Here is a 72,089-nt window from a genome sequence, read left to right on the forward strand (position 1 = left end):
CCATTTTGAATTTTTTAAATCTGACCTCAGATTCCTAATCAGCGACCTCGAAAACACTTATGTAGGTAATTTGGGAATTTTGGTCACAAAATCAGGATTTCGTCCCACTGTGCGGCGTGTTTTTCTAACACCCGCTCACGCGTTTCCATTTTTTTATATTTATGTAATCGAAGTGTTTTTTAAACACCTGAGATGTATTTCCCACAATAGTAACTCCCCCGGGGTTTTTATTTAGTTACGAGTAGACTTGAAGCACTCGTGAATTTACTAACAAATTATAGATCGCTTATTTAACCAATTAATTTAGCCAAGCCAAAGTGCTTGCATAGCGCTTACGTGATTTTACCTAAAAATGGCCTTAAGACTTTTCGCAGGATTAAAAAATTTGAAGGTAAAGTATTTGTCTATGTTTGCTTTATGTAGACGCCATATAAACATTTGATTTGACAGCATGCTGACATATGACGCTGACACGATCGCTTTGTATATTTTTTACTTGATATATGTTGGAGGTGTGTCGTCATAAATTTAAACTCAGTGTAATACATTTGACTATATTTAGCTTTTCATTTAACATGTTTTTATTTAACCTTTTTAAAATTAATCAGCTTTTACTTAATTTTTTTGTTAGTATGAAAATAGAGATTTATTATTTACGTACGATTAATTAATGCCAGTAATCTATGGAATAAAACTATCATTTTGACAGTGACGATAGCCGTAAAAATTTATTACTTTATATTTACAATGATGGATCAAATTTGTTTAATTTAGATTTTGTGGAATGGATCTCCTTTAGTGCGTACTATATCAAATATTAAGGTACATTAAAATTAATAATACAATGAACTTAAAAGTAATCAATATCAAGGCAAAATGCAAAGTTTTTAATAAATTTATGAATATATGTTTAAACGACTTAATCGTGTTATCACGTATAATAATTAAGAAAAAAGAGTCAATCGTTTTTGATACTGGTTTAGTATGACTTGATACTTTTAGAATTAAAGTCTACAATCTATGTCAAGTGTGTACACATAAAACATATTAAATAATTGTTTTAAGGATTTTCCTTAAATTCAAAAGTGCTCACATGACATTTAAAAGGTTATTTGTTTATTTTTATTAATAAATGTAGTCAAATGTGTCTATATTTGTTTGTATATGTGTGTACATACATATGTGTATGTATATATATATATAAATATATATATATATATATATATATATATATATATATATATATATATATATATATATATATATACATATATTGTTAATTCACCTCCTTAAGGCCTAGAAGGCCTCTACAGACGAGGAGGCTACTTAATTGTGACTATAACCCTCTCTCAACAAGGTTGCTGTGTGGAGAAACAAGTTGAATGCGGTACTACCAGGGACGTGGCAGGGATTGAACCCCCTGCTTATAAAGCGAGCTCTCTACCACTACACCACTACCGCAATATGTATATATATATATATATATATATATATGTATATATATATATATATATATGTATATATATATATATATATATATATATATATGTATATATATATATATGTATATATATATATATATATATATATATATACATATATATATGTATATATATACATACATATATTTATATACATATATATATATATATGTATATATACATACATACATTTAAATATATATATATATATATATATACATATATATATATAATGTATATATACAAATATATATCATATAATATATAATATATATATGTAAATATATATATATATATATATATATATATATATATATATATATATATATATATATATATATATATATATATATATATATATATAAATATATATATTAGGGTGGTTCAGAAAATAAAACTATTTCATATCTTAGAAGCACTTGCATTTTTATGTTCCTTATGCTTTGTGAATACACCACAAAAAATTTGAAGAACATCAGACAATATTTAGAACTGCCTCATCGACCTCGAAATTTCAGAATTTTTAAGTATAATCTTTAAAAATTAAATTTTTTTTATTAGCATAAAATATGTAACAAATTTTACATATTTTATCTTTACAGTAAATTGAAAGGAAGTTTCGTTTTAATGCTTTTCCATTAAAACTGTTCAGTTTTTACTTTTTCTTCCATGTGTTCAGTTAACTGTTCAGTTACAACCAACATCTGAAAGAAACGTTGATTTCTTTGGGTTGGGAAATCTTTGTCGGGACTTTCCACCATTCGAAACAAATATTGTTTTTGCTCTTCTTGTTTTGTTATTGTAGATTTGAATGATAGCCACTGCGGCTAGAGCAATTCCTTTTTCTGCACTATCATTGACAACTTTTAGTGCCTTAATGGTTTTCTTTGCGGCCTTATAATTTGGAATGTCTGATCACTTGTCAACATCCTCTTTGGACATGTCTAACTGTAAGGCATGAAAAAAGAAACGTGAAGATGGTCCAATGAAATACTCCAGAGGTTTTGCACTTAGATCTTCAGTTCCAATGTATCGGATTGATCAACAATCAAGTTCTTTATTGTCTGCAATCTGATCTTGTAATTTTGCTGCCATAAGTTTTTTCGTCTTAACAGGCACCAGATCAGAAAACAGACCAAGCAGGGCTAGTTCTTCTCCAAGATGCCATAAATAGCGACCCACTGCTTTTTACACAGTTAATAAGATAACTTTTGATGTTGAACTGTACTTTGTTAATGGTTTTATGAGATTTAAATTGTTGAATGGAGCATTACATAAGTACAGTGCTTTTACATAGATAAGAACAACAAACAAACCAAATTCCAAGCACCCTGAACTTTCATGTTTGGTGAGCTTAATTTGAGTTTGAAATAAGAAAATCTTTAAAACATAAATTATTTTAGACATCCACTTTGCCTGGTGAAAAGCACCAGGAACTCGGAACCATATGCCTCAAGGTGGAATATCTCCAAGAAAGATCAAAGTAAGTTCCAAAAGTTCACAATAATCTTCTCTGGGTAAATTTCCTGCCTTTTCATTCAACACTCCTAAAATAAAATCAACTACCTCTCTCTTCAATTCTTTAAGTTTGTCATTTAAATGATGTTCGGTGCAATCTGTATATGTTTCTTGGTCTATGTTGGGCCAATATTCCTGAAATCTACAAAACAACAACACATTTGGACCAGAGGATGGACCAAAAACTGCCTTGAAGACATCGCCACACAGAATTTCATGCATATGACGGCGACATGCCAACCAAAGCAGATTTTTTTCAAGTTTTTTTTCTAAAATTGTGCACGCACCATTTAGTCAACCTGTGTTTGATGTTGTAGTGTCGAAAGAAATTGCAACTATTTGATTTTGCAATTTCCAATCAGAAATGGCAACCATTGTTCCATTTGCTATAAGTTCACCAATCCCTTGTTTTTCTGTTCCTAATCCTGAAACTAGATACACCTGACAATCAACCTTTTCGGGCCCACCTGAAATTGCTGGCAAGAGTTTTTCATCAGTATGAATAACCAAATGTCCCTCCGAACTAAAGGCTGCTATAACATTAGCATAGTGTTGAAAACAATGCTTCATTTGGCTTCTTCTAATGCTGCTACAAGATATTGGTAGTTTTGATATATCACTGTCATCATACGTTTGGATGGGTGCTGTTATGATATATGATGCATAAAGTTATTTATTCCAGAAATGTTGCTTTAATGGCAACTATTAATAACATCTCTCCTATGGTTCTCCAGAGAATTACAACAGCAGTTGTTCAAGCTGCAGGAGTAGACATGAACATCATCAAATCAAGTCTCTCAACTACAGCTAGAAGAATGAAAAGAGAAAATAAAGAAATTTCAAATATTGTTAAAGAAGGTATTAAAACAAAAGTACGTTTATCTACATTCCCATGTATAGTTCATTTTGATGAAAAAACTATATTTGAGACAATAAAAGGAAAGAAACAAAAATGCGAGCGACTAGCTGTACTAGTAAATGTTAATAGGGGAGTCACACTTGTTGGTTGTGCCTTTTTTACCATCCTCTTCAGGAGATGATCAATGTAAAGGAATAATACTGGCATTACAAAAGGGACTGTTAATAGAATTACCTATGATTTAGGTAAATACATTCTCCAGCTTGCTTGCAAGCACAATGTTACAGACTTAGGATAAGTCATTTTCAGAAACAGTTACTCATGAAGAAATGGTAAGACCAGAAAATCTTTTTTTTAAAAGATTAAGAAATAAGTTTGACAATCCAGAATTTCATTACAATTCTGAAAACATATTAAGGTTTGATTGGTCATTAAAGGCTGGTACTGTAGTCAAAAAAGCAGCAACAGATGCACTCAAATATTGTAAAAAATACATTAAAAGAAAAATATTGTTAAGGAAGAAAACAGAAAAGAACTAGCAGAGCTTGTAATTATTTATTTATCAAAATCAAGAATTGTTAAAATAAAAAAACCAGGTGCAGTTCATCATGCAAGATTTCTGAGCTCGGCTCTTTATTATACAAAGTTACATCTGCTATCTAAACAATTAGATTTTTTGATATAAGAGGAAGACATAAAAACTCAAGTAGAACATATTGTGGAGTTTATTTGTTGTTTTTATGCTCCATGGTACTTGCAAAGCCACAATCCTATTAAAGCCTCATACCTTGATATTTTAGCTCTACATCACATGACTCTGTATAAAGATGTTTGCCAAGTAAAAGAAACTGTAGATAAAGTCATTGACTCAATATACTCAAAACACTCTTGGTACTTAGACTCAACTTTAATACCTCTTTTGCTTCTAGATTATAAATTTCCTGATAAAGATAAAACACTAATTGCCAAATCAATTTTATCTTACAAAATACCATCTTTAAAGGCATCTGATTACAAAATTGAAAATAAGCCGAAAGTGGATATCAAAGAGATAATTAACCTAGATAGCACAATGGCTAGTAATCCACCAAATTTAGCGGTGTTAGTTAATGAGTTTTCCTACTTTATTTTTGCAGTAAATGGGTTTACAGAAGGGAGAATACGTGATTGGTTGTCATTTCCGCCATCTTTGTTGCACACAATCATATAACAACCAGTTTTTAGCCTATGCAAAAACTTTGATTATAGTAAACAATTATGCAGACATGAAAACAATTATGCAGACAGAAATGTAGACATGATGCATTAGTTTATCCATAGATAGTTAGTGAAAAAGAAAAACAAATGAGACTGGTAACCATAGACAAGTTTTGTTATGCCATGAAAAAACCTGAAAAAAACTCCAGCAAGCTGATAAAAAGGAATATGGAAATAGGTTTATTAACATTAATAACTTCAAGAAATTCAAAAGTGATTAGAAAACTTTTTTTTTTTCTTTTTTAGACTTCTTTGTAAGGTAAATAGAAAACCTAGTTTTTCTCATAATTGGCGTGTGTAACTTGAAAATTAATTTTGGTGTAAAAATTTGAATCAATTTTTAATTATTAAAAAAATGAGGAGGGACCCATGGGTAAATAAGAATGAGGGAAAGGTAAGACAAATACATTACTAATTATAGTAATGCTCGGTAATAAAACCAAAACGAAAATGATTTTAAATGCAAAATATATGTAGTCTAGGCCCTTTTTTTTAATTCAGTCAACTTGGTTTATATTAGACCCTTCTCAACGTCACTGAAATCAGGGTCTTAGTTAGCTTAATGGCACCGTGGAATTCCTAATGGGTTTAAAATTCCCTAAATTCAATGACTAAATATTTGTGAAGAAAAAAATATAAGTATACATAATAACTAATGCTACTGTATTTGTACAATATTGTAGTTTTTAGGAAAATGACTAATAGTAAGTTTTAACTAATTCATAACTATTCTTTGGTCTTAGCAGAGCATACTTACTAAAATAATCTCAAATGTTTAATTAATTTTTAAATATTTGTCAATCAATAAATTGCATTTTGTGTTTTTTAATTTTAGGGAAATTAGCTATAAAGAAAATTTTAATTTTTTTATGAGCTATTCTCTGTATATATTGCTTTGCATTTAGTATGATGATATTGTTATTAATACAACCAAATCCCCGCGAAAAAAGCCTGAAAAAGGTTCTCAGTTACCATTTGGTGAAATTATGTCAGATCATATGCTTGTTGTCAATTGGACTGCCAAAAGTGGGTGGAGTGCTCCAAAGATTAACCCTTATGATTTTATTCCAATGCATCCATCTTCATCTGTTTTGCACTATGGCTTAGCAGTAAGTTATATATATGTTAAGTTTATGACTAAATATTTTATGGATTATAAAACATCATTAAGCAATTCAGGTTGTCATAAATATTTTAATGACTGTATGTCATGAAGATATATCATTTAGCTATATGAATATTTTTATAATTTAATAGTATTATTTATTTTTAAAAAATGTGTGGATTTCAAAAACATATTCTTTAGTCCATTGAAATATTTTTATATCAAACAAAGGGTGGCCAGTGGTCCTTGAAAACCTGGGAAGTCCTGGAATTTGATAGGGCCTGGGAAAGTCCTCGAAAAACACCCCTTTTAGCAATAATTCCTGAAAACCCTGGAAGTTTTTTCTTTATTTATTCAATATTTTAAAAAATGTTATCATGTTTTACTTTTACAAAGTTATTATTAATTTTGTATACATTTATATTGAATTTGATAATATATTTACTGTAATGCAAAAAAAAAATTGTTTAAAGGGATCCTCAAGTGTGGAGACAAGTTATGTTTATGACATAGATAAACATTAGAAATTAAGTTAAAAGTTAATTAAACCTTCCGAAACAAATTATTTAATGAGATTAACAAAAGCTTTTGTTGTTTTTCCTTTAATCTAGTTTAAACAATGAATATTTTTGCTCACCACGGAGTTTTTAAACTCAGTTTAGTTTTACACAATCAGGTTGGGTTTTTCCCTTCATACTTAGTCTGCATTTATTATAAAAAATGTAGCATGTTTTTGTTTTTTAATCAAAGTATCATTAATGTTTGAGTTAAATTAAACTAGCATAATAAAAAATAGTAAATTAAGCGAAATTATCTACTTTTATTTAAAAAAATAGCCAAGTAAATGTTTTCTTTTACAATCTGCAGTTAAGAGGTAAACAGATTCTATTTAAGGGGTAAACAGGTTCTATCTGACCAGCCTTGAACCCCTTCTTCATCTATTAGGCTGGCACAAATGTATTTTTAATACAATGTTTCCAGTTTAGGATGTTGAATACTGGATCTTCTTGACTCAATGGATGGGTTTTGCTTGTGTCTCTGTTTTTATGACTAGGCAACTCATTCTATTATCTTCTAATGAGGGTACAGCTCTAAAACTCAGTTTTATGGTTCTGAGGCCGGCTGGTAGTCATGTTTCCCGAACTCTGCGGTAGCTCTCAGAGAGGCTGATTCCATCAACAGCTGAAAAATATCAAAGTATTAACAGTGCCATGTTGCGCATGGATGGTGTCCCTGTTTGTACTTTTGGTGTGCATTGCGGAGGCCACATTTGGAGTCCTTTGTTTTGGCTTAGGGTTTATTAGTAGTAATGAGGCAATTGCTTGGGCTATCAAACAGTGTCCTGAGTATTATCTATGCTTTGAGTCAAGTTCTTCAATCAAATTTAAAAATAAATGAAGTACCAAGAACTATAAAACACAAAAAACCATCATCATCACCAAATTCTCTAAACCTATCATTCACTAATATTTGTGGTCTTCGAAGTAACTTTTCTTCTGTTGAGTCTTATCTCTTGCAAAGTTCACCAGACCTACTTGCTCTTTGTGAGACTAATTTGAGTTCAGCTGTCTTATCTTGTGATCTTAGTGTTGATGGTTATCTTCCTTTAATTTGTAAAGACTACAATAGTCACATGCTTGGCCTGGGCATTTACATTCGTAAGAATTCACCCATTTGTCGTGAAACTAGGTTTGAATCTATAGACTATTCTTTCATGTGCTTTTATTTAGCACCACTTCACTCTATTGCCTTTCTCTTTGTTCTATATCGCTCTCCTTCATCTCAAGACTGCACTCTTTTTGATGTTATTTCTGATCATATTGACCAAGCCCTCTCTCTTTATCTATCACCTAATATAGTTTTTGTCGGTAACTTTAATGCTCATCACTCTGAATGGCTTGGCTCTAGTGTCAGTGATTCTGCAGGTATTCAAGCCCACAACTTTTGCCTTTCTCAATCCTTAACTCAAATTGTCAACTTTCCAACTCGCTTTCCTGCCAACCCGAGTCATTTACCTTCTCTACTCGACTTATGTCTTGTTTCCGATCCTAGTCAGTGCTCAGTTTCTCCACATTCACCCTTAGGAGCTTCTGATCACAGTTTGATCTCTCTAAAACTAATATCTCATTCTTCTTCATCACCTGAATTCCCCTATTATCGTACCTCTTACAACTACAGTAAAGCTGACTGGGATTCTTTCCGTGATTTTCTTTGTGATGGCCCTTGGGTAGAAATCTTTTGTCTTCCTGTCAACAAATGTGCTTCTTACATAACTTCGTGGATTCAAGCTGGCATGGAATCTTTTATTCCCTCTCGATGATTCCAGGTCAAGCCTCACTCTCCTCCATGGTTTTCCTCACACTGTGCTGCTGCGATTGCCAATCAAAACCGTTACTTCCATATTTATCAGCAAAACAATTCTCCAGAAAGCAGACGTCTGTTTATTACTGCTAGAAACCATTGTAAAAAGGTTTTTTCTAACGCCAAAGCCCGCTATTCTCTGGTCATGAAATCTCGTATCTCATCTCATAAATTAGGCTCTTGTGACTTTTGGAGAATCTTTAACAATATCAATAATAAGGACAAATTAGTTATTCCACCTCTCTTGTATGGTTCAGACTTTGTCACCTCACCTAAAGACAAAGCTGAAATGTTTGCTAAAAACTTTTCATCAATATCATCTCTTGATTACACTAGTTGCGTTCTACCTTATATTGCCAACAAACATGTTTATCCATTGCTTGATATTCGTATCACTCCAGCTTCTGTACCTAAAGTGATTTCCTGCCTAGACTCTATTACACCTTGTGGCCTGGACAACATACCTGTTATTGTCCTGCAGAAGTGTTCTCCGGAGCTGTCGTCTATACTCTCAAAACTATTCAACAAGTGCTTATCAGAGTCTTGTTTTCCAGCCTGCTGGAAAGTGGCATCTGTTATCCTTATTCTCAAAAATTCTGGAGAGCGATCTGATTCGTCTAACTACTGTCCCATTAGTCTTCTTCCTATCATAAGCAAGGTTTTTGAATCTTTAATTAACAAACGCTTAATTTCTCATCTTGAATCTAATAACTTACTTTCTGACCATCAATATGGATTTTGATCTTCTCGTTCTACAGCTGATTTGCTAACAGTAATAACTGACAGGTTTTATCGTGCATTAGATAAAGGTGGAGAGGTTAAGGTCATCGCTCTTGACGTTTCAAAAGTTTTTGATAAAGTTTGGCATTCTGGTCTTCTCCATAAGCTTTATTCTTATGGTTTATCTGGCAACATATTTATTATTGAATCCTTCCTTTCCAATCGTATTATAAAAGTTGTCCTCGATGGACAGCACTCTTCTTCTTATTCTGTAACTTCAAGGGTTCCTCAAGGTTCTATCCTTGGCCCTATACTCTTTTTAATTTACATTAACAATCTTCCAGATATTCTCGCATCTAAGGTAGCATTGTTTGCTGATGATACTACCATTTATTCTACTCTTGGATTGCTTGGAGGGGGCATTTGAGCTTGAAAAGGTTCTCACTTCTGTACAGCATGAGGCTCACAGTGGCTGGTGAACTTCAATACAGATAAAACTCTTTTTTCAGCCAATCATTATCGCAATAATTTAGATCTTCCTATATTTATGAACGGTGATGTACTCAATGAGTCATCTACTCTTCATCTTCTAGGATTAACTCTTACTTCCAATCTTTCTTGGAAACCATATATCAAATCAGTTGCAAAATTAGCCTCTGCTAAGGTTGCATCTCTTTATCGAGCTCGATGCTTTCTTACTTCGGATTCTATTCTCTATATCTATAAATCTCAAATCCGGCCTTGTATGGAATACTGTTGCCATATCTGGGGCGGATCTTCTAATGATGCCCTTTTTCTTTTAGACAAGGTGCAAAAACCCATTGGAAACAGTTGGACCTACTCTTGCAGCCAACCTCCAACCATTATCACATTGTTGTAATATTGCTTCTCTTTCTCTTATCTACAAATGAATCGATGTGTACAAAAACGTTTTAAGTCATAAAACTATTTTTTCGGGAATGAGAAAAAACTTATTAAACCCAAAATTATTACTTTAATAAATTCAAAAAAAATCTGGGTGCTTTTTGACATCTTTAAATATTAGATTTGTTAAAATATATATCAAAATTTGTGATATATATATGTGTTATACGTAGTTAAAGTTGTCTGACTTAGAACCTTTTTGTTTACATTTGTTAAGGATAATAACAAAATGCTTGTCTTTTATATATTTACTCATTTTTTGTACAAAAAACTATTAAAAATCAAAGTTCAAACTATTACACATGTTAAATCACACAATGTATAAAAGGACCAATTACAAAGCCTTTGTCAGACACCTCACTGGATATTGTGTTCCTCTTCCCCACCATTCGCCTGGTCGGTTGTTGGCTAGCTCATGAGTTCATCATAAAAACCACTGAACTCATCCGGAACATATTGCATTAGCTTCCTAATATCTTGCAGTTTCACTCTTTTTATCGGAACATTACCCAATGGGTAGCACACATTTTGCGGAAACTCGACGATGCGATCGACGACTTGAGACATCTTGTAAGTTTTGACCATCAGCCCATCAATGAGTGGCCTACAGACAATTAAATGGAACAATATGGAGCGTGTTGGATTAGTTTTGTCTAAGACGTTTTTATGAAAACATGTTGCGTGGTATGCTATGATAGGCCTAAACGAATTGTTAAAAGGCTAATTGGGTATCGAAATTGCAATACAAATCTCACATGCAATCAGTTCCAACAGTAGTAGCAGGTACAGTTCTTCCTTTGTAGTCAATGTACTCTTTACCTTTCACTCTAGCTTCTTTAACAACATTCCTTTTCCACTTAGCCTCATTTTTAACCTTTCTTCCACTGCTAGTACTAGGTTCTTCATCCATTATAAGTCTTTTTCATTAAAACAACGAGATGAATTGTAATAATTACAATTCATAATGCAATTTAATTATTAAATTGCGTGGGAGAAACCCTGTACGGCGGATTTGACTGATTTAGTTTCCTTGTGGAAATATAAATATAGTCTAAACGGTTTTTTTATGAGCATATTTGAGGTGTTTTTTAAAGTATAAGTTGAACGAGGAATTTTTGTAGAGGCAGTTTTTTTTAATGAATAAAAAATCTACATGAATAATAAAATAAGCCTAAATAACATCAAACTCGTAACCAAAACAAAACAAAAGTTGGATTAAAAACATCTAAAAGCTACCAGCAGAACACAGCTGGTTTTCTCAGTGCTGCCAATAAAAACCTTCTAAGTCACTGACCTAGAACCTTTTAGTTTACAGACAATATTTCAGCTCTCTATTCAACATGTACGGAGAGGTCTGACTTACTATACAAAGGCGGAACTGTCTTCAAAGAAAAAAAATTTTCATCAAAAAGTCAAATATTTAAAAAAAATGACTTAGAACGTTTTTGTATACATTGATTCAAATACTATAATGGGCACTGCTCTAAAATTATGTTTAAAAAAATTTTTTTTTTTTTTTGCTTATATCACTAAATCACAAAAATAAAATAACATTTTTGCAATTTTAGATTTTATTAGCACAACTTGTTTTTAGCAAATGTTGGGGTCATTTTTAAATTTTTGTTTAGTACTTAGTTTAGTTTTATTTTTAAAATAAAATAAATAGTTTTTAATTAAAATTGAAATTCAGATTGTTTAAGTGTTACTTATTGATCGTATAATTTTATACACATCAGGTAAAAGATTTGTTTTTTGCGGTATGTGGTTTTTGCAGTACGCACTTTTTTTTATAAAAAAAGAAACTATAGAGTGCTTGAAATGTTCTGATAAATGCTCACAAAACCTGTAAAAATGTATACAAAACTATTTCAATCAAAAATTTAACATTTATTAGTTTAAAATTTAGAAATTTTAGAAGTTATTTTAAAAAAATTTTAGAAGTTATTATTTGATTAAATAAAGTAATTTATATGATTTAAAATGTAAACTTGGATAATTGCAATACTTCTGATGAAGAAGCAACAATTGACGCTTTATCTCAAAAATATAAAAAATATGAAGCTGTTTCTTTGCAGGAGGTCTTGCAAAAACTTTCTGAAAAAACCTTATCGATTTATGCTGCTTCCAAAAAGTATGACATACCAGAACAAACAATTAGTTGGCATTTAAAAAAACAACAAAACTGAAAAAATCTAATGAAAACTGGTTGAAAAAATGTGTTATCTGAATTTGAAGAACAATTAACTGAATGGCTTGTTATATCATCTAATTTGGGCAATCCTAAAACAAAGGATGATTTAGTTAAGGCTGCTTCAGATGTGTGGAAACTTTGAAAATCTTCAGATACTCTGTAGTTCACAAATAGACTTCTAATAGAATATTGGGTAAAATCATTCCTTATAAGAAATCCTGGAATAGTTCTTCGTACTCCTGAAGCTATTAGTAAAACGGCAGCAATGGTTCCAGTCAGCAGAATTACAAGATTTTTTGACAACTTTTCTAATTTTTTAAAAAGGAATGGTTTACTTTATGTCCTTGATCGTCCAGATGCTTTTTACAATATCGATGAGACAAATTTTGAATTAAATCCATGTGTAAAAAGAGTTCTCTCAAGGAAAGGTGCGAAAACAGTTTATATTTAATTCATTAAGGTCTATAGAAAACATTCCTGTCTGCTATTGCTTTAGAGCGAATGGTTCTATGTTAAAAACCCAGGTTATTTTGAAAGAAAAGTTCTCACGGATAGGTGATCTTGCATATGCTTAGCATCTGTCAATGGCAATTTTTTGTTCACTCAAACTGAATCTGGATGGCAAAACCAACACTCCTTTAAAGATTATATTCAAAGAATTGGCGACGAATTAAAAGATGTTACATGTCCTGTTTTCATATTATTAGACAATCAACCAAGTCTCATTAATTTTCATTTATTTGAATGGTGCAAGGATCTGGGATTTTGCATAGTGTCTGGGATTTTGCATAGTGTTCCTCTAAATTGCACTCACATTCTTCAAATGTGTAATACACCAATTATTGAACCAACCAAATTAAGATGGAAAAAGTAAATAATTGGAAATGAAAAAATGGTCGCAAGGAGGTTGATGAGATTGAGTTTATAAAAATTTTAAAAAATGATGAATGATAAAGTTATTACTAAGTCAAAAGTAGTTAATGGTTTCCATGGTACACAAATTAAACCATCTTTAATGGTGTATTGGAGTAGATAATGATTCTGAATCTGCTTCCAATTCAGATGCAAAAGTAACTTCTAAATGTTTTAAAATTCCTACTTTTTCAAACGCAGCTTCTTCTAGTAAAAACATTATCAGTAATATATTCTTCTAGTAAAAATATTATCAGTAATAAACTAATTGCTCCTGTTCAAGGTAATTATACAGGTTGTCAGTATAAATAGTGATCCTCAAGAGAATTCTGGGAACGATAATTCCCTGGAATCTCGTTGGTCAATTTCCGTTCCCCTTCCCGTTTTTTTTTCGAGAAATTCCCGGGAATTTTTTTTTAATACAAATATGTAGATTATCATTTTTTAAAGGTATATTTTAAGTTTGTAGTTGTAATTGCAGGTATAATTGAAGTTTAAAACTTTTTTTATACCTGGAAATACACTTTACAGGTGTTAAAAAAGTTTTAATCTTTAAATATACCTCCAATTCTATGTATCAAAATGAATCTTCATAAATTTTACTCTAAAGTCTATCTGTAGTTGGTGGTGCGATTATTGCAATATAAAAATGCGTAAAATTAATTAGTAATTAGTTATTCAATATTTTTCAAAGTGTAAAGTGCATTGTGCAAGTTTTTTTATAAGAAAGTGAAAAAGTTATTTTGGACAAATTATCAAAGGTAAATATAGTACATATTATGTTATTTCTTTTTTTAAATCTTTTTCTTTTTTTTTACTTCTTTTCTTTTTTCTTCATATCTTATCTTTTAATTTTAAATAGCATGTCTTTTGTGTGGAAGCACTTCAGAAGGGAAATGGGCAACAAAGATAAAGCAAGCTTGACGTAGACTTGGGCAATCGAAAGTGTAGTGCTGTTCTCAATTGTGTTGGAGGTTTAACAAAGGGTTTGATAGATCATCTTAAGCGTGTTCATCAGATACTTGATCCATTAAAATCTGGACCGACTACTAGCAACCAAGCTCAACCAAGCACAAGCAGCACTGACAATCCTCCAGTAAAGAGGCAAAAGCTGATGACAGATTTTACTAGAGCATGGTTTGAGGAAACCATTTCTAAAGAAGTTGCTTTAAATGGATTGAACTTCGAACAGATCGTCAACTCAGATATAATAGCAGAGCATGTGAAAGAGAAGTTTCCAACGAAAAACTTCCCAAAGAATGGATCTGGTGTTGCAAAGATTGTTCAAGGTTTTCATGAAGATATCAAGGCTAAAATAAAATCGTGGATTCAAACTCATCTAGTTGAAGGACATTTCTTTTCAACAACCCTTGATGATTGAACTTCTACTGCATGGCGACGTTTCTTGAACATTAATCTTCATTATTTTGAAAATGGTGTTGATAAAGAAATCAATTTGGGCATGGTTCCAATTTATGGAAGTGCAACTGCTCTTAACATCAAAAAACTAGTAAGTTGATATTATAATCTTTTTTTTTTTGGTTTCTAATCATTTTATTATTTATTTTTTTTATTAACAGTGCGAAGCAAGATTGATGGAAATTGGCTTGGATCCAGAGAAATACATTGTTGGCACTTCTGGTGATGGTGCAAGCGCTATAGTATCATTTGGTTCTATCATCGCATCAGAATACTTCCATTGCAGCGATCATGGAATTCATCTGGGTGTTACTAGAATTCTTTATCTAAAGAAACAGTCAGCAGATGCTCCAGTGGATGACATCGACGATGATGTCTTTTTCGTTTAGTGTAGAATTGAAGATGAACCTGATGAAGATGCACCTGATGCATCTTCATCAGGTTCAAATCAGACAATGAAGAGGAGGCCAATTCACTTCTAATGGTTTTCGCTTATCAATCAACGATCACCAAATTGAGAAAAATCGTGAGCCTCTTAAATCGATCATCGGTCAAAAATGAAATTCTTCAAAAATTCGTTAAGAGGATGAACAACGGGAGAAAACTTAAGCTGAAGTTAGATTCAAAGACTCATTGGGGCAGCCTTCATGATGCTTGCAAAAGGTTTTTGTAGTTACTTGGACCTGTGAAGGAAGCTCTGAACCACAGGGAGATTGACAAAACCTACTCATGGGCAGATATCGACTCAAAAAGACTGGAGGAGCTGGTAGAAGTTCTGAGTCCAGCGAAGTTGGCAATTCAATTCTTGTCAAAGAAATCAGTAAATCTCATAGATTGCAACACAACTATCAAGTTTCTCTTGAACAATTTAGAAATGCATGATATCAGCTCTCGCAGAACATCTTCTTGGCTATCAAAGAGAAAATCAACAAACACAGACGTGATGTTCTTCATTCACTCATCCTTTACTTGCACAACATCAACAGCGTCAATGGGCCGAATCACTTTACTACATTGATTGTTGCAGCTATGAGCAAACTTGCAGTGAAACTGATGGAAAGACTCTTCAGTACTGAAAATGATGATTGTGTGGAACAACCTGAACAGCAAGAAAAAGCATCAACATCATAGCAGGTTCAAAGAAGTTTAGCTGAGCAACTGACACTTGCCTTGAAAGCTTTAAGAGAGGTCACCAACAAGCAGGCGGGCTAAGTTATTGATTACAAAAAGGAGATGCAGATGTATGCAAAGACAAAAGTACGCTCAATAACTCTGGATAGACTTTTCGAAGGACTGAAGACAATACAAGCAACATCAGTTGCTGCAAAGTGTCGTTTTTCGGAAGCAAATATTGTGAGCAAAGTTTGCAACCGTCTTTGTGATGAGAACATTGATGCTATTTCTTTTCTTAAATGTTATTTCTGAAATAAATTAATAAAGTAGATTTAAACATAAATTTTGAGTTCTTTGTATTGTTTTTTGTATTTTTTGATTAAAAATTTTCAGGTTTTAGAAAGAAAAAAATGTTTCAAAGCTCATTCCCGGTAACGGTAATTCCCGGGAATGAGCTTTTTCATTCCCGATATTCCCAGAATTGAAATTCCTGGGAACTTGAGGATCACTAAGTATAAATAAAATGGCCTCAAAAAATAATAATAATAAAATAAAATAAAGCAAAAAATTGATTACAAAAATAAAAAGTATGCATACAACAATGAAAGGGTCAGAATGGAAAAAAAACAATGTTAATGTGTAAACATAATTTGTGTAGTGATTAAGTAATAAACATCTCCTCAGAATCGCGTCTATTATTACTGGCGTTTCGATGAGGATCAGCACTAATAACTAGTTTATCCCGTCAGACAAACGTCATTGCCACTTATGGTATTCCATACTGCAGTAAAAAAGGATTCACTACAAATAGCCAAAACCTGATATTGATGGTATGATATAAAAGTGTAGATCTACTGTACAATATAAATAAAAATAATTAAATAAATCACTTACTATACCACCGATAGAAAAAACAAAGTACAATAAATTTAAATTATAATAAAAACGCCAGAAACAAAACTAAAACAACGTGTGCCATCAGAAAATACTAATAAATTTTCCCCTAAGACCATTTAAACCAATTAGGTACTTTCAGCACAAATAAACCAAAAACAATCAAATGGCAATATACCCTATTAAAACCCTTTTAAAATTAAATAAAGCACAATAGAGTCTTCAAAAAACTCTAACGCTGTCATAGATACTTCATTCGAATTTTGTTAACCAATTTAAAGTGTAAGAAAATGAACAACCCGTGCAACTTAAAATCATTACTAAAAATCAAGTAATATATGAAAGTAGAAAATATATATATATCGCCTGCAAAAATGTAAAGATTTAAGCATGTAGTGAAGGAATAAGAAATTCTCTGAATAATAATAAAAGACGAAAATTATGCATGTGAAAATTAAAACAAAGCTGAGTAATAAAGGAATGTAAGATAATATAACATAAAAGTTCCTTGATAATAGTAATAATATGAAAATCAGGGGATAAATTATATATTGAAAAATATTGTAATAAGATTAACTAAATACTGTAATAAGACCAGGTAAATTTTAGCCAAATAAGTGGTCAAAAAATTATTTTGGGTGATGTAACAATAACATGTCGTGATATAAAAATGATGTACGAAGCGGGGGAAAATATTGTTTACAAGTAAAGTTTTCTCTATGATTTCCATTAAGTAACTTTTTACCATTTTTTTAATTCTTAAATTATTCTATAAGCGGTAAGATTAACGGCTCATTAACTTTTGAATGACGATTATGTAAAAAAGTTTGTTACAAAAGTTTGAATGACAATTATATTATATAAAAGCTATTATACTATGCTAGATACTAATGAAAAAAACTTATTCAAAATTAAAAACGAAACAAAACCTATGAAAATTCTTTTAAGTCTTTAATGTTTAAAAAATTCACAGTAAATGAAACTTATTTGATGTCCCTAATTTTTTTTATTAATAATAAATTCTTTTTATCACTTTTTTTTTTTTCTTAAAAAAAAAAGATGCTTTAAAGCAATTTATTTTTTATATATTAATTTAATAATTTAATTTTTTTTTTTTTTATTATCTTTACTTCTAACAAGGCTGCAAGCAACCATTATTAGAGTTGGAAGTTACTGGAAGAGAAAAAATGAAGTTTACAGAGAAAGATATCAATTAACAGATGGCTTTGCAAAGATTGCAAATTATATGAATCAGGAAAACAAGATGAAAGAAGCGAATTCCAAAAAACTGATGTTCGAGAAAAAGAAGCAACATTTTGGCGATGTGATAAGGTTAGAGATTGGCTGCAAGAGCGTGTCCAACTATGTTTACAATGTGTTTTTGCAACTTGTCTAAAATAAAATGACATCATTGGAACATATTGGAAGATATGCTCCAGATATGGCAACAGTATTCCATACAAGGGCAGATTGAAATTTATAGGGATAAAGAAAAGAATCCTGAGTAAGAAAGTGTCAAGCACAATAAAGAGATGCAACCTTACCAGAGGCTAATTTTGCAATTGATTTTATATATGATTTCCAAGAAAGCTTGGAAGTAAAAGTTAATCCTAGAAAAGAAGAGTTGATCCTAGGAAAATGTAGATGAGTCATCGATTACATTACAGTTTAAATATATGATCTAAATTATTGCGATAACGATTGGCTGAAAAAGTTGGCTTTTATCTGAATTAAGTTCACCAGCCACTGTGAGCCCCATGCTGCAGTTGTGGACAGGAAAGGTGTGCGATTGCACTCCAATCATGACCATGCAAGTAATTGTTTTTTGTTTATTTTGAAAGCTTGACCGCAGCTTTTTAGATAATTGAAAACACGCTGAAAAAAGCGGACAGGAAAAAAGTGATGAACAGGCTAAACTACATAAAAAAGAAAGAATTCTTAACGAAAGAGAAATAAATAAAAAATTAAAACCTGTAGCCCTAAAAAAAATCAACTAATATAAATCTGAAAAACTAAAACTCTAATAGAAAATTATTTTTAATTATATTTTGCAAATACGTTAAGGTTAAATAACTCGTCATGTTAGTTTATCGAGTTTCTAACTGATTTTTTTTATATTAGGAGAATAGCAATTAAATATTTTTTTTTTCCTTTTTTTTTTATTTAATGTTTAAATAAAAATATTTATATGATTATTTTTTATTTATTGTGTATTTAAAAATTATTTAAATTATATAAAGTTAAAATTTTTTAAATTATTTAAAATATATAAAGTTAAAAATTATTTAAAATATATAAAATAAATAAAAAAAATTATTTAAAATATATAAAATATGTAAATATATAATAAAATATATAAAGCGTTTAAGTGTAAACAAGTTTTATTAGAAAGTTTACATAGCATAACAAATAAAATAACTTTGTTATGTTTTTAACTAATAAATTTATGGATTCATTAGAAAGTTTATTTAAAAAATCGTGTTCGTTGTTGTTTATAAAATTAATTGTACAAGTTGTTTTAAAAATATTTATACTCATTGTAAAAAATATGCTTTTTAACATTCTTAAACAATCTTTCGATAATTTAAATAAATGTCTTTTATATCCTTATACTTTATTTAGCATATTTTTTAATCATTTTTTTTAATTTAAAAAGCTGTGTTTAAGTTGTCACAAAAAATAATAAATATGTGGTCAGGAATAGAGTGTGATCACACGCCGTTCCGGTCCACAACTGATGCTGTAGCAGAAGTGAGGTTGAAGGATAAAGAGAAAGGGCTTGGTCAATTTGATCAGAAATAACATCGAAAAGAGAGCAGTCTTGAGATAAAGGAGAGTCATATAGAACAAAGAGATAGCTGATAGAGTGAATTGGTGCTAAACAAAAGCTCATAAAAAAAATAGTCTTTAGATTCAAACCTAGTTTCCCTACAAATAGGTGCATTTTTGTGAATGTAATTGCCCAGGCCAAGCATGTGACTAATGAAGTCTTTACTAGTTAAAGGAAGATAACCATCAACACTAATTCAAAAATCACAAGTTGAGACAGCTGAACTCAAATTAATCTCACAAAGAGCAATTAGGTCTAATAAACTTTACAAGAGATGAGACTCAACAGAATAAAAGTACTTCGAAGACGAATAATAGTGAATGATAGGTTTAGTGAACTCAGTGATGACAATGGTTTTTGGTGTTTTATAGTTTTTTTTTACTTTAGTCATTTTTAAATTTGTTAAAGAACTTGATTCAAAGCACTCATAGTACTCAGTACACTATTTAATAGTCTAAGCAATTGTCTCATTACTATTAAACCCTAAGCTGTAACAAAGAGGTCTAAAGGTGGCATCAACAATGCACACCAAAAGTACGAAGAGGCACATCATCCATGCACATTATGACACTGTTAGTACTATAATACAGCTGTTGATGGAATCAGCCTCTCTATGATCACAGAATTTGGGAAACCTGACTACCAGCTGGCCTCAGAACCATATAAATGAGTTTTAGAGCTGTACCCTTATTAGGAGATAGTAAAATGAGTTGCCAAGTCATAAAAACAAGTACAAGCAAAACTCATGCATTGAATTAAGAAGATCCACCATTCAACATCCCATACTGGAAACAATGTACTAAAAATACATCTTTGCTAGCCTAATAAATAAAAAAGGGGTGCAAGGCTGATCATCAGATAGAATCTGTTTACCTCTTAAGTCATTCCCCAGAAGGCCTTTCACTGACACTAGCTGGATGCATTTAGCGTCAGCCCAAGATGAATATTTTTATCAAGAAACCATCTCTCGCTTTTACTCAACCATTAGCCCCATGGCAGGGGGTGTCAGAGTTGGATCCTAGCCTCTGCTTCAAAAAGCGTGTCCTACAAGGTAGCAGGACATGAAGCAGGTTGTTATGGGTTACATGTTACCAGTAGCAGAATGACCTGACCTTGAAGTATACAGGGATGTTGGCGTATACAGAGAGTTAATCTCCCATGAGTGCTAGTTTGTAATTGATAGCTAGATTTTTTATAGATATTAGAAATCTATAAATGTATTTATAGCCCCGTATTTTAAGCTATTGAACATGACAGTTTAAGTTTACTTTATAACTCTAGGTTTAAAAAAGAATTGTATTCGACAACTTTTTTATTTTTTATTTCCTTGTTTTTGTTATTGTTGAAAAAATAGTAGCCATTTATAAACCTCAAGTAAAAGTTAATGAATAGAGTTACTAACATTTTTTTTTTTTTTTATTGTATTTTATGTGATTAAGTTATTTGAATATTTTCAAATATTTTTTTTAATTAAATGAGAATCTGTGCGCATCATTATAAATTATTAACATTAGCAGGTAATTTAAACAGTTATTTTATTATTAGAGTTTCCATTTAAAAAAGATATTTTAAAGGATTTTATTTAAAATTCGTTAAATTTCAGTCATTAAATGTCATTTTTGTGCTAATAAAGTTCTGTCACGAAGAACAATTAAGACCACTCACCTTCAATTTTTTATTTTCCATGCTAGTTAAAATTGTTTACAAAGAAAACAATGTGTAAATGAGTGTTTGTTAAAACAAAAATTATTAAACTAAAATTAGAAACTTCTGAAACAGTAAATAAAATTATGGGTCATAAGTTCTGTTCCTGTTTTTGATTTAAATTCGTTCCTCAGTATCCTAATATATTTATTAAAATTATATACATTTATAAACTTTAATAACTTTAACTAATAACTGAGAAAAGAAAAATGATTTTACAACTTTCTATCAAAGAAGGAATTCAAATAGGTTTTTTGTATGTCAAATTTGAGATTTTTCAATAAGTTAGATGGCAATAGAAAAATTATTTTATCACTCTACCACCTCAGGAAAAAAAACTCTTTTGATATTTGGTTGACATGCAGTTTAAGGAGACATGCAGTGTTCACAATCAAGAGAGAATTAGCTGCTCTTGTTTTATTGTTACAGAGGAAGCTTTTTAAAATGTTTGAGATATGAAATGTGAAATAACATTTAGATACAAACATTTTGGTACACAAATGTTTAACTTTTGCAATTCTATCCATTTAGCAAACAAATTTTCATAATGGACTTCGAAAAGTCGTTTAGCAAAAGTGCTCGTTTTGCAAATGCTACATCCGAAAGCACTAATTTCAAATATAACAAAAAAACTTAATTTAAAATTTAACTTGCAAAAAGCTATATTTTGAAATAAGTGCTTGTGAAATGAACATTGGCTGTTTTAAATGTTTTGTTTATTTTGGTAGGAAAAAAGTTAATTTCTCGTTATCGGTATTATTTCAAAATAATTTTTTTCCCCGAATTTTACAAAACCTTCCAGTTAACAATTCTAGCAAGTCTTTACTTTTAAAATCTAAAAATTTAATTCATATTATTATAACTTGACACAAATGAATTTTAATTAATTAAAAACATTTTATAAACTATTTCACAATTTAAATTTTGCACAAAATAACAACATACTTGTTAATAATCTTTTCACAATCAGTAAAACATGTTTATTGTATATTTTAATTTATCTTAACTACATTAATAACATTTAGAAAAAGTAACATTTATAAAACCAAACCAGTTAAGCTTGTAAATCCAGTTAAATAGACTTGGCTGATTTGAAAGGTACATTTTAAATACAATAAAAATAAAGTAAATTTATTAGCTACTTTGAAATTAAAGTCTGTTGGCCTTTTAAATTTTAAGTTGATAGCAGTAATCATAGTTGAAGCTTTGAAGGTAAAAATAGTTTACAATATAATATACATTATAATAGTGTATAAAATGTAATATGCTTTTAAAAACACAGAAAAGTATAATACAGCAAGTAATAGATTACAATGTATATGCAAATCCACAAACTCCATGCATGTTCCGCAAAAAAAATATTAAATCTAAACACTTATGTTTGCTATTTTTATTATTTCTATATATATAAATGCAGCTTTATTATTTTTATCAGTGCTTACATTTCAAAACCTAATATATACACAGATTAACAGTTCTTTGTTAACTAGAAGTGATTATGATAATAAACTTTATGATAATAATGGATAAAATTTCAAGTATTGTCTTTTATAACCTGTCCCTATATTATACTTTATCATTTGGTGTTTTTTTATTTATTTGAAACTTACTCTTAAATTTTTGTTTAGTGTTTTGAAGGTATGAAGGCGTACAAAAGTGCTAATGGGAACATATACATGTTTCGTCCAAATGAAAATATGAATCGATTTCATAGGTCTTCTACAAGGCTCAGTATGCCTGTAAGTAACTTTATTATTTTAAAAAAAAAATTTTTATATACCAGATATAAATTATTTATTAATTAAATTATTCAGATATTTAATTATAAATATATATATATATATATATATATATATATATATATATATATATATATATATATATATATATATATATATATATATATACATATATACATATATATATATATATAATTTAGAAGTTGCAATAAATTAATTTAAAATACTTTACTGTTTACCATGTTAATAGTCACAGACAAAGGTTTCTAAACAAACATTTAAATACCTATTATATAAGTTATTTTTAATTCATCTAATTTATATTTTTTAATATTAATAACTATAAAAAATAACAATAAGAATTTTTTTTATTTTTAGTAAAAAATACAATGACTGAAATAAACAGTTCATCCTGCATGTTTCTTTATTTGTAGAACCATTCAAGTTTAGATTTGTTTGTATTACTCTAAATAATATTAAAACATAAGTAACTGTTTATGAATGAAAAATGTTTAGTTATGGTGTATTCAAAAACATTTGGGAAAATCCATTTTTATGTTTGAGATCAGTTGAGTTTTTATACTTTGTATATTTATTGGAAATCCGTATTCCTATGAATATTTAGATAAACAACTATGATATATATATATATTTTTATTTTTTTTCAATAGTTTTTATCATGTTAATTGCTTGTTTTTATTTTAGTTTTATTTGTAAAATATTTAACAAGGCTATGCATAAGTTTTTGTGATGAATGACTCGGGTAATTTCTTTATCTTATAAACCTCTATTAATGTAAAGCAGTAGAGATTATTTCAAGGTTTTACCTATCTCAAATAATGACAAGTAACATGGCTTATTTAACATTGGTTATTCATACTTTTTTGCTAATGAATTTTGCAATTTTTATGAATAAAAAGAAAGTAAGGGAATTAAATATTATAAACGTTTTTTATTGAAGCGAAGGGTTAACTTAAATAATTTGAAAAAAATAATAAACAGTTTAATTATTTTTTAATTATGTTTTAATTATTTAATGGATTCCACTTAATTGTATTGCATCTATTGTATTAACAAATTTTAAACATCTCTTTAAGTTCAGTTTGACCAGTCATGAAATGCTATAGGAATAAACTATTATTATGTAATTATTTCAAAGATAAACCTGCTATTTATAAGTTTTATATGCAGTAAATTTATCAATAAATGATAATCAAGTTGTTAGCTACCAATATATGATCAGTATGTCATTTTTCAAATTTCTTAAGATGTTTCACAGAAAATTGAACCTTTGTGCTAAATGAAAAATGTCGTCACTTTAAAAAAAAGAAGATTGAATGGTTTTAAAAATAAAGGTTGCTATTGACATTGTTTTTATAGAAAAATCACCTCCAGATTTATACTTCACCTTTAAAGTGATCATAGCACTCAGTTTTAATAAAATTTTTAGTTGAATAAATATTTATATTCAATTGTTTTGAAATTGATATTGGTTTATTATTTTATAATTATCTAATTATTGTTATAGTTGTTAATTTTCATCATTATTGTTTGTATTATTATGCGGTATTTACTTTGGATTTTTTTAGCTTTTAACTATTTGTAAATGACTTTAATTGCAAGATCTTTGATCAAAATATATAGAATGATTGATAAGGAAGGGCTTCTAAAAATCATTACAAAAAAAGTAATATTAAATGCCATTTCTATTGATTGTAAAAAAACGATTTAATAGAAAATTAAAAATCTTTTGGAATTTTTATTTTTTTATTTTTTAATAAAAATTTTGTTATCAATATTATGTATTTTCTTATCAAGTCATTATAATATATAAATTAACATATAAGTTATACAAATTTATTAAATTCTAATGCTTAAATAAATATATAATTTTGTTGTGAACAATTATATAAAAAATAATATCTTTATTGATATAATATGATAAGCAGGCTTTGTTATAAACCAATGAAACAGGTGATGTTTTATCTTGGGCCTTTTTATAGCTCTATGATAATTACATTATGCTAAAAACTTTTTTGTTTTTTTTAAATAAACATAAAGTTGTTTTTTAGGCTATTTGATAAATTAATTAACAAAAAAAATTCACAATAATATGGGTACAGGAAATATAAATTTTGAATCTGCAGTCCTTAGTAAAATAGCTGCACAGATTTCAGAAACTGGGCTAAACTCAGGATTAACACTCAGGGCTTAAATAAATAATATGTTTCAAGTCTTTAAATTCTATACATTTTTTTCAAGTGTTGTCCAAGTCTTTTAACATTTTTGGAGAACCTGGAAACCAGTGACTATGAATAAATAGTGATTTAATTCTTTTATTAAAAGTTTTGACATTTTCTATATTATAATTTTTGTTTGTGTGTTTTATAAATGTTTATCTAGTTCTATGGTTTTGATAAAGATGAATTACTTTTATAATAAAACACCCAAATTATAATTAAAGTTTTATATTATTTAGATTGTTATTTAAGGTTTTAAAATTGGTTTGATTTGTTTTGATAAAGATAAAAATGTATCTATGTGTTATTCTAGGGATTTGATAAAGATGAACTTCTAAAATGTATAGCTGAATTAGTAAGAGTTGATCAGAGTTGGATTCCTGATGCAGATAATTCATCATTGTACATCAGACCAACAATGATAAGTACTGAGGTAAATAATTTATTTGATTGGTTTTATAGATAATTGGTCTTTACATATAAAATCTTTTTTTTTTCAATTTTTTTTTTTGCATCTAAAATAAGTTTATACTCAAAATTTTAGGTACATTAAAGATAGTTGTTTAAAATTACTTATTGAGTGTAACATAAATATTTTTATAATGAATCATACCCAGTTATAACTATTAGAAAGAATTATCTACATAATCATTTTATATGAAAAAAGAGAAAGTAAAATATCATATTCAAAAGAATAGTTGCTTTAAAACTCTTTCGAACTTCTCAGTTACAAACATTATTTAGTTCTAAAAGCAATATAAAATTTACATTATTATATTAAAGAAAGTTGACTACTATGTTTGTGAGACTGATGGCCCAATATTTGTTTGTTATTTAAACGGATTTGCATGTCATAAGATCTTCAACAACTACTTTGGAATATTACGTGCTTAAGACAAATTGTCAGTTAATTTAAAAAATTGTAATATGTTATTGTGAAGATATCAATGAATTTTAAAAAATTTTTTTAAGAAGAATATTAAAGTTTTGAAGAAAGGTGTATGAAACATATGATGGTTGAAAAATTGACTTAAGAAGTGGCTGAAGGTTTTACTGAAGTATTAGCTAAATGATTGATTCCTAGTGAAAAATATGTTACTTATTTTGAAAATAAATTTTCTGAGTTTTGTATTGAATCTAAAAAATTTCTTCCAATATCTATTGTAATGCTGGAGATCTATGAATGTGAATCATCTGATTTGTTAAGCACACACCATTCAATTCTCCATCTTCGTTTTTACAGCATTCAATTAAAATTTTTTACATTGTTTTTTATTTGAAAAAAATGTAATTTTTCAGGTCAATTTACATGTAAAATTACAAAATAAAATTACAGATAAATTTACATGAAATAATTGAACTTGATCTTATAACAGTTAGTAAGTAGGACAACAAAGGATTAATAGTCACACTTCTGTATCTTCTTGACTAGACAATTCCTTTGATAAATGATTTTCTTTGTGACAGGTGAGCCACGACTTCTTCAAAATACAGTACAACGACAAAACGTATGTTATGGTAATTTTCTGGGTGTGGTTTCAGCGCTTAAAGTCTAATGATCATGCTGAACACTCCTGCTCTCATTCATTGGTAGCTCTACAATGTATATCAGATCAGAACTTGCTGACTACATTCTTGGATCTAAAATCTCATTTCATAGTATATTATACTATGGTCTTAAAGAAGCCAAATCTTAAAAAGCTTTTTCTAGAATTTTTAAATTCTTTTAAATCTTGTTTTTATACATAAATATTTTGTAACAGCCATCATCTAAATCCATTTTGTTTTTGAATTTTTTTAGTGGTTTCATTGGATTTCTTACCCAAAAATATGTTAAGGTACATATTTTTAGTTTTCAATTACCAAACAGAATAAAAACAAGAGTTAAAATCGTCTTTTAAAATGCCAGGTTTTTGTTGGTTCAAAGCATAGTTAAAGTATTTAGATCTATAGAACCACTTTGAATTAGATGATGAAATTTGAGAGGTATTTATAATTTATTAAAATCTTCGAGTGATCTAAAATTCAGCAAATTCTGAGGTTGCATGTGCTGAATGTTTTTACATGGAATTGCTGTATGTGTGCTTGAAATAAGGTAAAATATATGTAATGAAAATATAGCTCTTGCAATTTCTGAATTTATATTTATTAGATTTTTATGAAAAAAACTTTTCGTACTAAGTTATTGGACTATGTAGTACTGGACTGTAGTTATTGGACTATGTGGTATCTAACTTTTCATTTTATTTTAGTGCATCTATTAGAAAATTTAGTTTAATTATGAAGTTTTTTATTTTCCTGGAAATTTTGCTCATTAGGACCTATACATACTTTTCTCTCTTTTCACTTCATTTTGCAGGAAATGAAATTCCTTGTATTATAATTTATTAGTTTCAACATAAATATTATAATAAAGTGAAACAATCACTTTATTATATCACACAACACAAATACTCATGAAAGAGAAAATTAATACGCAACAATCTTAGCAATCAAGATTTTTTTTATTATCCTAATTAAATAAATTTTTTCAAAGTTAAAAAAAATTTTTAATTTGAAAAAAAACAATTTCTTAAATACATTTTTAAAAGCAATTACATAATAATAAAAATAATATACTTTTATTTAAGTATGTAGTAAAACTTGAAGGTATTATGCATTAAATAAATGTTTGCCAACTTAATTGTTATGAACATTATTTATGTAGTGTTTATTGAACTGAAACAATAACTTATGGATTTTTTTTTTGGTTAAAAAAATATTTTAATATTTTTTTAACCAAAAAAAAAATATGCACTTCATTTTGTCTTATCTATTTAAATGGGTGACACTTTATCTTTTTCATCTACTTATATTGATAATGATAGTGGTGGTGGTGGTGATAATGACAATGATGATGATTTTCTCCATCATCATCATAATGATGATGATGATGAATGATGATGATGATGATGATGATGATGATGATGATGATGATGATGATGATGATGATGTCGATGATGTCGATGATGTCGATGATGATGATGATGATGATGATGATGACACTAATAACATAATTATAACTGAATATAAGTATATTAAAAGTAAAATAGTTAAATATGAAATGAGTTATCGAGTGTAATAGTAAAATGTTTTTTTTTTATTTCTTTAGGAAATTTTTAAATAGTAAGTAGTATAAGCAATAAATTTCATGTTTTTTAAAATACAGTAGGTTTTAATCTGTTTAGTCAACTCTTGGAGTAAGACCACCTGCTAGTGCTATGCTTTTTGTTATAACTGGCCCGGTTGGACCATATTTCTCAACTGGTATTTTTAAGCCAATATCATTACTTGCAGATCCTAGTTTTATTAGATCATGGCCTGGAGGAATAGGTGACATAAAAGCAGGAGGGTTAGTGTTTTGAATAATATTTGTTACAGTTATAGTATTTTTTAAGTATCTTTTAAAATAACATGTTTATTTTATTGTTCTTATTATTATTACTATTATTATTATTTTAATATTTTGATAAAGTATAAATAAATTTATATATTTAGAAAAAAAAATTGCTTTAAAAAATTTGTTAATTATATTTGTTTGACAAAAAGTTATTTTCTGTAGTAACTATGCACCCACCATTTATCCTCAACGTATTGCTGAATCAAAAGGATGTGCACAATGTCTTTGGTTATATAACGATGAGGTAAGTTTAAAAATTTTTTTTAGCTCACACTGTGTAACCTTTGTAATTATTATTAAATTTATACTCCAAAGAAACTCTTTTAGGGTTAGTTACTTCATCCCCATAGAAAGTACTGCACAAAGAATGAAATTTAAACTATTACATCTTTAAAAAAATATTTACATTTGAATATTTTTAAATAAAACAGTAAAAAAAAGTGATGGTTTAACCTTTACATTTTAACCAACTAAAATTCAGTCCTTCTAAGGTTTTTTGTGGTCTGCAATTAACTAAGCTAAAAAAGCAAGATCTGGAACTAAATTTAGGTTTTGAAGTTTAGTAGTGTAGTGATGAAATATTCATTTCCAAAAGTTAGAGACAGAGTAAAGAAATAGTACCAAGCTTAATTTATGTTTTATTCTTCAAATAAGTTACATTTTTTAATTAACATGAATGTTATACATATTCTAGTAAAAAACTCTTACAATGTAAATACTTTGCTTTCACATGTTTTTGCTGTTGTATTAAATAACACACAAAACGAGCTGGTTTCCATAATCTGGATGAGTGCTGAAACAACAATATCTTTGCCAATGCTTTTGGAAATCCCTGTGTGCTGCTTTGATTACTTGCTTATTAGCCTTTCTCCAGTATTCTTCCATAACAAAATGAAACCTATCTTTAAAGGATGTCATTGCATGGCATCTGGCCAGACTTCAAGCAAGCTTTTGAAAATTTTATTGAAAATGCCCAAAAATGGATGTAGTTCCATTGGTCAGTTTTAGAATCATTGTTAAATCATGTGATATTGGAACAAGTGGTGGGTGGATGACATTTTAAATAATTTTAGCCCTTGTTCTGACTTGAGTAAATTCATTGAACAGTTATCTTATTGATCCTACTGTTCTTGTAAGACTGTTTGAATCAGCTGTGCACTGACAGCATGGCTGTGCATCAACAGCCGTGCTGTCAGTGCACATGAGTTTGAATGCCACAAAGAATATTGGCAATTTTTATGTCACAAGAAATTGAGACAAAAAATTCATACTCACCTTTTTTTAAACACATAGATCTTTTGCATTCTTCATGATTTTTTGCAGTAATTGGCATTTTTTGATAATTACTAAATAAAAAACATTCAACTTAAATCAGAACAAAACTAAAAATTGTAGAACATGTCATTTTCTCAGAATTTTGTTTCTAAAAACTGAAAGAACAATTAAGTGCTATGCTGGATCAGAACTCAGTTTTTCCAAAAGCAAATGAGATTTTTTAAATATGGTGTATGCCATTCCCCGAAAAATTTATGTGCAATAAAGTTTTATGGTAGTTTGAATTTGATAAATGAGTCATATTTAATTTTTGTTAAAATACACTAACAAGAACTCCAGTAAAAATGTTTAATGTCTACAAAATCATATAGTTGACTTCTACAACTTCAAAAAATTTTAACATATGAAAGTGAAATAAAAACAAGCTGTATTTGAGTCCAAAAAACTGTGAAAAAAATTATTGGCATAACACCTTTGGGAATTAATCTTGAACATACGGCAGTTCATATTCAGATTGATATATTGTTGAAACATAATGCTACTTATATAACAAATGAAGAAGATTTGAATAAGAGATTCAATATGAGTAAATTTTTAATTGCAAAGAAAGTCAAATTAAAAATCATCTTTTAATGATAAAGGCAAGTTACAAATAATTTTATAAACTTTTTATGACAATTATGATTAATTTAAATTATTTTATTCAGGTTCTCTAAACAAATCGCTGTAATTTTTTATGCTAGTTCTCTAAACAAATCACTGTAATTGCTGTAACTTGTGTGAGCCACTGAATGTGGTACTAGCACACTATGACAGTCAATTTGCTTAATTGCTGCTCATTCAGCAATCAAAACTTCCTTTAAAATTTTTAACTGATCCTGTGTTAACCATCTTGTTTAGCAGGCTGTTCCATAAAATTGCTGATTTTTTTCTTTAAAAAGGACCATTGAATTGTCAGATATTCCATAAGCTTAATCGACAATCTTTTATGGACACTGTGTCAAACACCCTGGCAAAATCCAAGCAAACAATATCAACAGGGTACCAAGGTGGTTGAAATAAAATCTAGTGTTTCAAGTATATTTGTCAGACATGATTTATTTTTAACAAAACCGTGCTGTTGTTTGGCTATTAGTTTGAATTTATACAGAAAAGTTTTGCATCTAATAATGCATTCAATTATTTTACATGAAATTGAAGTGATTCAGTTCGGTAGTTTCCTGCTGAGGTTTTTTTGCCTTTTTTGTACAGGTGAGAAATATTTGCTGATCAAAGACAAGATAAAAAATATATAAATTTTTTACAAAAAAAGAAAATAATGAATTTAAATTTTCTATTATAAATTATATATAAAACGATATCTAATGTAAAAAATATTTTTTTTTGTATATAGACTTTTTTTTTTTTTTTTTTTTTTTTTTTTTTTTATAAAAGTGCAATTTTTCATAAAAGAAATTGAAAAATAAAGAACCACAAGTAACAAAATCAAATTTTAAAAATTGTTCTAAAATTTAAACATTTGTTACGCGACATAGTTGCAAATTTCTAACTACCTTAAAATCTATTAAATTTTTGGTTGTGGTTTTTAAATTAAAAAAAAAATATTTAGAACTAAAAATGGGTACTAAGACCCAAACCGTTTATAAACAGCAGTTGCAAGGAATACTAATAACTGACTTGCCAAAAATGTATCTACAAATGCGTGTTTATGGTTATGGTTACTTGAGCATAACCAAATCTTGATTCACAAATCGATACTGGGCCCACAACGGCAGACCAATCCAAATAGTAAAAATAAACAAAATAAGTAAATAACGAAAACAAAATACCAAAGACAAAATAATCAAAAGAACATGTTTTTGGAAAAATAAAGCAGAAAAACTCAAAAAGTATTTATAGATAAACACCACTCTGCATATATTACTAATTTCTGTGGTTTTGTCAATTTAACAAACATACCATTTAATGAGTATGAGGTTAAAATAAATAGTCAATATTATTCACCATTCACAATTTTTGTTTTGTATTATTAAATATAAATCATTAAAATCAAAACAAATAACTTTAAATATTGAATGAGTTTAAAACTTTTCTAGGCTTCAGGGTTAGAGTCAGGGTTAGGGTTAAGAATTTTTAGGCTTTTAGAGACCTACAAACAAAGATAAGACAACATCTATGATTAATATTTTATTAAAAATTTCAAATGTGATTATTATTACAAACCCTCAGTCAATGTAGCGGCAGCAGGCTATAAGTGTGACATCACAGGGGTTATCTAGTGTGACATCACAGGGCTTATCTAAACACGTATTTATTGTTTTATATATATATATATATATATATATATATATATATATATATATATATATATATATATATATATATATATAAAACAAATACGTGTTTAGATAAGCCCTTTGATGTCACATTATGTTAGTGTATTCTACAAATAGAGTGCTTAATGTTCTTAAAAAGAGCAATAATAAATTTGTAAAAACACTTATCTAATTTTTCTCTTCAATAAATTGTTTCTCCATTAGTAGTCATCATGTTTTTCATCAGGAATCATCATGTTTTCTGTGTTTTTACTAATATATAAATATATATATATATATCAAGCCTTCTGAAGAAAAGTGTGTGGTCATATGCCTTACATGACCATGCTTATAATATGTTGTTTTGACAACTTGACCATGGCTCTCTGCATGTTTTAATAATTTGCTTGTTTTAATAATGTGCTGAAAGGAAAATTAAAAATAATCAAGCTATAAACTGAAAAGTCTTAAAATATAATAAAACAAATTAAAGATAAATCAGAAAGAAAAAAAAAGCATAAAATGCATATATTTTTTAAATTTTAATGTGTCTTAATTAAACCTGATGTCAACCAAAATTGTTAAAAATAAGGTCGGCAATTAATTGTGAACCTTTTTTTTTTCCTAATTTAGAAGGTCAAGTCTAGCAGATAGAGTTAACATATTTAACATATATAGTTCCCAAGACCCTTGTTAAAGTTCTTTTTTTACTATTAAATAATGAAATACTTTTATTTCATTATTTATTACTTTAAAAGTTTATAGTTGAGCAATTAGTTATCTATTATAAGTTGTTGATTTGTATCATTTAAAATTAAGTGTCATACAATAAAAAAATTTTGCTATGACATCATTGTTATTTGAATTTTAAGTAAAATTGCTTGTACTTTATGTCTTTGTTTTTTTTGTTGATATAAAAATATTTGATTTACCATAAATTAATGTAGGTTTTTAAATTTTAAAAAACAGGTGACTGAGGTTGGTACAATGAATATTTTTATGCATTGGATTAATGAACAAGGAGGTAGGTTTCTTTGTTTTTGAGATGTTAAAATTTTTAAAGCAAATAAAGAAAAGTATACAAGTAGTATATTATTAGTAATATATTACTTATATCATCATCAAGTAATATATAGCAATCATCAGGTAAAAAATACATTATGTTATTTTGTTAAAAATATTTTGTTCTTATAATAAATAAAGCTCTGACATCATTAATTGAGCATTCTTGCTGAAGAAATACAGATAATAAAATAAATTTAGTTATCATATATTTATATCATCTTATTTTTGTGATATTTTAAATAAATGATTGCTTGGTTCAGGGGACTGAACCAGCCTGTAAACATGTGTCAAAAAATAGTTATTTCTCATCGAGTATTTTATGGTTTTATAGTTTTGGTATTTAATATATCCTTATTGTGTGTTTATTATAAATTTCATTATAGAGGAAGAACTGATTACTCCAGCATTAAACGGTCTTATTTTACCTGGTGTGACAAGAAAATCGCTTTTAGAGCTTGCGCGAGAATGGGTTTGTTTTTTATTATTTTTGAAACTAAATAAATACTATGCATATTTGAATTTAGAAATTGTCAATTTTTCTGATTCTTTATCTTTCTTTTTTTTCTCAAAATAAATTTTTATTGGAGAAAATAATGTAAATTTAAAAACCAAATATTGCAAAGCAAAAGTCTATATTTATTTCATTGGATTTATTTCTTGCAAATTCCTTTTTACATTTTAACAGCTTATGAATTTCTTTGCTCTATTTCAACATATATCTTATTTCAATAGAGTTGTAACATATATCTTATTTCAATAGAGTTATAACGTACATCTTATTTCAATAGAGTTATAATGTATACCTATTTCAATAGAGTTATAACATATATCTTATTTCAATAGAGTTATAACATATATCTTATTTCAATAGAGTTATAACATATATCTTATTCAAATTTTCTATCATTTTTAGAATGAATTTAAAGTTTCTGAAAAATCTTTTACAATTCACCAAATGATTAAAGCTGCTAATGAAGGGAGGGTTAGTATTAAATAAAGAAATTTTTTTGCTTTTTTTTTAATTTTAATTCTAAATACAACATTTCACATGTGGCAAAATACAAGATTTTGTTGTGATGTTGTGTAGTGTTGCTCACTGATGTTTCAGCACATTTCACAGCAGGTACATTTTAAAGCAGCTTCACATGAATAAATAAGAAGTTAATTTTTGATTTAAAAAGATTTTTTTAAACACTAAAATACAGATCAAATACAGAAATACAGAAAAAACAAACCATGTTGTTACACTAACCCATACTTAGGCGGGACAAGTGCTTAAATAACAAGCTTTAGAATACATACTAGTTCATGTCCTGCACTCAAACATCAATTGTCAGAAAATGTACTAGTACATGTCCCGCATGCAATGTGTTAAATACTTAGTACACTTAATATTTATTTTGTATCAAAAAGATATTGAAACGTTTTCACTATGGTGGTAATAAATAGAATTAATGAAAAAGGCAATAAATAAATCCCAAAGAGGTTTTCAAATGTTTAAATAATTTTTATTTGAAAGTAAATAAAAGTTTATTGTATTGCTTACTAAACAATAATGTCAAACAAGGTTCTAAACAAACAGGTTTTGCAATAAACTTGAAATACCTTTGAAAAGCTATTATAAATATATGGAGTTTCTTTTATTTTAAAATAATCAATTACTGTATTTAATATGAAATGTTTTATTTAAAAAAAAAGTAAAAATTTTTAAATAGAATAGAGTTAAAATCAAAAGTAAACATTGAGTATTAAAAAAAGTATTAAAAAGTATTATTACTCATTATTGATTTAATAATTTATTGTTTTTAGTTTGTTTTTATTGCAGGTATTCTTAAAGTAATTTTTATTAATATATTTGCTTAAAACTAAGTGTTAAGCAAGTATATTTATATATGCTGTATATACTTTTTATCTATAATTTTGTATATACATTTCGTATATAATTTTGACCAAACTTAGGGTAAATAGTTTTTTAAAAACTTTGTTAACTCATCTGGTAATATTTATAAATACTGTTTTAAAGTAATTAATGATGTGTAATAATTGTACTAAAATTCTAGACTGTTATGGCAAAAGTTGATATATCAATTTTGTGTGTGTGAAGTTTTTGCTTATTTTTTATGACTTTTCGAACAAGTTGGGTAAAGATATGTGGAATTGGGTCAGAGAAATGTGGAAGTTGATTAAACAGCAATATAAAATCTAATATGCCATAACATATACTATATAATAACACTATGTAAAGATCAGAGTAATATATTGTTGTTAAGTTTCATTTTTAAGACAATTGAGTGAAAAAAATAGTAGTACTGCATAAACTTATGTTTGATGGGGTTTTAAAGCTTTCAATAGATTCCATGAAAATCAATGAAAAATTGGACAAGGCTCAAAATTAAGTGATTAAGTGCGAATTGCAATATCTGGAAATGCTTCTGGTGTTTCAAGTTTTAGTTATTTAAAAATCGTAAAATCGTAATTTTTATCACTCAATTCTTGTCAACTCAATAGATGTTACTCAATAAAATATATTTATATTGATTTTGAAATTATGATATAAAATCTCACTATAAAACCATATTATTACTATTATTTTTATTATTATTAAAAATAATGGTTTAAACTTTAATATTTTACTTAATTTAATGAATCATCAGATAAATAATGCATACAGTAAGTTGTAATATTAAAAAAACAACAGCAAATCACAACAGTCTAAAGGAATTTAGTGTTGATCAAATATTTTAAATAAAAGAAATCGCTAAGTAAGGTATAAAATATTATATTTAATATTTTCTTATAAATCAAGTTCAATGTTTTCTTATAAATCAAATAGATATATAAATAATCGTCAATTAAATGCTTGTAACTAACGCAGATATGTATATAAAATTAAAAATAGGAGTTCAAAAACACATAAAAACTAATTTAAACAACTTTAGTAATTTTAAAACAAAACAAAAAAAACCAATAACTTTTTATAAAATATATCTTTTTATTATTATTTTTATTATCTATTAATTAACTTCTAATTAAAAGCATTTAAATTTTTTTAAATAAATAATTATCAAAGTTTCCCCAATTTAGGAGGTTTTAGGAGCAAAAATTGATTTTAATGTTTCATACTACAAAATTTTTTATTGGTTGATTTTGAAATTTAGCGCAAGTTTTTCTGACCTTTTGTAATTATTTTTTTTCCTATAACTTTTTTATTTATAATCTTAAATTACCTGGTCTTTAAACATACCAGTTTATTGTTTTGTTTTTTAATTAGTTTTTGCAATACAATAAATTGACTGTTTCATTAAAACATTGCGCACAGTTTTAAATAAACTGGGAATTTGAAAATCAGAAATATATCCAGATATCGCAATTCGCAATCACTTAATGCAAGCTTTGTTGGACATTACCTTTTTGCCTTATTTTTATGGTCTAGAAATTTAATGTGTAAAAAAAAGAAAAAAGTTAAGATATAACGGTAATAATGACCATAAGTCGTTTTAGGTTATAGCAAAATGATTTATGACATTATTACTATTTTTTTATTGTTGATATTGATAATTATTTTTAATACTTTTAGATTAAAGAGGTTTTAGGAGCAGGCACTGCATGTGTGGTTTTGCCTATAGAAAAGATCTTATATAACAATGAGGTTTGTACAATATTTCTTTTATAATAAATACCATTTAATAGTAATTAAATATTTAAACTTGAATATTTAAGTTAAAAATATTAAGATAAAACCCTATATATTTAAGATGCTACACAAAAAAAACCAGACAACTTAATATATTAAAATTTCAATTATGGACAATCTTTATCAAGGTTTTTTCAGTGATTTTAATTTTAAATTAGATAGTGCACTTCAATACATCAGAAGAAATTGGTTTTGCTATTATGATCTAGAAATTAGAATTTAGTATGAGAGATGATCTGTGCATAAAGTTTTTATCTGTATAAGTTAGTAGTAGTAGTAGTAGTAGTAGTAGTAGTAGTAGTAGTAGTAGTAGTAGTAGTAGTAGTAGTAGTAGTAGTTTTCAACATTGTTATATTTTTCATTGTTACTTTTTCTTATAGTTTGTTCGAGTTGATACTCCAAATGGTTTTCCTTTGTCTCAAAGACTTTTTAAAGAACTCACGGATATTCAGGTATAAAACATTCCTAAAACAAACTAATCTTAAATCTGTGTGCGTATAAATCAAAACTTAAAGTTGATGCTTTAAAAGTAATAAAAACATTTAGAATCAGTTTTTAGTGCAAATTACGTTTATAATGGTCTAAAAATCAAGTAAATAAATTTTTATACCTTTTTAAGGTTATATATTTATACTTGGCTTGGTTTTTAAAAAATTGAAACCTTTTATGAGGTTTTATTCCAGATGTTTAATGTGAACTGAAGGTTATATATTTAATATATAACCTTCATATATTCAAATACAGTAAAGCTTTAATCAGACCTCATTTGAAATGAGGGTCTGATTAAAGGTTTACTGTATTTGAAAAAGTACATTAAAGTATTATTTCATTGTATTTGAAAAAAGATATTTCATTGTATTTGAAAAAGATAGAAGTATTTAAACAAATTCGCATCGCACCACTTGTCTCTTACCATCTCTTAGACATCATAATTACAGTAGGATATTAAAATACTACATTTAACAACCCTTAAAATAAGATGAGTTAGAGTCGATTTAATCCAATTCTTTAAAATTTTCAAAGGAATGAATATTATTATAAATTTAAACCCATCAGGGTTAGGGTTAAGATTTAAAAAAAGAACTAGAGATCATGCATGAAAATGCTTAAAAGAACTTGTAAAAAAAAGTTGCCAGAAGCGTAACTTACATAACATAACATAACCAATCAAATTGCATTGCCAATTTATAAAATCTTTTACTAAATAATATAGTTAAAGAGCAAACCTTAATTTCCTATAAATCAAGAATAAACATTTGGTTTTTGAACAATGATGGCATCATCAAAATAAACGTTTTAAATACATCATCTGTAAATAGTTTTTAATGCATGATAGTTTTGAATACAACCCTCAGAATTAGGAAAAATGGGGTCGGCAATAATTTGCCGACCTCAATCTTTTAGAGGTCGGCAAAAAAAATTTGATACAAAGGTCTTACCATAAACATAGAAACGAGGTTGGTAATTTTTTGTCGACCTTAAACACTTTAAGGTCGGCATTGCCGAATGCCAACCTCAATTCTGAGGGCTATATATATATATATATATACATATGTAAATTATGCTAGTGTATTTTACAAATAGAGTGCTCAATGTTCTTAAAGAACAAAGCAATAATAAATTAGTAAAAAACACTTATCTAACTTTTTTTTTCTCTTCCTGATGATCCAGCAATGGTGAAACCTAAAGTTGAAAAAAAAAGTTAGATAAGTGTTTTTTACTAAATTATATATATACATATATATACACACATATATATATACATATAAATATATATACATATATATAAATATATATATACATATATATATAGATATATACACACATATATATATATACACACACACATATATATATATATATATATATTTATATATATATGTATATATATATATATATATTTATATATATATATATTTATATATATATATATATATATATATATATATATATATATATATGTATATATATATATATATATATATAAAATCAGTACAAGACGTTAGTAAAAATAAAGCAGGTGCTAATGTTAACAGTTTATGCTTGGTTCAAAACAAACATTTAGACTGCTAGATTTTTTTTTTGATTTCATTTACTTCTGTAACAGTATTTAGACAAAATTTTTAACTATTTTTGCTAACTTTGTATAAGTCTGACATAATTTTTTTACAAAACAAGTATCTAATCTTGCTTTTGGTTTCTAGTTATTAAACATCAGCAGCCCAGCCATTCATGTACACTTCTTTTTTAAAAATTGCCCGAAAATAGGACAATCTTCTAGTAATTTTTCTTTTGGTACCAGTGGTATCTTGTGCAGTTAATTTGTGACTGATTTAGCATAGTGTGATAAGACTAAATTAGCCCAAATTACATCAGGGATCGTCTAATTCTTGATTATACACTTATGAAATACCTCTTGGTTGATATCTATTTCACTTGGTTTAATGTGAATTTATTAAATGTGGATTCAAACAAGAACTTTTGGCTCATATTTTGCTTTGTTGTAATGCTTGACATCATTAGTCCAAGTTATTAGTTTTTTAATTTAAGTCGAGTCATTTAAATAACTCAAGTCATTACTACTTTATGTAGTGATGTCTTGAAGGAATTGCTTTATGTAGTAGCTCCTGATTGAATAATAAAATAATTTTCAATTTTGTCATTAAGCCACAAGCTGTTGTATAGGTGTTTTGTTTGGTCAATTTGTTTGTTCATAACATAAAATATGCTACTTTATATTCACCATATGGTTTTGTGGTAGATTTAAAAAAAATACATTTCACGTGACAACTTGCTTATAAAAGTTTAGTAAATTTAAAAACATTTTTGCCCCTTTTTTTTTAGCACTCTATATTATGTGTTTGAACATTTTTGTCTCTTCTTTTGAGTGCTAATTAAAGGTAGTTTTACCACTTCCTTTTTGAATTATAAGTGGTTTTCTTAATTCTCAGCTTAAATATGCCTATAAAAAGTTAATCTGGTTTATCATAAAATTTTGATTAGTTACGTTATGACAACGGTGTTATTACTAGGTTTCATTTTTGTGTTGTTTTTTTTTTATGATGTACTATAACATTATTGTAAATGTTATTACGATGGCGTATTTATTATCTTTTCCATCACTATACTTTCAATGCAGGTAAAACTTAACAAAGGTTTTGAATTAAATTTTATGCTATGTATTTTTTTTCCCATTAATTCTGAATGAGAAATTTTCAGAACAAAAATTTAAAACAAAACATTAGATTATTAGTAGCAGTTCATATATTTATATATATATATATATATATATATATATATATATATATATATATATATATATATATATATATATATATATATATATTTATATATATTTATATATATATTTATATATATATATATATATATATTTATATATATATATATATATATTTATATATATATATATATTTATATATATACATATATATATATATATATATATATATATTTAAATATTCTAAAACAATAAAATAATTAATTTAATTATAAATATATTAACTGTAATTGTTATGTATTACAATTATCTATTATTTAGTATGGTCGCAAGTCGCACCATTGGAGTTACTTAGTGAGTTCGCATTGAAAAAAAGAAAATAATGTTTTTAAAATCAATTATTTAAGTATTTAATATTTAAGTGTGTGTGTGTGTTTATACACACACACACACACACACACACACACACACACACACACACACACACACACACACACACACACACACACACACACACAAAATTGAAGAGCGTTTTTCTTAAAGGCGCTATGTCCATTTTTTCAAAAATTGAGTTTTTTCAACATTTGAATTTTTTATTAATAAACGTACAAATCTAACTATCCTAGTATCAATAAAAAGGTTGTTCATCATCTTTATTTACGATTACAAAATTATAGATATTCAAACAATCTTCGCCGAACAATTAGTTTTTTTGTGTTTTTCTCAAAACAATAAAAATGTGCTTTTTAGAAAAACGCTCTTCAATTCTGTTGATTCCATTTTTGAATATGATATTTAGATGAAGCCATTTTTTGAAAATCAAAATATTTTTGTTTTATTATTATTTTTATCATGTTGTTATTATGCAAACTTTTCTCGGTTTAAACGCCTAACATCTGAGATCATATTCACATCTCTCTGTTAAGCTTTCCAAGGTTGAGCGTTGGTCAAAAATTGTAACTTACGCTTAAGAATAAGATGTGAACATGACAGCTTTTGTATTTTTGCAGGTTATTACATTCTTTTTTGTTGGGTTAGAATGGGATAGTGTTTTGGGGTTACGTTCTTTATAGCATATTGTGGTTTACGATCTCTAATATATCTTTTTTTTTATGCAAAAAAATATTTTGATTGTTAATGCGGAGACCCGAAAATTCTATCCATAAGTCTAAAAAAAAATTTATTTCTTTGTTTTAATTCAATGAGCGATAGCTTTTGATTTTAGTTCAGCCTAAAATGACTCAGCGGTTTGTTTTTAATATTTATTGGTCCTTAAATCAAAATATTTAAGTCGCAGTATATATTCATATATATGAAGAAGTTATTAAGTGAAAAATAATTTTTTATGGCTTTTATGACGCAAATATTAAATATATAAGATATATAAAGTACATTTGTATTTATTGTTTCAATATATTAAAATCTTTTTTTTTTTTTCAATTATTGGTATTGTTTTTTTGTTTTTTTTTCTTTTTGTAAAAGTAATATTTAATATTTAGTCAATAATAAATCTCTAATCTATTCTAATTAACCTCTAATCATTCGGATATTGGCTAATATTGATTTGATATACAAAACTATGATTGGTTTAAGCCGAAAAACTTTAAGTTTATGTTTTATTTGTAAAGTTTAAGTATTATTGCTATATATATTTATAAATGAAATTTTGATTATTATTTTTATTTGTAAAAATATATTGTTTGACAATATATTTTCGCAAATAGCAATAATACTCAAAATATTTTGAAAGAATTCACTTTTCAACGAGAAAACGTTCATTGCTTTAATGATTTTATATTTAGTAGGCATTTTTTTAATCAGTGTATTCAAAGAATTTACGGGTTTTTTGATTTTTTTTAAATGAAAACTGTCATAGATATGAACAAAGTCATTGCAACAAATGATTGAGTGCTAATAATAATTTTTATCAATTTTCTTATTTGCCATTCGATACACAAAAATAGTTGTGGAATTGTAAAAAGTACTTCGTCAAAAAAAGACTATTCTACAACTAAACTTGGTTTAATTGAAAGTTTCAATTAGATTAAAATCTACTAATTTTCTTTGTACTCAGTGTAGTTAAAGCGAATCAGTAAAATTTATATCAAAAATTTTTAAAAAAATTCCTAACATTGACTTTCTTTTACTTGGGCGGTAAATGAAATAAAATAAATAAAACTTGATGTTTGTTTAATAAAACTGTTTGTGTTGAAAAAAAAAATGATTTTTTTTTAAACATACAGAAATAATAGTTTTTATAAAGTCAAAATTTGAATTTTAATGCAATTTCGCTCAGTTTGTTTACATCAAAATGTGTTCAATAAAACTATCAAGTATCTAAAACTTAAATATATTATAGATCAAAAGAGCTAGAACTATTACTAAGTGTTTAAACCCAATAATTTGTTAAAAAACGTGTTCTTTGAAAACCTGTTTTTTTCACTAAAAATCTTGGTGTTCTCTACTTATTAAGTATATAATTTCTTAAAAAACGTGTTTTTTCACTAAGAATTTTGGTGATCTCTACTTGTTAAGTAGGAGTACTCAAAAATTAGGTAGGAGTATTCAAAAAACTGAAATACTGGTAGTAGTAGTAGCTTTTCTTTCTTTTATCTGCAAGATGAATTTTCTATTATTTTAATGTCTTTGCAAGACATTAAAATAATAGAATCACCTAGTGAAGACACTACATTAAGCGTAGCACTCCTACTAAAAAAGGAAATAAGTTACTAAAAAAGGGTTTTAGGAAAATAATCTGATTCGGTTCTCTATACACTTTACAGTCGTAAAAATGAATTGAAGTATCTTACTACATAGATAACCAGAATATTTTTTATAATTATATTATAATTTTTTTACTTATAAAAAGTCGATTTGTTGTATAATTTGTAACAAATAAAATACTGGCGACCTTTGTAGTGATTCAATCCATTCATCTTTGCAAACTGAATTAAACAAGAAAAAAAATTTTGACCTTTTTTTTTTTTGGTTTTTGATTAATTTAATATATTATAAGTTGATAATAAATAAGTATACTGCAAAAGTTTAATTTTTCTCATAAGCAATTCAAAAATTTATCAAAAACATTTGATTTTTTTTTTTACCTTAAAATTCTTCCTCTTAAAAAAAATTGGAGAAAATTTTAATAATCTTTTTCTAATTAAGAACTACTACCATAATTCCCTAAGAAAATAATTAAAAAGTTAAAATTCGAAAAATCTTTCAGAAATTTAAGTAAAATCTTATTTCCGCTTAGTAAAGCAAGTGCACTATTACAAAAAATTTGTAATAACAAACACAACCACTTTAATAGAACTCCACGAACAGCTAATGCTTTAGAAAAACATAATGTATTTTAAAAAAGATTAGCAGAGTGAGATAAAAGTACAAATTAAAAAGTGTCTAAAATAGACAATTTAATAAATCTATCTTTTTGGGGTTATTACAACAAAAAAGATGACTTAAAAAAATACCTAAAATTTGTAAAAACTAATAAAACTTTAATATAAAAATAGTAATGCTAATTGAAAAACTCACCTAAACTTATTATCGGAGTTATATCGTTATATTATAGTTGGAATGGTAGATGATAAATTAATCATTAAAAAAAATGAAACCAAGAAAAAGCATAAGCGTCTTTTTATTGGTTTCTATTTTAACAGTTTATTCAACTTGCTTTTGTTTTTTAACTGCAAACTTTTTCATGCTACCAAGATCAAAACAACTTATATGGTAAATGTCAAAATATCGCAAATTTAATGTATTTAATAGTTTTAAATAAATTTGGTTAAAACTAGCCGTATACCTATTTGATGTCACTCGTGGTATAATATATACATATACTCTCTTCAAGCAGTTAATGTAAGTATCAAGTGCTCAGCATCAAGTACTTCAACTTTTTTGTTTGATGGGGAATAAATATATTTTTTCGAAATTCCTTTTTCGAAAAGAATATGAGTTTTGTATTTCAAGTTAGAAAATGTAACTTAGACTTCAAGTATGCAAGACTAATGTTTGATACGAGTCATGTACTAAAACGTAGCATTTCATTTCCGATAACCTTTGAAAAAAAACTGCATATTGTTCACCAAAATAGCTGCAGCAGCTGTAAAAAAAAAGAATTTTTTATCGGACAAAGGTTGAATACTGAAGATCGTGTAACAGAATACAAAAGAGGCTCCGGCAACTATCTGACCAATACATTTATAAATCATTTTAGAAAATATGTTTGTGCATTTCTAAACAGCGAAGGTACAATCCCCATATTAATTTATTAGGCGTGTTTATTTTTTGATAATTTTTAGTTAGCTAATAGGTTACGACGTTTATTATAGGTGGTCGTTTACTTGTTGGGGTTGGCGATGATTGCACCGTTCATGGAATCGTTTGTTCTAATAAGCAAGAAGATCAAATACGTTGCCAAATCGATCACGTAGTTCAAAACTTCTATCCTCATGTGCTCCCTCATAATTATAAAATTGAGTTTATTCCAGTTAAAATTCATGGTTCTAACAAATCAGTTGAAGAACTTGAAAATGATTCTTTGTTAAAAGTTTTGGAAATTTCGGTTTTTAAGCCAAATTTCCCAAAATGTCTTTACATTAATGACAAAGACGAAATTTATATACGAAGAGATGGAAGTGTAGAAGGTCCGTTAAAAGGACCTCAAATTTTGGAATGGTTCAAGTCAAATTACCTGTATAAATATAACGTTGACACCGCTTACGAAGATACCGCCAAAGACGGAAACAAACTACCAACAGTAGAAAATTATGAAAGACTACGCAACGATTTGATAAGTTATCAAAAAGCAGTTGAAGGTCAGCTAAAATTTCTTCAAGATTCTAACAACTGTAACCACAGCAACCACTGTGCAACAAAAAGACTGCAAAAAATTAATTCTGACAATGTCAACTCTACATTAAATAAGTTGCCTAATTTTCAAAGTTCGTGTACGTTACTATGAAGTCGAGATATTATTATTCTTTAAAAAATTTTAAAATTTAAAAATTACACAGGAAAATTCTGATCTTTTTAATAAGTTTCAATATTTTCTTGAAATCTTGAGTTCAATAGCGTTTTTTTTTATACAATGAAACAAACCTTGTGTTGAAATCCCAAGACAAGGTTTTAAAGAATTCTTTATACAACTATTCAATTTTATATGAGTTACACATTAATCATTTAATCTACAGAGTTTTTATTAATATTATAATTTCTGTAAACGTTACATAGAAAACATTAAAACATACTGAATGGTAAACAAACCGAGCATTTATTAGCATAACGTATTTAATAATAGTATATCTTAATTTGGATTTCGTTCTTATTGGTTATTTTTAGTTAAATTTATTTAGAATATAATTCTCTATCTCATGATATAATCAATTTATTTGTGTTTAAATTAAAACTTTTATTTAAATTAAAAATAAGATCATTTGTTTTGTATATATGCAAAACAATTGTGATGTGTTGTTTTATATATGAAATATGCAAGGAAAAACAGGGAATGTCAGTTTTTGAAAATATTGAGATTTTTTTATTAACATGTTGTACAAATTATAAACTACCTTCAGTGTTAAATTTGAAGCAAATAAATAAAAATTAATGGTTTAATTCAGCGATAAGGAAAGGAAAAACCATAAAGTACGGGAAGTCTTTAAAAACTAAATTTGATTTATCATTTATTTATTTGAATTATATTTATTTATTTATTTAGGATATCCGTTTGTGAAAAACTGATATCCCCTGTTCTTTCCTTGCACCCTTCATATATATATATATATATATATATATATATATATATATATATATATATATATATATATATATATATATATATATATATATATATATATATATATATATATATATATATATATATACACACACACATATATATAACTTAGCTATTAGTTAAGTTGGATATTAGTGTGGATCTGCTTATACATGTTAGTATGGATCAGAATTACAAATCCAATCCTAATGTGCTTTATCTTACTTCTAAGATCCTTAAACTATGTGACTTTGTTCAATTCTTGAATTGCCAGTTTGTCTGGAACCACCAACACAAAAATCTACCTCTTACCTTGAACAATTTCTTCCCAAAAAATGCAAATAACCGATACTATCTTCCATCAACTGATAATCTGAATCTTGCAGTCTTAAATCATCGTTCTGTTACTTATGGATATAAGTCCATAAAACCCCAAAGTATAAAATCTTGGAATAACCTTCCCTATGATTTAAAAGCTCTCCATTCAATCTATGTTTTTAAGAGTAACTTATACCATTCCTTCCTAATCAAATACACTTTATAAATCCAAAGATATGTGTATCTATATATAAGTGTTTGTGATAAGCGCATGCGAAAATGTGTGAATGTATATGATGTATGTGTATATGTATACATGGATGTGTACAGTATTGGACAAAACATTTGCAACCAACATCGAACAATGCTAAAAAGTGTTCCTAATTTTGCATGTCTTAAAAACGAAACGAACTATACTACCACCGCAAACAGTTCAGGAGTCTGGAGTCATAGAATGCCATGACATGAGCAATCAGCTGACAGGTGACAGCTCACAGGCAGAATTTCGTTGACAAGTGCCATTTTGCAGCGGACAAAACAAGTGCAACTTTTTTGGTTTGTTTCATTTTCTTAAGTCTGGTCCATGTCAACGTCACGGAAGTTTTTTAATAATTAAAGGAAGTTTACAGAAGTTTCCAGAAGCATGCTTCCAGAAGTTTCCAGAAGAAGCATCTGGATGCATCCAGAAGTATCCAGAAACATTCAGAAACATCCAGACGCATCCAGAAGCATCGAAAAGAAGCATCTAGAATCTTCCAGATTCTAGATGCTTCGCACAGGTTCATTTTACTATATAAGAGACATGTAAATCGACATGTAATTCAGTCAGTATATTGAAGTCAATCAGTCAGTATTATCAAGTTTATCGAAGTGAGTTTTATCAAAGTGTTTTATCGAAGAACATCAATACAAGAAGTTAAATACAACAAGTGTTTCATTGCATCAATACAGTCCACATCCAACCAAGACGTTGTGTTCCACAGAGCATTATTGTATCATCACAAGGTAAATGTAACACGGTAAGCCTTGAGAAGTGTGATTATTTATTTTTATTATTTTTATGACTTCAAGTGCAAAAATGGCTCCCGACAGTCTTGGATTGGAACTAAGAAAGAAAATTGGTGGCGATTACGTAAGTGGAATATCACAAAAAAGTATTTGTGATAAATATCGCGTGAAAAAATGGACCGTATCAAGACTATGTTCCAAATATCGTTCTACGGGGAAGTTGGCAGCAGATAACAAAGGTGGAAGACCGCGTTCCACCACTTCTAGAGAGGATTCTATGATCGTCAGATCCGTCAAGAAAGATCCCTGGATATCATCAGTCGAGATACAAAAGCAATTAGAGCTGCCTGTATCGGACCGAACAATCAGACGACGTGCTGTTGAAGTCTGATTATTTACTCGACGCCCTGCAAAGAAACCGCTGATTTCACTAAAAAACCAGAAAAAAAAACTCCTGTTTGCTACATCTCATATTGACTGGAGTGTGCAGAAATGGCGAACTGTCCTGTTTAGTGATGAACCGAAGTTCAACATCATTGGGAGCGATGGCATTTGCCGTGTACGTCGACCGGCCGGAAAACGCCTCGATTTACGTTACTGCCATAAGACCATGAAGCATGGTGGAGGCAATATAATGGTCTGGGGGTGTTTTTCTGCTAACGGTCTAGGTCCAATACATCGAAACGATGGAATAAAGGACCGTTTCATGTATAAAAATATTCTGAAAGATGTTATGTTACCTCATGCTGAATGGAATATGCCAATAAAATGGGTTTTTCAGCAAGACAACGATCCGAAACACACTGCAAAAGTAGTCAAGCAGTGGTTTCAAGACAACCACCTATCGGTGATGGATTGGCCGCCTTAATCTCCGGATCTCAACCCTATCGAGAACCTGTGGGAGATTGTCAACCGCAGAATTAATTGTGAAGGTGTTCGTAATAAGGATCAACTGTTTGAACAAATACAAAAGGCCTGGGCAGCGATTCCACAAAGTTTCATTGATCACTTGATCGAATCTATGCATCGAAGATGCAAGGCTGTGATCAATAACAAAGGATTCGCCACGAAATATTGATAGCGAAATACAGCTTGGTCAACATTTTGTCGAGTTGCACTTGTTTTGTCCAGAAGGAAATTAATAATTTAATCAAAAGTATTAAAAAACTTTTTTTAATACTTTTGATTAATTTATTAATTTTCGTGTACAAATAATGAACTTTGTGATGAATAAAACTTGAAGAACTTTGTCTCTAAACAGTTACATAGTTATTTCTCTAAATTGAAAAAATGCAGCACTTTTATATAAAGAAACTAAATTAGCATTATTTGGTTGCACTCGTTTTATCCGATACTGTATATATATATATATATATATATATATATATATATATATATATATATATATATATATATATATATATATATATATATATATATATATATATATATATATATATATATACACAGTATCGGATAAAACGAGTATCGGATAGCACTCGTTTTATCCGATACTGTATATATATATATATATAAATATATATATATATATATATATATATATATATATATATATATATATATATATATATATATATATATATATATATATATATATATATATATATATATATATATATATATATATAGGGGAAGTGGGGGCATAACTGCATATGGAGGCACAACCGTTTTTTAACATTTCTCTTTGAAAAATTATATCTAATGTGGCAAAAAACATACAACGCGTTAATAAAACAGTTTCCTTTATTTTGCTAATGTCAAAAAGAGTGCCTGTTACGTTTCTGAGAAGTTGTGCATAGCAATGTTTATTTTGATAGAATTATTATATTCACATTATATTTTTTTAGATCTTTTTTTTGAAGATTAAGCAATATTTGATTTTAGTGTTAGAGATATGTGTTATCAGCATTATTTCATCACGTGAAAACCATTTTTGATATCAACATAACCTAATAAACCCGCTATGAAACTGTATTCTTTCTAAAAACCGTTCTTTTGGGCAGAACCGTATAGGAGGCACAACCGCATACTTTTGATATTTATCAAAGTTAGGTAATTACGAATAACAATAATTACAACCGTCACTCTTGAATACGTTCAAGTAAAAACTGGAATAGAAATAGTTTTGTTTTGAGATGTTGGAAATTAGATTTCGTGTTTTTTTATTTAATTTTTATAAACGAGTTTTTGATTTAAATATAAAGCAAAGAAAATATCGAATGAGAAAACTCAGACTGTAAATACTAAAATGCCTACTCAGTATGCAAACGGGCAACAAAATCAGCAAACAATCTGAGCTGTGGCATTTTTAAAGAAAATGTACCAAGAAAAGTGTACCCACAACGATTTTTGTGAGGGTGCGGTTATGCCTCACAATGGGGGCAAAACCGTTTATATATATATATATCTATCTATATATATATATATATATATATATATATATATATATATATATATATATATATATATATATATATATATATATATATATATATATATATATATATATAAATTTAGTTACAGAAAAAAATACAATTTCATAATAGAACTTAAAGTTTCGTGATAATCTTTAGCCATATACATAGTTTTAAATCAAGTAAAAACCGTTAAATACAAAAGTACACAAACGACATTAGAATAGATTTTGACGTCAAAACAAAACAAAAACAAAATTGTAGCGTAAAAACTGGATTAAAAACCGGTATCACATTAAGCTAGAAAGAATCTGGAAATAAGTCACTAGTCAGCTAAAGATAAATGTCGTAATGATTATTTAAAGGTTTTAATAAACAACAACGTGACCATCCCTTCGCTAAAGTATTTTCTTGTATATATAAAAAAAAGTAATTTTAATAACAATAAAGTTTAAATTATGTATATATTTAATAGCTTTACATAATTATCATATAAAAATTGTATTTTTTGAAAATTTTTTGGCTTATTTTTTTACTTATTTTTTATTTTTTGACGCACTCCGGAAAATCAATAATATTTTATTGACAGCGTAAACGCAACCGTTGTGACATTAATGATGCAATGAAACTATTTCATTATACATCGCCGACTATAAAAGTTAAACGTTTATATAAACGCTTACATAATACAGCTTATTTAATTAAATTTCACCATACAAAAATTTAAGTTCTCCAAAAGAAACAAAGAAATTTCAAATATTTTGTGGGTGAGAGCAAATTGTGAATTTTGTTGAAATCCGACTATTTACGTTAATTCAACAAACAAGCCTTGATTCATACTGAGTTAGCAATAAATGCTATAATATATTTTATATTAATAAAATAGGTAAAATGCTAATTTTTAGAATTTCTTTTAAAGAAACAATTTTATTTCCTAATTGTTGCAGACGTCAATCCATTTTAATTGAAGTATAAATACGTTAATTTTGAAGTTATTAAAAAGCTTCAAATACGAGTCAATTTCGAGGCATAGTTACGGAAATTTCTTTATAATTGCCTATTGTGATTTGATAGACAAATGGGATGGTTGCATAGGCGAGGAAAATCAATAAAAAGGTGAAATTTAGCAAAAGTTAATATTTTTTTAGGTAAGATAGAGTACAAGTAAAGAGCTGAAGACTTTCAGAATGCCAGACGTAAGTATATATGTTTATATATATATATGCATATACTTTTATATACACGCATATATATACATATATGTACATATATATACATATATGTACATAAATATATATATATATATATATATGTACATACATATATATAAATATATGTATATATATGTGTGTATATAAAAGTATATGCATATATATATATAAATATATATATATTTATATATATAATATATGCATATATATATATATACATATGTATATATATATATATATATATATATATATATATATATATATATATATATATATATATATATGTATACATACATATATATATATATATACATATATTACATATACGTATATATATATATATAAATATATATGTACATACATATATATAAATATATGTATATATATATATATGTGTGTGTATATAAAAATATATGCATATATATATATTTATATATATATATATACATACATACATACATACATACATACATACATACATACGTACACACACACACACACACACACACACACACACACACACACACACACACACACACACACACACACACACACACACACACACACACACACACACACACACACACACACACACACACACACACACACACACACAATCACACAATCACACAATCACACAATCACACAATCACACACACACACACACACACACATACACATACATAAATGCGTGTGTGTGTACGTGTGCTTGTGTAAGTATGCATGCATATAATCTTTTTTATACAGAATTGTGAAGCATGCCACAATGCAATTAGAGATACCACAGTCACATTTGAAAAAAAAACTTTTCATCCAGAATGTTTTGTTTGCCATCAGTGCAGAAAACAGTTATCAGGTACTGAAAATTTATTTTTCAAATTTATCAATTTCGGTTTAACAAAATTTTTTAAAGCTTATAATCTTAAAACAAAATTTGTTTATAAATTTAACAGTAAAAATTTGACAAGTTTAGTCGATTATAACAAATATATATGAAGTAAATCGTGTATTTTAATTATAACTGTTATATTGAACATTCTCATAATACATATTCACGTTTTATGATGTCATTTTATTCTAAGGGTTTGTGATGTCATTTTATTCTATGTGAAGCTAAACCCAATGCTGTGTAAACATATGTTAAAAACAAAGCAAAAAAATTTTAATCGCACGTGATGAATTTTACAAACAAAGAATCATTTCATGAACGAACATTAAACTTAATGTTAGTTAATGCCAAATATATCCTGGAACAAAAATAAGAGATTATGCGGAATATTTAGGTTTTTCATGAATAAATATAATGAATTCACGGAGAATGTTGACAAGTTTAGCTCACATTATATGTTAAAAATGGGCGTTGTGCGCGCATAAGATTATTTTTTTGCTTATAATTTAGCATAATATAAAAAATTCTTATCCTTAGAGCTAGGAGTTTAAACGCTATACTCACAAACATAGGTCATATTAGACAAAAATGTCAATAAAAAGATAAAAAAATACTTAATAACGAGGTTGAACCCTATACGATTAGTATCCTACCCTGTGGGCACAAGACATGAAAAAGACGTGTTTTAAACGTCTTTTGAATGTTTTAGACGTCTTTAGAATTTCTCTAGGTCCTGTGCCCACTGGGTAGTAATACATTTGTGTTTCTCAATATTTTTGTCATTTAAATTTTATTAAATTTTTTTACTCAAGTATAAGTTTATGTCTTTAAGTGGCAAAAACTGGGAAAGTTTAAACTGTGCGATAATTAATATTAATAAACAAAGAATAAAATTGGCGACGAATACAAAGCATTTATTAAATAAATAAACTTCCTTTAAGTCTAATCTCTCAAACGAATTATTTAACCAGCTTAGTGATTTTTACAAAACAATTAATGGTATTGTTTGAATAACATGATATTACTAAAGTTAAAAAATTTAAACTTTTGTAAGTTTGTTTATCCAGAACAAACTATATAATCTATGTTAGTTTATTGAACGTGTACTTTTTGTTTGTTTGCTGAATTAACTTTGTAATATTTATAATTCTATTTGTCTCATTTTTTTTTCTTATGTTTTTATAAAATGATAATATGTTCAAAAACTTACTGATGATTTATTATTTTTAGGCAAATCTATTTTTAAGCACGAAGGTCACAATTACGACCAAGATTGTTATGCTCTTTTTCATGCCAAGAAATGCGCCGTTTGCTACCATCCTTTGACCGACACTAATGTCAAATACGTAACGTATGACGGAAAATCTTTTCACCCAGATTGCTTCCTATGTGCTAAATGCAAGAAAACATTGCAAGGTAAAGAGTTCTACATTAAAGGAGACGACAAAATATGCAAAAGTTGTAATTAAATGTTATTACGCTACATTTAATTTCATGAGAATGTACAATAATTACATTATATTAAACACTTCGTTTCTGATATAACATAATTGTTTTTCCTAATTCCCAATGGCATTTTAAAAATCAAAAAAATGTGACTCAGTAATTAACGCACGCTTTCTGTTTCTAACAAAATGTAAGATAAAAATATTGTTAACTAAACACTATTGAATGCTAGACAAGTATTGATAACTAGACTCAACTAAAACGATTTCTTTTATATTCCTTCGTATTATTTTGTTTTAAATCAAAGTGTAATTTGTTTCTCGTCTTGTACAGGAACTTTTGCCGTTTTTGCTGTTTATATTTTTGTACGGGAACTTTTTTCGCACCCTGTATATATATATATATATATATATATATATATATATATATATATATATATATATATATATATATATATATATATATATATAGCTTAAAAATAGAATGCATAAATATAAAGTATATATACATTTATAATATACAAACAGCATATACTTGTGCATAATTTTGAAATTTAAGTAAAACAAAACAAAATACATAATTTTATGAAAAGCGTTTCTTAAGTTTTGATGTATTAATAGACTTTTTTGACATCTAACATTTTTAGCACAATACAAAAAGACAATGAAACAGTTTTGCATATCTATTTTTCATTTGTTTAGGTAAGGCTATTTACAAGCACGAGTCTGATAACTACTGTAAAGATTGCTACAGCACAGCTCATGCAAGAAAATGCGGAAAATGCCACCAATCTTTGGTCGAGGCTAACGTCAAATACGTCACATATGATGACCAAGCCTTTCATCCTCACTGCTTCTTATGCACAAAATGTCAAAAGTCTTTGCAAGGTGAAGAATTTTATATTGTAGACCATGATAAAGTTTGCACAGAGTGCTATTGAAACGCAAGATATTAAAAGAGGTTTATTTATAAAACATATAGGATTTTAAAAATAATATAACTAAACGATATATATCGCAAAATATAACTAATATGAAACGTTGTTTTTTTTTACTTGAACCATAATTAACTTCACCATCCTTTTTTTTTTTTTCTTTGCAAAAAACATTTTAGCAATGAAATGAACTGTGATCCATTAATGCAAAATGTCAATTGAAATAATTAATCAATTGGTAGGAATTTAAAATTAATTTTAAAATGTTGAGTGAACTTTTAATGGGAAACATTTTTTCATTTGAGTTTTTTACAATAGACGGAAAATCTAATTAAGAATTTGCGAAAACAAAAATAATTATTACAAAATATTTATTTCTTAAAATTAGTTTTACAACATGCTTTATTTGCTCGGATTCATGATTTTTTAAACTAAAGTCGGTTACCATTATAATCAATAAGAAAAATAATTAAGTTTTTTCTTATTTGGGGAACAACAAAAATGGAAGAGGAAACTATTTTACATAAGAAAATAATCAAAAAGATTAATATATAATTAGGAAATAAACGCATAGATTATTTTCATCAAATATTGGTCGATCTACGCGAGATATTACGTTTTTTTTAGTTTTTATTAAAAAACTAAATAATAATAATTTAATATTCCATTATTAAGTAACTATAATATTCCATAATATTCCAATTCCTTATTTTTTAACATAATAAAATAAAAAACTCTCATTGACCGTATTTTTAGTTTATTATTTAAAATTTATTTTATATGTACATATCACTTTAAAGTGCAAAATGATACACCATAAAAAACTTTTACCGCCACAAAAATATAGTTGGATGACATTTTTTATCTTCAAACTATAATTTTGTAAAAGTTCTCGTGTAGGTCAACTTCATAAACAAATATCAATGTTACAGTAGTTAAGATACAACTGACTGGACAACAGCAATCATTTTTTAATAATAGCAATCATTTTATAAAAAAATTATTATTAAAAAATATTTTTGAAACTATTATCAAAAAAATACATTTTTTTCATTTTTAGTTAAAAAAGGTTGTTTTTTTAATATTTTTTTGAAATTTCTTTAAAATAATAATTTTTTAATAAAGTTATTATTAAGTTTGAAATTTTAATATAATTTTGCTTCTTTTGAGACCCAACATGACATACCTTTGAACAACTTTTTTTTTAATAATAGGGACCCATTAAATTTTCAGAGTATTTCTGAAATGAATGGACAACTTTTGCACAGCCAGGCTAAATGAGTTCTAAAAAAAACTAAAATTCACCGCACCCTAATAAAAAATTTAAAAAAACAATGACTAAGGCTCCGTTAAGCTTAGGTTGGCGGTTTGGTGTCGTTAAATTGAAACACGTATGAGTGTCACTTTGAATTTAAAGTGTGAATATATTTGAAGTAGAATAATTACTAATATAAAATTAATAATTAAGTATTAATTAAAATAAAAAACAAAAAAAGTAATCAAATGCAACGCATGAGATAACAATAAAGATAAAAACCAGGCTGTATAATTGGGAAAAAAAAACCGCTTTAACGAACGTCTGTCAACCTGGGTTAACAGACGTTAACATAACTTGATATTTTTGTGTTCGCTATATTTTAATAATTCAAGTTTACGCTATTCACAAATGCAAACGTAAAGGTTTATGCAAACGAACTCAATACATGAGTTCGTTATAAAAGCTGAGTTAAGGAAACAAAAAAAAAGAGCTTATTTATTTTTCACTATAAAAAGAAAGAGAAGTTAATTTCTGTGATGAAAATATAAATGTTTTTAAAATGACTGTTCCCCTTCCAAATGACTTCCAAAAAACTGACCTGTTTTGTTTCAACCTAAAAATTTTTGCTAAAATTAATAAAAAAATAAGATTTTTTTTATTTCAAACCGTTATTAAATTATTTCATTTCATTTTTTGTTTAAACTAGTTTTTGCATCAGATCTGGCTGACCACCTGGCACCTTATAGTTTTTAAGTGATTCATTTTCTGTTTTTATTAAGTTGTTCTGAAGTATTTCTCATCAATATGTAAAAGCATTGAAAAAGTTAAAGATATTTTGAAGCTAAATAAAAAATTCTAAAGTATTTCTACAACAGTCCACAGCGCATCCACCATCAAAATTTAAAGAGAGTGCCAAGCATGGTACAAATGTAGCTAAATGATTAACTTCTTTAATGCAAGCTTGAAGCCCTGTATACCTACCAGACATGTTAGACCCATTGTAATCATAATCACGACTATTGTTTATATCGAATCCATGCAATTCTAAAACTAAAAATATAGAATCTGCTAATTCTTCAGATTTACGCCCAGAGTTGGATAAAAACTCTAAAATTTCTATACAGGACAGCCATTCTTTTGAACACACCGAAAAATGAACACAGTTAATCTACACGGCTAATATCAGAAGTAGAATTAATACTGATGGAAAAATATTTAGCTTTCTTCATTTCTTTCACCATTTGTTGTATAAAATTATCTGCCATTATACCTATGAACTGCTTATTAATATTAAAAAATAGGTTCGATCCTCTAAAAAAGATAGGATCCTCTATAAAAGGGTCAAACTGAGCAACGTGACTTTTTTTTACCAAATCAACGTTTTCGCACGAATAATTCGCGCATAGTTATGTATAATTAGCAAGTGGACTATGATTGCTTTTTGAATGATACTTTCTTCTGCCAACCATACACATTTATAATTTTTATAAAGATGAATTTCCAATGATAATATTCTCGTTTAAAAAAAATAATACGCGCACGTATACTTGTAGGCAGAAAAGTAAATAATTTGAAATTTTGCCTCAAAACTTGAATATATATAGTAGGTCTATCAGTCGATCTATGATTTCGACATGATAATAATATAAACATTTTCGTAAAAAAATGTAAAAATTACTATTTAACAACATTCTAAGATTCTAATATTCTGACGGCTGGCGCCCTTTCAAAACTTGGCACCTGGAACCAAAGCCCCCTATGACCCCTCTCTCTCCGTAAATACGTCTCTGGAAAAGGGTTAATCTTCTTTTCTTGTTAACCTAGTTACATCTTAAGATTTATTATCTTGACATTGTTTAAAAAATGTTATTGGTCATGTTTTTAAAGAAGAAAGTTTTAGAGTTTAATATAGGCAAAGATTATTGAGTAATAAGATGTTTTAAGAGTTGACGGACAGAGCACCTCGTTAAGTATTAATGATTTATTTTTAGAAATCGGTTATTAAAAGATTTTTGAAGCATATCATTTTGATATTTAAACATGAATAACAAGTTTTGGAACACGTTTAACTCATTGACATTAGGAGCTTTAATTTCCCGGAGTAAAGGCTTGGAGTGGGCGTATTTATGCACATTACATATAATTCTACTGGCTTGTTTTTGTTTATATATTTATATATACACACACACACATATATGTATATATATATATATATATATATATATATATATATATATATATATATATATATATATATATATATATATATATATATATATATATATATTTCAATGCTGAAGAGCACGTTCTTGCCCAAGTAATATTACAACAACTTATGTAACTATGGATAAAAGAGTAGTTCAAATTCTACACAAAAAAGTCTATACCAATGTTGCGTCACAAGTTAAAATCTACAAAACAACCCAATACTGAATATTATATTTGTAAAAATTACAAATCTTAGAAAGAAAATCCCCTGTGAAACCATTAACTTAAAATGAACTTAGAAAAGTATTTATTAGTTACATTTATATTAACTGTATTTGTGGCCGGCTTAGTATCTTCAATGATTTCTCAATGTTTGTATTTGTAATTTGTGTAGAAATGAATAAAAATATGTAAAATGTGTAAAAATTTGAACAACGCCCTACATTTGCGGTTATAAAGCACACTTGTATTTGATGTGAAGGTCATTCAATGGTAATGCTTGTTAATCGGTAATACTTGTTGAATAATGCTTTTAAAAAATGGATAATAAAACTTAAGTAGCCAAGTAAAACACATTTAAAGGCTGCAACAACATGAAGTTATTTGTTGTCTAAATGATTATTCAAACCGTTAACGCCCTTGAAGAGCTCAACGTTTTTTTTGCGAACTGATATATGAATGAAATCTGTGCTCCCCGTAACTTTATTCTACTTTCGTTTCTTCAGCTTTATCTTCAATTCAGACACTATTATGTACATAAAAAAAATCAAGCCCACATAACAAATTAAAACATGTAATGACTAGTTACTAGAGTTGCGTATTTACTTCTTAGTAGGTAATACTATCTTACACACACACACTAAAAAAATATTTAGAATTTTGATATTACTGCACTTCATCTTGATACTATGTTGGAAACTTTTCAGCAAATTTTATTTGGCGTTGTTATTGTCAACAATAACAAAGCATAATGTTAATGATTGAAGTGCTGCACCAATTGATTATTGAAGTGCTACACCATTTGACATTATTTTTTCATAGTTTTCCCTCGATTTTTAGCATTATATGTAATAGTGTAAATAGCATTTCTTATAATGACATACTCCCTCCGAAATACTGATTTAATATCAAGTTGTTGTTTTTATAAAAATATGAGGAAATGTTTTTACAACAACTTTTTTCAATTATTACATTGAACTCAAATCAAACAGTATTTTGGAACAGAAGGAACATGCAAAGATGTTGCAAAGTTTTATGATCTTTATGTTTTAAATGAGACTCGCCAGAATACTACAAATAGCTGGGATAATGTTGTGACAGGTAATGAAAAAAGATATGTTACAAAAATTAAAAAAAAAAAGACAAAGAATTGATGGTATTTACAGCACCGTTTCAAATTTTTATCTTTTTTCTTTTTTGCAGTATTTTATTAAATAGAAACAGTCTTATCATGACCAAACTTTATAGTAATTCAGACACCGGTATTCTTCAAGTGGATTTTGTCTAAAATTTCAACTTAGTGGCAAGATAAAGATTAGTCAGCACGTTGGTGTAAGAAGAAAATAAATTTCTACAGCTACATTTTTTTAATCAAAATTCCTATTTATCAACTGTCATATTTTAAATTATTTAAATCGTTTGAAAGAATCTTTTGTTGCATTACTATTGTTCATAAGTTAATGTAATGTTTATGTTATATCAAGTGCGAAAATGCCAAATAAAATATGGCATAAATATTCCCTTCGTTCCGATTTGCATTCAACGTAAAAAATTTATTGTTTATAAATTATATTGTTTATAAATTATATAAATTATTTTATACAATGAAAATCAAATAAAAAGTATTAATAAAATATATGGAATATACGGAATAAAATATACGGAAAAAAACACAAACTGAAACTTTTTTAGTCCCTGTGTAATAAGAAGAGATTTATTTCAGAAAAAAATACAAAAAACAAGTTTTTATTTTTGATGTATTTAAACTTTATGTTATATGGCACCAAGACAAATTGGTGAGTTGTTTTTAACAATACAGTCGAGTAACAATATTGTAGAGAACTATATAATAAATGTAGAGGAAATTTGTTCCCATCCAAAGGAAGTCATTATCAATGGGCTTTCGCAGTTTAAAGAGGCTGAAGTTTTTAAATTAAGAGTCGAATTGTTTACAGAAATATTAGAGCGTTTTGACATGGAGCAGTTCTCGTTGCTAAACATTATTCTAGACGCAGAAGACCCAGTGAAAAAAAATCTTAGAAAGCGGTATAAGATAATAACGTGTCTTGATGATATTTATCTGATGTCGATTACTATAGCGGAAAATCAACTCCATAAGGACTTCAATAAATTGCTTTCTAACTCCAAACAAGTTAGTCCACAAATTTATCAATCATCAGATATAAATATGACATCGATCTTAAAAGAAATTATCGATCGCTTAAAGGCATTACAATCGGAAAATAAAAAAATCATGGCAGATTTGCATTTATTACAGGAAAAATACGACGCATTACAAAAAACAAATAGCGAAATTGTGAAAATTCAATGTGCGTCACAATCTGTTAACGCAAGTAACAGTAAACCACAAGAAGTTTTAAAATCTATTGTTTCAAATTCAATAAATTATCATTCCGCAAACCAAATAAATACACTGCAAGATGTTCCTGTATGCTCCATTGCAGAGGATTCTAGTTTGAAAGTTGATTGTAGAAATAAAAGTAGAGATTCCTACGCAACCGTGGTTAAATTGCTTAAGCCTGAACCGCAAAAAGAAAACGAATTTATAGCAGACTATCAAGATTTCAAAGTGATAGGAAAAAATAATAGAGTCATAAATAGCCAAATAGATAAGCAGAGGATAAAACCCGTCTTTGGTAATAAAGTCGTTAACAACAGAAACTCGATTGCAGGGCAACGTATTATTCGAGAGTCTTATATATTTGTAGGCGGTGTTTGTAATTCCTTATCTGAAGAAGATCTTTCAAACTACATGAATAAAGAAATTGGTATTACGCCATTAGACATTAAGCTTAACAGAGAAAACATGTACAACCGATCCTTCAAAGTGAAAATTAAAAGTAGCGAAAAAGGAATGGTACTTAAACCCGATGTTTGGGATAATAACATTATTGTCAAACCGTTTAGAATGCACCGTGAAACACTATCAATCAAAAAAACACATCAAAATATTGAAAAACAATTGCCACAATTCTTAAATCACTCTACATCATTCATGCAACAATCAAATTATAAATCATAATGGGAAAAAAAGAATTAAATTTAACTAATACAATATTAACACTTTGTGCGTTTAACTGTCAAAGTTTTAAATCGAACTCGTATTATATCTCTAAATTATTAAAGTATTTCGATATTATTTTTATTTCGGAGCACTGGCTGCTAAACATCGAGAGTTTTCTGTTAGATAATGTTGCATTACTAACACATAATGTTATCTTTCATGCGGCAGAAAAAAATACACACGGTAGACCGTATGGAGGAAACGCATTCTTTATTAAAAAAGGTATGTCGTCTTTTCATATAATACATGAGGATGAAAACATTCTTGCAATAAAAGGCACAATAAACAAGCGTCATTTAATTTTTATTGGGGTTTACCTTTCATGCTGTCGTAACAATAATGAATCGTACGATAAATATTCTTCTCAACTACATACAATTACTTCAATCATGAACAACTATGAGGATGAAGCAGAATGTATTATATCTGGAGATTTTCAGTCATTTCCTTATAAAATATATGATTTAGAATTTCGTAACAACAAAACACGAACCAATCTTTCAAAACATCTCACAAACTTTATTAAATCAAATGAGTTGGTTTTTGTCGATATAGTCAATGGTGCTGGTCCTACCTACACCTATCAACATAAAACTCTTTTAAATTCTTCTTACATTGACCATATAGCATCTTCAAAAAATACAGAACTATGTTTTACAAATTGTCAAGTTATTCCCCCTTCACCGTTTAATAATAGTGATCACCTTCCGATATCCACAAGTATCAACCTTAGAGGTAGCAGCTTATCTAACGAAATAAATAATACAATGAAAAAGTATGATTCAGTTCCAAAACATGCATGGAAGAATGAAAAGTTTATTGATTTTTATAATCATAATCTATCTATAGCTTTTAGCAATTACACATTTATAGATGAAAAAATAGAAGCAGAAATTAAAATCACATGTTCCAAAATCAAAAATGCAGCTCTCTTGGCAGTTAAACAGTGTTTTGGACAACAAGTGACATGTAAGTATTCAAAATCTTGGTGGACATCAGAGCTTAAAAGATGTAAAGATAACCTATCCTTTCACTATAAGCAATGGCAAAAATCCGATTATAACAAGTCAGTAGAATGCGTAGTCTACAAAAGATATATCTATTCCCGAAAAAACTTCCGTAAAGCTGTTAAAGCAGCACATAACAAAAAAATCTACGAAAAAACTAAAAATATCGAATATCTACGCAATACTAATCCTCAAAAGTTTTGGGACAATATTCGCAAAATAAAAAACAAAAAGAATACTCGACTCTTTACAATTAATAAATTGCAAAACAAAAATGAAATCGTTGAAGAATTTAGCCATCACTTTCAAAAATACTTAATACGCCGCAATGTACAAATAAAGAATTTAATCCTCAACAAATTCCACATATAAGTAAAGAGCCTAATTCAAAGTTTATTTCAACAGCTGATATTGAAAAATGTATTTTAAATCTTAAAAATAATAAATCTTACGATTGTTTTGGAATAAGTGCTGAACATCTTAAAAACTCTCGCAGTAACAATCTTCTAATGTTACTCGCTTCTTTTTACAACAGCATGTTAACAAATGGAAAGGTTCCCAAATATTTATCAACAGCCACAATTATTCCATTAGTTAAGTCTTATAAAACATCACTGGAAAATCCAAATAACTACAGAGGAATCAGCATTCTACCTATTTTTACGAAACTTCTCGAATATCTTATTGTACACATATGTCCAGATATCACTGAGAGTCATTCACATCAATTTGGGTTTAAAAAAAATAGCTCTACCCTTCACGCAGAATTTCTTCTGAGTGAAACAATAAAACACTATAATCATAACAATTCACCTGTATATATATGCAGTTTAGATGCTAACAAAGCTTTTGATAGTTGTAACTGGGATTTACTATTTGAGAAACTATATTATCAGAAAAAAATCCCACTATCGGTAGTTCATACCATTTCATCGTTATATCGGTCAGGTACTGCTAATGTATCATATCTTGGATGCACATCAGAAGAGTTTAGGTTGTCTCAGGGAGTTCGACAAGGGTCCATACTTTCGCCTCATCTTTACAATATTTATACTGAAAATCTTTTAGAGAAAATTGTCTCAGAATCCAAAGTAGGAACTTCAATAAACGGAGTATACACTGGTGTCATTGCGTATGCAGATGATATAATTTTGCAAAGTTCAACTATATCTGGTCTTCAAAATCTTATTAACATCGTCCAAAAGTATGTAATATCAAACTTTATCAAACTAAATGCAGAAAAAACGGAATTTTTAATATCTGGAGTAAGCTCGATCATCAATAACGTGATTTATGTTAACGATGCTCCTATTAAGTTTCAAAGCAATTTAAAACATCTTGGTTTCCTTTGGGATAATAAGAACAAAAATATGACGGCAACACTCCAAAAAACGAATATAAATGAAAGGATAACGCAATTTTTATCTGTTGCAAAAGCACTTATAAGAAACGGAATTCGCTTCTGCCAGCCTGCTACGATTATTTATTTATTTAATTCCCTAGCTATTCCAACGCTATTATACGGACTAGAACTGGGTGGTTGCAACAATAAGTTTCTACAGAATATTGATAAAGTTGGACGATCTGTCTTAAAATCATTTTTTAATATTTCTAAGCATAGTAAAAATTACCTCCATTCTTTTTTCAAAGTAGACTCTGTATCGAACATTCTTATTTATAACAAATTAAACTTATTTATCAGGCTACTTAATGACCCCATATGTTACTCCATTATAATGACTCAGTTGCCGTGTATAAATAACCAAAGTTTATTTGTTGGTGAGATATGGCTAATATGCAAGCAATTTGGTATTAATATGCTGCAATGTATGATCGAGGGCAATAAAATTAAAACTGCACGCCCTAAGGAAGTGTTAGATGCCAATATCACCGCAATTTTAAAACAATCTGTCCAATTATGGAATTTAAAGGAACAAAGACTTATATTTAGAACTTTGATGGAAGAAAATATTCCAAGAACAGTACAAGAATACACATAGCATTTTCTTTATTTGTTTTTTTACCTACAATTTATGTAATTATTGGGTGTTTAAAAGAATATATATATATATATATATATGTTCTAGTAAAAAAAAAATAACAACAATTTTTCCAATGATTATTTACGTTGAATGCAAATCAGAACAGTTTTTCGGAACGGAGAAAATAAGTAAAATAATTATATGTTCAAGGTCCTAGATTTTTAAATAAATATAAGTTTTTTTAACAATTAATTTTTAATCAAGAATATATATCTATTTTTGAAGTCAAAAAAGAGATTTAAAATTTTTTTTATTTGAGATAATTTAAATTAACTCAAATAAAAATTTGAGATGATTTGAAGCATTTCTAGAGGTTGCACAAGATCCTTAAACATCAGACAGTTCCTATTATTAACAATTTTTTTTTTCAAAAGTATATTACGTTGGGTCTCAAAGAAAAATGTTATAAAAAATTCAAAAATAATAAAATTTTATATAAAAACACAAACTAAATAAATTCTTTCTATCTAATTTTTAAGCCAGTTTCTTTTGAGACCCAATACGATATACCGTAAGATTGGGTGGCTTTGGCCCTATGGGATGACTTTAGCCCAAGCAAAATTTTTGTTTAAAAATGGTTTAAAATCGATACCACAAGGTATGCCGGTTAATGTTTAGTAGCAAATTGTGGGAAATTTATTATTTATTTAGTCTAACTTAGTTTACTTAACTCGAGTCTTTGTGATATTATTGTAAGTTGCACTTTAGAAGAAGCACCTAAAATCCGAATTTTTTTAGGTGTGTAAACTTTTACATCGATAACAGTACCTGGAAAAGGCTTTTTATTGGAATATACACTGAATTAATTTTAAACCATTAGTGTTTGATTCTATCTTGTTTTGAAAGCTTAACAGTTTATTACTTTTTTGCAATTGAGATTAAAAAAAAATAGGTTGTCTTTGGCCCACTACATAGGGTGACATTGGCCCGGGCTAAAGTCACCCCATGTATTAGAGTAAACCTTTTTTAGTGATCATTTATAGATATTATGGTAGTTACTATGTTGGAATGAAAAATGTTCCAGTTTTTTCAAAAATTTAAGAAAGAATAATGTACAACCGAATCTACTCATATCTTGTTGAAAATAAAATTCTATACGAAAACCAATTTGGTTTCAAAAAAAATAATTCAACCAAGCATGCCATTCTTCAACTAACGCGCAATATAACTGATTCTTTTAAAGACTCTTGTTTTACACTAGGAGTGTTTATTGATTTGTCTAAGGCATTTGATACTGTCAATCATCAAATTCTGTTAAAAAAACTAATATCATATGGTATTAAAGATAAAACCCTATTATGGTTTGAAAGTTATCTTACTAACCGTAAACAGTTTGTTTACAATAAAGATTCTATATCTCATCTATTAATGAATATAACATGTGGTGTTCCACAAGGATCCATACTTGGTCCACTTATTTTTTTAATATACATAAATGATCTTCATAAATCATCAAACTTAACAACAATAAATTTTGCAGATGACACTAACTTGTTTTTGTCTCATAAAGATGCTATGCTATGCTATGCTATGCTATTTACTAATATGACAAATGAATTAAAAAAAGTATCCGTTTGGTTTAAACAAAATAGATTGTCTCTAAATATAGAAAAAACTAAATGGACACTTTTTTATCCACCTTCAAAAAAACAGAAACTGCCTCATATCATGCCAGACCTTTTAATTGATAATATAATAATAAAAAGAGAAAAAGTTACTAAGTTTCTTGGAGTATATATTGATGAGAATCTATCTTGGAGAAATCATATTGATAATACCTCCAATAAAATCGCTAAATGCATCGGAATTCTCTATAAAGTAAGAAATGTATTATGTAAACACCAGTTAACACAATTATATTATTCATTTATACATTGTCATATAAACTACGCGAATATTATATGGGGAAGCACTCATAGAACAAAACTAAAATCTCTTTACCTTCATCAGAAACACGCAGCTCGCGCAATAAATTTTAAAAATCGGTTTTTTCATACAAAACAACTTTTTAAAGAAATGAATATTTTAAATGTTCATCAACAAAATGTCTTTAACATTTTATGTTTCATGTTTAAATGTAGAGAAAATTTGTTGCCAAACGTATTACAAAATCTTTATTGTATGAAACCTAAAAACAAATATAATCTTCGAATTAATAACAATCTTATTGCCCCTTTTTGCCATAAAAGCAAAAACCAGTTTTTTGTTTCTTATCGAGGTCCTTATCTCTGGAACAAAACAGTCTTACCAAATTTTGATTTTTCTACCCAACTGACTTTTGCCTCATTCATTATTTCACTTAAGACATTGTATTTTTATCAAAAATTAACCATATAATGTAAAGGGCTTCATGACAAGATCCACATGATCTTATAGAAGTCCTGTCGTTACTAATGTAAAAATTGTAAAATATAATTGGTTATTGTAATATTTTTAAACGGCAAAATATTAAAGAAAAGAAAAAAAAAGAAAGAAAAAAAATGTTGTAGTAGTAATGCAATAGAAAATCAGTATAACAGTTTGTATTAGTAAATAGCGAAATTTGTTTAGTTCTTAGTTTAAATATACCACAAAATTACAAGCCAAATCGTGGAAAAAGAAAATATGTTACTTATACTTAAGAACAGTTAGACAATTTATTAAAAGATTTAAAGAATGGTTTAATTACTCAACGACAAGCAGCTTTGAAATACGATATACCAAGATCAACATTAAAAAATAAAATAAAACAGACATATCCTAAAATGTATCAAAAGAAGAAGACATGTTTAAGGCATATGCGATAAAATCATCTGAGTTTGGTTTTCCTGTTGATAAATATGATTTAAGATGCATAGTAAAAGGGTATTTAAAGAAAAAAGGCGTCGTTATACCTCAGTTCAAAATAATTTTCCAGGTGGCGATTGGATTCGATCTTTTTTAAAAAGAAATCCAGAACTCACAGTAAGATTTGCAAGCAACATAAAGCGAAAGAGAGCAGAAATAGGAACGACTGTGATTGATAACTACTTTATAAATCTATCAAATGAAATAAGTAATATATCACTTGATAATATATGGAATTATGATGAAACCAATCTCAGTGATGATCCAGGTAAAAAAAAAAGAATTAACAAAGCGTGGATGTAATTATCCTGAACGCATAATTAGTTCTACAAAGACCTCGTTCTCTGTAATGTTTTGTGGCAATGCTAATGGTGAATTGCTACCAACTTATGTTGTTTACAAAGCTGAGTCGTTATGGAATACATGGATGGAACATGGGCCACCAAAAGCACGTTATAACAGATCAAAAAATGGTTGGTTTGACTCAACATGTTTTGAGGACTGGTTTTTCTCTTTACTTCTTCCAAGACTTAAGAAGGCTCAAGGAAGAAGTGTCATTATAGGTGATAACGTATCTTCACATTTGAGCATTGCAGTATTGGATGCATGTCAAAGCAATAACATAGGATTTGAGGCATTACCAGCAAACTCTACACATCTCACGCAGCCATTAGATGTTGCCTACTTTAGACCTATGAAGATTAACTGGCGCAAAATATTATGTGAATGGAAGGAGAAAGGAAAAGGAAGGAGAGTTGCTTCACTTCCTAAAGATGAATTTCCTAGACTTTTAGACCGTTTAATTACCAACTTAAATGAACATGGGAATGATAACCTTAGAGCTGGTTTTCGCAAAACTGGAATTTTTCCATTAGACAAGTCTCAAGTGCTTTCACGACTACCATGTTGTAATGTAGGTTTAGACTCAACTACTGATTTAGTAAGCCAATCATTTTTAGATCATTTATGTAAGTCGCTGGATGATCCCTCAGATGGTTCTAAAAAACCAAAGCGACGTAAAGTATGTGCTGTCCCAGGTAAAAGCTTATGTTCAACAGATATATCATCTTGTGTTATAAATGAAAATAATAGATTAAATTCAAATAATGTAGATACACCTATCAGTATTATAAATACAATCGAGACCAACAACATTGACTTTGCTGGCCCAAGTACAAATACTGGAACTACTGAGACTTCAAATCTAATTTTTGCGGATGTAAGTTCAGTCGTAGAAAGTCATACAGAATCTTTAGATCATTCAGCATTAGGCAAAAAGAACTTTCAAAATATTGATAAAACAAAAAATGTTTGTAAAAAGGAGAAATTGTGAAATCTTGTAGAGAATTGTTGTAATTGTTAAATGCAATGGAGAGTTAAATCCTGGACAGGTTTGTTTATTTATTTTGAATTATTTATATTTAGCTAATCAATTAGTAAACTTTATAACTAATTATTTTAATAACTAATATTATTTAATGTAACTAAATAATAATTTTAAAGTAACTTTCGAAATTTTTTTTTCTGCAGTTGAAAAAATGGAGCAGAAATTACTATTATGAAAAAAATGGACTTAACTGGAAATGGTCACTACCAGCAGTGCAACTTTTTTTTCCCCAGTCTGAAATAGTCTATTTTATTGAGGAACCAAAGAAAATTTCGAAAAGAGGAATTTATTCAGTTCCAGAACTTTTTCACTAAATTTTTTAAAACATTTTTGTTTTTTGTCATTTTTGTTTACTTTATACCTAAACTGTTTTGTTTACTTGGTACCTATACTTGTTTAGTTTGTACCTATATTTTATTTACTGTATACAAGAACTTTGTTACTAAATCTTTTTTTGTAAATTTATTTTCTTTGCCTAAATATTTTTGTTTTTATTGTTGTTTTGCTTCCTTTAGTCCCTTTTTACAGGGTTGGGCCAAAGTCACCCTAACACACAGGGCGACTTTGACCCACCATTTAAAGCACCCAAAAGATACTTCAGGTAAATAATTTTCAAATGGGAGACAGAGAGTTCTAACTGTCCCTTCTATGTACTTCTAATAGTACTTAGTGTTTGAGGAAATAACTTTTGTGGATTTCATGCAATAGACATTAAGGTGCAAAATGGGCCAAAATGGCACCCAACAAAATGGGCCAAAATGGCACCCAATCTTACGGTACTTTTGAAAAAAAAACCTGTCTAATGATCTTGTACAATAATCTGTCTAAAGATCTTGTACAACCTATAAAAGTGCTTTAAATCACCTCAAACTTTTATCAAACTACTTGTTTTACCAAACTAACTTGTTTTATTAGATGGATAAGAGTAGGGGGTTCCTTTGTACATCTTTTGGAAATATATATATATATATATATATATATATATATATATATATATATATATATATATATATATATATATATATATATATATATATATATAACTTTAAAAGAAAGACGTTATTTGTAGCTAAACTCTTAAACTATGTTGCTGTTTTAATTTCTCGTGTAATTTTTGTGTTTCAATAATATATGTCCGATTTTGAACAACTTCATCGCATCCTGGGTACCATAGTTCATTAAAGATGCGTTCCATGCAACCAGCGCGAACAGTATGCGAAGGAATAGAACTCCTGTATGCCTAAACACAAGTTTTAATTAAAAAAAAAAATTATACAAATAAAATTATTTAAGATAAATAAATATGAAAACACAAAGCAAAAACCTATAAATAAAATAAATTGAGAACACGAAGCTTAAGGAAATGAAAAATACATTTACCTGAATCGTATCTCTTAGATCAAATAACGAGATTGGAGCAACGACTGATGTTGCAGGGTCACTTGCAGCAATTTTTGAATAAGCTCCGGCCTCTGCCATATCACACGTGCGAATTTTTTTAGCTTTACTATACAAAGATAAAATTAGGCAAAACAATTTTTAAAAATGGAAAATAATTTTAGGATAAAGAAAATACCTCTCGTATCGTTTTTCCTCGTTACCCATTTCAGATTCAGGGCTATTTACTCCAAAGCAATATCGAAAATGACTTCCTGATCTTATGGCTGAACCCTTTCTACGGATAACGCATAGCGACAATATATTTTTTAACTGAGCCTAAAAATGTTTAACAATTTATTTCAATTAAAATAGTATTAATCATGAAAACCTTTTTTCAATGTTGCAACAATCAGTCGACAAAAATCGTGCAATATGCGAGTGACATGTTTAACGAACGTCGCTTTTTTTTGTCGTCGATTTTGAATAAATCAACTTATAAAACTGAAGTATTGATCAACTTACATATACAATATCGCTAACCAGTGACATTTCGTCAGCCGAGAACCAAAAGGCTGTATGTCCACTTTTTGTGTTTCCGAGAAAAACAATTTTTAATAATTAAATTGTAAAGACTTTCTGCCAGAAGGTCCGACTAATTTTTTAAATATTTATAAAAGTTGTACCATTATTGAGACTAGATTTATTGGACACATACCCTATTGATTGTTGAATATTTATTGATAATAAACAGAAAAAATTATAACAAATACCAAGTTTAAAAAAAAAGGTTTTCTAAATTTCAATAAAATATTTATCTCATTAATTAGTAATCACCTCTAATGCAGATGCTAATAGTGGAGCAGAATCGTCAGCAATTGTTTCTAAGCCTACATCCCATGCACCGAGAAACAAACGCCCTTGTAGCGTTGCAATATCTGGTAATACTAATTCCTGAGAGCATAACACAAAATCCTGATGTGCACCTTGAGATTTTATAAATATATTTATATAGTTTACAAATAATTTATTCTGAATTTATTTATTCTACTTTTAATATTGTATTTTAAAAAGAACAACTTAAAAGACAAATTAAAAAGAACAACTTAGAAGACAAATTAAAAAGAACAACTTAGAAGACACATTAAAAAGAACAACTTAGAAGACACATTAAAAAGAACAACTTAAAAGACATATTAAAAAGAACAACTTAGAAGACACATTATAAAGAACAACTTAGAAGACACATTAAAAAGAACAACTTAGAGGATACGTAAAATGTGAAGAGGTTAAAGCATATATAACACATATTAAAGAAGAATTAAAAAGTTATCTATTATAAAGTTTCTTAAATGCCACTTGAAGAATAAGAAAAAAAACTTGAGTAAAAATTTTAAAGAAAAGTAAAAAATTTATTACCCTAAACAGCAACCGACACGAGCCAATATAAATAAAAACAATAAAAAATAATAGAAAATACTTTTTTATTAAATACAATTTTTACTTATTATTTATCATGATATAAATTTTAAAAAATGTATATATATATTTGTGTGTGTGTGTATATATATATATATATATATGCAATATGCAAAAATGCGAGTGACATGTTTAAAAAATATATAGTCACATGTTTAAAAAATATATATAGATGTATATATATATATATATATATATATATATATATATATATATATATATATATATATATATATATATATATATAGATATATATATATATATATATATATATATATATATATATATATGTATATATATATATATATATATATACACACATATATGCACGCACACAAAGTTATTTTAAACAGTTATTAAAAAAGGAGATTACCTTTGAGGAAATTGGTGAAATATGCTCCGTAGGATCGCAGTGCCGAAAGCCCTAAAAATATTTACAACAAACACAACAATTTACAAAAATACAATAACAACAACAAAAAAAAAGCATAACAAATAAATTTACAGTGGTAAGCAAACCAGGGTCTGCTTTTTTAACTCGAGGTTTATGATGTAGGTGTTTTGAAGTGTTCCTTTGCGAAGATTTGCTTTGCAAAGCTAAAAACAATATATATTAGAATAACATTAATATGTTTATGCTAAGTTTCTTATCAAAATAGGAAGCATTCAATAACAAAAGACAACCGAATACTATACAAATAATATAAAATATTATTAAGTAAATATAAGTATTATATATGTTACACAATGGTTGTTGTGATGTACCATTTGTACAACAGGTCTTTTAAATATTCAATTTATCTTTATACCCAAATATTTTGCATTTAAATATTTAGTACACAAAGTTAGCGATGTTTTGTTCGCGCTTTTGATTGTAAAAAATATTATCAA

General features: G+C 27.8%; 5 protein-coding genes across 8 annotated transcripts in view; 4 read left to right on the plus strand and 1 right to left on the minus strand.

Annotated features, from left to right (window-relative positions):
- Nucleotides 1-236: 236 nt before the first annotated feature.
- LOC100208081 (branched-chain-amino-acid aminotransferase, cytosolic) lies at nucleotides 237-40,803 on the plus strand. The gene is made up of 13 exons (XM_065791609.1): nucleotides 237-391; nucleotides 775-822; nucleotides 6,021-6,224; nucleotides 22,917-23,027; nucleotides 25,581-25,700; nucleotides 28,495-28,658; nucleotides 28,869-28,950; nucleotides 33,266-33,320; nucleotides 33,745-33,830; nucleotides 34,275-34,343; nucleotides 36,939-37,010; nucleotides 37,436-37,507; nucleotides 40,615-40,803. Exons 1-13 carry the CDS (start codon nucleotides 353-355, stop codon nucleotides 40,660-40,662), a joined length of 1,170 nt encoding a protein of 389 aa, XP_065647681.1. The 5' UTR covers nucleotides 237-352; the 3' UTR covers nucleotides 40,663-40,803.
- A 3,155-nt stretch (nucleotides 40,804-43,958) lies between these two features.
- On the plus strand, nucleotides 43,959-45,360 carry LOC100211461 (schlafen-like protein 1). The gene is made up of 2 exons (XM_065791610.1): nucleotides 43,959-44,544; nucleotides 44,628-45,360. Exons 1-2 carry the CDS (start codon nucleotides 44,247-44,249, stop codon nucleotides 45,257-45,259), a joined length of 930 nt encoding a protein of 309 aa, XP_065647682.1. The 5' UTR covers nucleotides 43,959-44,246; the 3' UTR covers nucleotides 45,260-45,360.
- Nucleotides 45,361-50,697: 5,337 nt separating this feature from the next.
- LOC105846508 (four and a half LIM domains protein 2) lies at nucleotides 50,698-54,414 on the plus strand. The gene is made up of 5 exons (XM_065791611.1): nucleotides 50,698-50,716; nucleotides 50,979-51,026; nucleotides 51,789-51,897; nucleotides 53,161-53,346; nucleotides 54,078-54,414. The coding sequence occupies exons 2-5, from the start codon at nucleotides 51,018-51,020 to the stop codon at nucleotides 54,314-54,316; spliced, it is 543 nt and encodes a 180-aa protein (XP_065647683.1). The 5' UTR covers nucleotides 50,698-50,716; nucleotides 50,979-51,017; the 3' UTR covers nucleotides 54,317-54,414.
- A 6,623-nt stretch (nucleotides 54,415-61,037) lies between these two features.
- On the plus strand, nucleotides 61,038-64,087 carry LOC136076212 (uncharacterized). The gene is made up of 2 exons (XM_065789686.1): nucleotides 61,038-62,159; nucleotides 62,384-64,087. The coding sequence occupies exons 1-2, from the start codon at nucleotides 61,038-61,040 to the stop codon at nucleotides 64,085-64,087; spliced, it is 2,826 nt and encodes a 941-aa protein (XP_065645758.1).
- A 5,314-nt stretch (nucleotides 64,088-69,401) lies between these two features.
- LOC100209341 (transcriptional adapter 1) overlaps nucleotides 69,402-72,089 on the minus strand; it is a 32,169-nt gene continuing 29,481 nt past the window's right edge. For all 4 annotated transcript variants that reach the window (XM_065791615.1, XM_065791613.1, XM_065791616.1 and 1 more), the window contains 6 exons: nucleotides 71,704-71,795; nucleotides 71,571-71,622; nucleotides 70,557-70,705; nucleotides 69,919-70,058; nucleotides 69,723-69,849; nucleotides 69,402-69,582 (listed from right to left, as the gene is read on the minus strand). In XM_065791615.1, the coding sequence (XP_065647687.1) occupies nucleotides 69,412-69,582; nucleotides 69,723-69,849; nucleotides 69,919-70,058; nucleotides 70,557-70,705; nucleotides 71,571-71,622; nucleotides 71,704-71,795 (731 nt within the window). In that variant the 3' untranslated portion in view covers nucleotides 69,402-69,411. The remainder of the gene's footprint in view (nucleotides 69,583-69,722; nucleotides 69,850-69,918; nucleotides 70,059-70,556; nucleotides 70,706-71,570; nucleotides 71,623-71,703; nucleotides 71,796-72,089) is intronic.

Source organism: Hydra vulgaris, chromosome 02 (assembly GCF_038396675.1).
Source record: "Hydra vulgaris chromosome 02, alternate assembly HydraT2T_AEP".
NCBI lineage: Eukaryota > Metazoa > Cnidaria > Hydrozoa > Anthoathecata > Hydridae > Hydra > Hydra vulgaris.

Bases quoted from the DNA above. Each gene is read 5' to 3' on its own strand.
- LOC100208081 (XM_065791609.1), top strand. From the start codon at position 353: ATGGCCTTAAGACTTTTCGCAGGATTAAAAAATTTGAAG. The intron at 33,831-34,274 runs GTTTGTTTTTTA...TATCATTTTTAG, and splicing joins TAGAGCTTGCGCGAGAATGG to AATGAATTTAAAGTTTCTGA. The intron at 34,344-36,938 runs GTTAGTATTAAA...TAATACTTTTAG, and splicing joins AAGCTGCTAATGAAGGGAGG to ATTAAAGAGGTTTTAGGAGC.
- LOC100211461 (XM_065791610.1), top strand. From the start codon at position 44,247: ATGAGTTTTGTATTTCAAGTTAGAAAATGTAACTTAGACTTCAAGTAT. The intron at 44,545-44,627 runs GTACAATCCCCA...CGTTTATTATAG, and splicing joins TGCATTTCTAAACAGCGAAG to GTGGTCGTTTACTTGTTGGG.
- LOC105846508 (XM_065791611.1), top strand. The intron at 51,898-53,160 runs GTACTGAAAATT...TATTATTTTTAG, and splicing joins GTGCAGAAAACAGTTATCAG to GCAAATCTATTTTTAAGCAC. The intron at 53,347-54,077 runs GTAAAGAGTTCT...TCATTTGTTTAG, and splicing joins ATGCAAGAAAACATTGCAAG to GTAAGGCTATTTACAAGCAC.
- LOC136076212 (XM_065789686.1), top strand. From the start codon at position 61,038: ATGGGAAAAAAAGAATTAAATTTAACTAATACAATATTAACACTTTGT. The intron at 62,160-62,383 runs GTAGTCTACAAA...TGAAGAATTTAG, and splicing joins ATAACAAGTCAGTAGAATGC to CCATCACTTTCAAAAATACT.